This window comes from Protopterus annectens, chromosome 14.part0, assembly GCF_019279795.1.
Source record: "Protopterus annectens isolate FY-2018-M chromosome 14.part0, PAN1.0, whole genome shotgun sequence".
Lineage (NCBI taxonomy): Eukaryota > Metazoa > Chordata > Ceratodontiformes > Protopteridae > Protopterus > Protopterus annectens.
Window position 1 is genome coordinate 687,633,387 of NC_056748.1, and position 72,089 is coordinate 687,705,475.

The following is a 72,089-nucleotide window of genomic DNA, read 5'->3' on the forward strand; positions in this document are numbered from 1 at the left end:
ACCTGATTTATTGTAGGGTTTATGTACAGAAACCAGTAGTTTGTGGGCTGAGCGTAGATTTTTAAGACTGTTATATGGGCTGATAAGATTTGTGAGAATTGGTGTTTTACCTGGATAATAAAGAGTTTTGTGGGTAATAATTAATTGTTGAAATAAAATCTGATTGTGCAGTTCAAGTCAGCCCAGTTGCTTCAGATTTTGAAAGTGGTGGGTTCTAAAGGGGGAGCCAGTATCAAATCTGGCTATGCTATTATAGGAGATTGCAAGCTTGTTGAGGTTAGTTTTAGATAAATTGGTATATATAGGACAGGCATAAAAGAGAGTACAGATAAGGTGGGTATGGGCAATAGTAGTTCTGGCTGAGGGAGTCAGGAGGGGTTTGATTTTGTAGAGGGAGCCTAGTTTATGGTTAACTGATTTTATTGTGGAGTTGATATGAGTATCATAGTTAAGGCTGTTATCAATAGTAACTCTTAAGAGTTTAGCAGAAGTGTCAGGAGAAATGACTGTGCCATTTTTGGATTTGATAGAGAAGTGAAATGGGGTAGATTTTTGTGTAGGAGTAAATATTAGAAGTTTAGTCTTTTTTGCGTTGAGGAGGAGACTGCATTGCAAAAGACAATCTTTTACAAGCTCAAAGACATTTTGGGTAAGGGACTGCAGTTCAGAAGGCCCTGTAGTGAGGATATTAATGTGGAGTCATCAGCATATTGTATAGTTACAGCTTGAGGGATACTAATGGATAGATCGTTTATAAAGATGGAGAATAGAAGAGGGCCTAAAATAGATCCTTGGGGTACACCAAGGATGACAGGAAGAGGGGCAGATAGAGTGTTTTCCCAAAGCACTGCTTGTTGCCTGTTATCTAAGTAGGACTTAAACCACTGTAGTGCTTGAGTATCTAGTGAGTGGGGCTTGAGAAGATTCAAGAGTAGTTGATGGTTAACCATGTTGAATGCTTTTGAAAGATCAATAAAGATAGAGGATAGTGTGTAGTTGTTACGGTTTTTGTTAATGTAGTCAGAAAATGACAGGAGGGCAGTAGTGGTGCTATGGAAGGGTCGAAAGCCATGCTGAGAGTTGGCTAGTAGGCCATTTAGGAGTAGGTGGTGTAGTAGTTGGCGGTGGATGCATTTTTCCATGATTTTAGCTATGGGTGAGAGTAGGGCAATAGAACAATAGTTGGAAAGTTCAGTTGAGTTGCCACCCTTATGTAGGGGGGTAATGTGTGAGACTTTCCAGATAGATGGGATGGTACCTTCTTTAATGGTTCTGTTTATTAGGATCATATAGGATAAGCAATAACTTTGGCTGCTATTTGAAGATACTTAGCAGTTAGGAGGTCAGCTGAAGGGGTAGAGGGTTTGAGTTTCTGAAGGAGGGTACAGATGAGGGATGTAGGGGTGGGTTGGAGTTTGAAAGTGGGTGGAGAGGTATAGGAGGATGGGGGTGAAGTAGAGGATACTGGAGGTAGTGAGTTAGCAAGAGACTGGATAGCTTCAGTAAAGAAATTATTAAAGGAGTCAGCAATATGTTTGAAAGTGTCTTGGGTAAGTCCGGATGGAGTGGGTGTCTTAGAGCAGCCTGGATGAGGGGGTCTATTAATTCTTGACCAAGATTTCTGAGGATTTTGTTGGTTGGCTTGTTGAAGTTGAAAGAAGAAGTTTTTTTTTTTGTCTAATAGTATAGAAGTTTTAGTAGAGTTTCTGAGCTGTTGAAATTTGAAGTGCTCAGATGGGTCTCTGGAAGAGCGCCATTTGGCCCAAAGTTTGTTTCGTAGCAAGATTTTTTGTTTAGTTTTCTTTTGAAGCTATGGTGCAGTTTTGGCGCTATTCCTAAGGGTACAAGAAGGGGCATGGTAGTCTAGGATTTCAAGGAACTTAGTATTGAAGTATGCCACTGCTTAAGGGTACAAGAAGGGGCATGGTAGTCTAGGATTTCAAGGAACTTAGTATTGAAGTATGCCACTGCTTCCTCTAGTTGGAGGTGTTTTAAGGGGGACCAGTTGCAAACTCTCAGCTCATTTTGGAAGTGTTTAGGGTTAAAATGTTTATTGGAGCGAGTAGCTCTGAAGGTTGTAGGGCTTGGTGTGTAGGTATTTTGTCGAATTAAATATGTTAGTGAGTGATCAATAATGTCATCAGAGGGGATGCCTGCCATATAGCTTAAGGAGTGAGTATTTATAAGGATCCAATCTAGGGTGGATTCTTTGTTGGTGGGCTTATGAATTCTAGTAGGCAAGGTGATAGTTTGAGAGAAGCCATGTAGGTTTATGTGGTTGGTAGGGTTATCAGAATTGCAGGTATTCCAGTCGATATTAAATGCACCTAGTGCAATGGTTTCTTGAGGAAAGTTAGTGGACAGTCAGCTTAGGATATTTTCAAGGGAGTTGATATTATTTCCTGGGGGAAGATATGAGCATAAAGAGTAGATGGACTTACAAGTGTTTAGTTGTAGCTTAGCAAAAATAGTTTCAGAATTGGTATCAGATGTAGGGTATGTATCAAGTAGTGTAATTTGGAGCCCTGCTTTGTATATTAAGGCTGCACCCCCCTCCCTTCTTGTGAAGGCAATCTCGTCTTAAACTACTATATCCTGGAGGGGTTATTTCATAGTGTGGGGTAGATGGTTTTAACCATGTCTCAGTTAAACATAGAACATTAAAGTTATGTACATCCAGTAGGGCATGAAGGTGTGTTACTTTATTATTAATACTGTGAATGTTTAAGTGGGCTAAGAAGAGGGAGTTAGGAGGCCTTGTAGGGGTATGAGAGGGAGAGGGTATGGTTGGGAAGGTGGGCTGTTATTAGTAGGGCCAGGGTTGGGGTGAATGTCACCCTCTAGTAGGAGGTGAAGGTGTAGTCTATATGTGTGAATAAGAGAAATATTTAGTATGTTATGTGCTCTCTTAACATGGTAGTGTTGATAGGTAATATGGGAGACTCTATGATACTGTGGGAGAAAATAGTTGGTGGTAGATATTATGTTTATGTGTTTCAAGGTGGATGGTAGAGCAGGAAGGGATGTTTGTTTAGTGGGTTGGTGGAAGTTAGAGGAATGAAGATGTTTATAGGCAGTTAAGAAGTAGGGAAGGAGAAGGAAAGGAAGAATTGTGAACAGAAGTAGGGATCTGAGGTAAGGTGATATGGGTAAAGGAGACATAATGCTGAAGAAGTTGAGAGTGGAGTGTAGGAAGGTGAGGTAATGTAATTTAGCAGGACGAGTGATGAATAAGATGGAAAAACTTAATGTGTGATGGGATGCGATTTGATGTTGGAGGAAGTGGAAATGGTTAGAGAGTAGAAAGGATTTATGTAATGTAGTAGGAGGAGCGGTGTATAAGATGAAAAAACCTTAATGTGTTATGGGATGGGATTTGATGATGGAGGAAGTGGGAGTGGTTAGACAGGTATAAGGATAGATGCACTGGTGGTCTATGGGATTTGGGGGTAGGGTAGGGGAGCAGAGTGAGCCCGCAGGGAGAACAGAGCGGGAGGAGCCAAGTGAAGGAGGAAAACCTGTAAAAAAAAAACAATCAGTGGAATGCTGACTATTAGAGGTAAGTTTAGGCAGAGGTAGTTAAAGGAGGTGATAGGTTTAATAATGGTCAGAGTAGGTAGGGTAGTTAAGTGAAGTATAGTTAATATGCAAGGTTAAAGGGGGTCTACAATGAAATAAGTAATGTAAAACAATTTCCTAAGGATTTCTAATGTGAGTCAGTAGGAAAGATATAGAGGGGAAAAGGGTGCGATCTAGTGGGCAAAAACTATGCAGCTACAGTGGTTCTTGGAAGGTAAAGAGTAGATCTGGTAGTGCAGGAGAGAAAAAGTGAAGTCAAGAAGGGGGAAGGGGAGGAGGTAAAGAGAAGAGGTGTAAGGCTGCTGGCTGTCCTGGCAGGGAAGGATAAAATATACAATAATTATCTAGACAAAGTAACATTAGTATATAGCAGATAACATACTTTCTTGCTTCCTTGAGGGGGTAAGTTCAGGGAGAGGTTAGCCTCTATTCCTTGAATAGGAAGAGACAGCAGGTGCAATTTTTAAAATAGAGAGTCCAGGTCATCAGGTAGGGCAGGTTCTTAACTTTAATGCAGGACAGGCTGTTTGCAAGGCTGAGTAGACGAGGGAGAGAGAAGACAATGTAGAGAAGAAAATATACAGTTAACAGTTAAGCCAAGTAAAAACTGGTCCTAGTAAGAAAAAACAGTAGAACAAAAATGGACTGACATGCTTAGAATACAACAGTTCAAATCAAGTGATAGTGAGCAAATATATACTTTAGCCAGCTCAATTAATTACTTAAGTACATAATAACTATGACAGTTATAGGCTAGAAAAATGCATTCTAACAATAAAAAAAAAAAAAAAAAAAAAACAAGTGATTTACTTGACAAGTTTCTTAGGCCCACTACTATGTCATACTAACACCAGGAATGCAAATGAAGAAGTGAGGCACCTCCAAATAAATTATATAATCTTTCAGATAAACCTACCACAGCATTGTATTGTACATAGGCTGATGTGGTTTAAATGTAGGACTGGGAGATAGTGTAACGCTTATTGAACGCTAAGCGTCAAATAAGACTAATTAGTGCAGTGTGAGCAAACTCACTGTGTAAAACACAATTAAAGAGGGTTCACTAAATGTAAAAATACAGCATTGTTAAAGACAGTTTCAAAGTTACAATTGCTAGTTTTACTTGGCGGTTTTAGTGAAAGTAAACTTTGTAGGACAGCATGCAACAGTTCCAGGTGGACCACGTTTAACCAAATAGTCGCTTGCTGCAAAAAGCTAGACCAGTGCTCTTTGGATAGCTAAAAGAGTGTAAAACACCATGAAAGAGGGTTCAATAAATGAAAAAAATAGAGCGTTGTTAAAGGCTGTTTAAAAGTAACAATCGCTAGTTCTACTTGGCAGTTTTAGTGAAAGTAAACAATATGCACAAAAGTGGCTAAGGTTAGGACAGCATGCAGCAGTTCCTCATGGACTACGCTTAACCAAATGGTCGCTTGCTGTGAAGAGCTAGACCAGTACACTTAGGATAGCTAAAAGAGCTTATATGGCTAAAATTCACCCAGGAAATTAGTACTAATAGCAGTAGTTGAGACAACATACATTTTAGGTAGCAGTAAGAGCAGATATCAGCAAGGTAACAGTTCTACAATTTTCTAGGGCAAAATAAAGCAAGTAGCCAAAAACAGCTATAATTAGACCAGCATAATCATGGTAGCAGTTTTAACAGAATAGTAGGATAATAACATTTCCTATACTTTCCCAGGCAAAGAACAGTGACCGATACCACAGTGATACAACAGTTTCACCACATTTAAATGCAAGATACAGCTAAAAACAATGCATATATAAAACAATGATACAGAGCACGCACTTACAATGAGTACGGACTGTGGAGCATCCGGGATGCACAGCAGCCAAGAGCTAGTCTAGGAATCAAAGATGGTGCCTCTTAGGAGAGGGTATATTTGATTGGTCAGAAAGTATGTGAGGTAGTAAGGGGAGGAAAGTGATGGCAGGGGGAGGTACACACCATAAAAGGCTAGGAGCAGGAGTATCAGATAGATTGGCAAAAAAGAGTAAGAGACAGGGAATGAAGTCAGGTAGGGGAAAAAGACATATGCAAGTCAGATTGGTGAAACAAGGAGAGGTAAGGGAGATAAGTAGGAAATGAAACATGGAAGTCAGGGGACAAGATATAGAGAACTAGGAAGCAAAATTAAGAAAAGAAGTAAAGAGCTATGTGAAAGTAGTAAAGAGCCAAGTGAAGGAGGAAAACCTGTAAAAAACAATCAGTGGAATGCTGATTATTAGATGTGCGTTTAGGTAGAGGTAGTTAAAGGAGGTGATATGTTTAATAATGGTCAGAGTAGGTAGGGTAGTTAAGTGAAGTATAGTGAATATGCAGGGTTAAAGTGGGTCTACAATGAAATCAGTAATGTAAAACAATTTCCTAAGAATTTCTAATGTGAGTCAGTAGGAAAGATATAGAGGGGAAAAGGGTGCGATCTACTGGGCAAAAACTATGCAGCTACAGTGGTTCTTGGAAGGTAAAGAGTAGATCTAGTAGTACAGGAGAGAAAAAGTGAAGCCAAGAAGGGGGAAGGGGAGGAGGTAAAGAGAAGAGGTGTAAGGCTGCTGGCTGTCCTGGCAGGGAAGGATAAAATATACAATAATTATCTAGACAAAGTAACATTAGTATATGGCAGGTAACATACTTTCTTGCTTCCTTGAGGGAGTGAGTTCGGGGAGAGGTTAGCCTCTATTCCTTGAATAGGAAGAGACAGCAGGTGAAATTTTTAAAATAGAGAGTTCAGGTCATCAGGTAGGGCAGGTTCTTAACTTTAATGCAGGACAGGCTGTTTGCAAGGAATGAGTACGGACTGTGGAGCACCCGGGATGCACAGCAGCAATGTGACAGGAGTTTGGTGCCTCTGTAGTACCTACATTGTGGATGTCTCCTTTGTTCTTGTACATTGGCATACGTATGCTCATTCTCCAGTCTTCTGGGATACAGCTTTCTCCCTACACTGCTACAAGTACCCTCAGAAGCCATTTCTCCCCTATCTCACCCAGCATCTTTATCATATCTGGTGACCTCATCTGAACCTGCTGCTTTCCCTGACTTCATTTTCTTTAGTGCTTTTCATATGTCTAATATGGTGGGTTCCTCTTTTTCTCACATCTTAGGCTGTTTCTGGTGAAGTACAGCTTCTGTTGTTTTTTCTTCATTCAGAAGCTGCTGAAAATACTCCTTCCATCTGCCTTTGATGTCCTGTGGACTGGTGAGCAGATTACTGCTGGCATCCCTTATGAAGGGTGACTGACTATCTTCTTTATCTTTCTGTCTTTGCCTTGAAACCTGATCTAGTTTCTTTGTGCCACCTACTGAGTCATTTTTCAGAAACTGGTTTAATGCCTCTGATACTCTGCTCTTTGCTACTGCAAGTCCTTTCTTAGCTTCTTTGTTAGCCAGCCAGTATTCTTTCTCAGCCTGGTCGATCTTTTCCTATCTTCCACTTTTTCCTGCACTCCTCCTTTCTATTGAAGACTTCCTGGACTTCTGGATTCCACTGCCATCTTTCCTTATGTACCTTATTTCCATACCTGGCTTGGTCACATATCTGTTCAGTAGTTCTCACAAGTGCTGTTTTAAGTCACTGCCATTCTTCTTAAACTCCAACTATTTCCTCCACTTCTTGATATGCTAGAGCCCTGATTAATTCTTTGAACTGCTGTACTTTCTCTCCAGTCATCTTCCAGGCCTTCACCCTAGTCTCTGTTGACATTACAGTCTTCTCTGACCATTGCTTGCAGCAGATGACTGTGGCAACCAATAGTTTATGCTGTGGGCTGACTGCTTCACTGGGGAAGACATTGCAATCATGGATTCTAATCCAGTACCCTTTCCTTACTAGGAAGTTTACTTAAGTTGCATGTTGGCCACTCTTGTGTATGATCTTGTGACTCTCTTTATCTGAACCATGTGTTAGCTACTATCAAGCCATTTGCCAGAATGGCCTCTCCTGCTTTATTTCTGTTGCCACACCCATGTGGACCCAGGCAGTCCTCACACACTGTTGTGTCTGTCTCAATATGTGCATTCATGTCACCCATTATCAACTCCAGTTCATGCTGTCCTGCTTTATATAGTAGGTCCTGCAACTGCTGTCTGACTGCACTCTTTTCCTCACTATCACAACCCTGCTGTGGAGCATAGGCTGAGATTATGAATACTGTCCTATCATTACACTGGAGTCTGATTGCCATGAGTGTCATTAATTCTGATTATATCCTTCACTGCCTTCTGAAGTCTCTCCCTCATCATAATTCCCATGTCACTTCTAGCCTGTCTTCAACCTGAGTAACCGACTCTGGATCCCAAGCCAAGTGGCTATGCTATACTGCCCTTCTATATTACCTAACTGATACATAGGATGTCCAGCTTCCTCTGCATCATCATGTCATCCACTTTCATGCTCCATCCTGTCAGTGAACCTACACTGAATGTAGTAATTCTAAGCTCATGTTTGGCAGTTTGATTGGTTTTACTTTTTTTTTTTTTTACTTTTGCTCAACAAAGCTATCCCTGGTAACCCAGGCTGGGCAACTGGACACTGACCAGCTAGTAGCTTATTGACCCAGAGCTGCTGGGCTTTATCGCAGGCACACACTGGTTAATATGAACACATACTACCCTCCCATCATTGGCATCATTCCCTGGCATATCGGAGTTGGCCGGGTCCTCAACCCACTTATCACCAGTAACTACCCATGCCCATTTGGCAACATTAGTCAACATGACTGAATCACCTAGAGCTATAGTTTACACCATCAAGTGGTTAGCCCTGCCATGGTGATCAGTCTGTGATCCATGATCTCCTATCTTGAGGATGCTGCGCACCACAGTAGATGCCCAAAGTGCTTGGTCTTAATACCTCTTCCCCCTATAGGGCACCATGTAGTGTTTGTGCTGCTCTATTCATTGGTGAATTTGAGGTGGAAACATTCAGCATGTTTTTTGAAAGTGGGAAGAACCCCACAAAGACACAGAAAGAACATGGAAACTCCAAACAGGCATTGGCCAGAGGTTAGGATCGAACCTTTTACCTTTTGCATTGGAGGTGAAGACCTTAACCATTATGATCAACAAAGTTGCTGTATGCAGACTGAGCAATCTTAAACGCAACTTTGCTGAAAGCTAATATGAATTGCCATGAAAAAAAAAATCCATTTCATACCTACATATGCGGAGTAATATCAGAACTCCAGCAATTCTGAGGAATTAGCTTAAGGATTTATACTTACTTTCTGAGGTATTTACTCAATCTAAGAGTAGTATTGCATCCACAAGGATGTGAATGAAACTCAGTATTGAAGTTAGGACTAAAATTTATTTTATTGATATCATCATAGATTTTTCTAGTAATAGATGATGTTGATATTATAGAGAAATTATATATATATATATATATATATATATATATATATATATATATATATATATAATGTCCAGGGAAATGCCAAATCCATAAAGATATGGTCCAAATATTTACAGCATTTTCAACCAAGAAACAAGTCATACACTCATACCTTACAGAAACTAAACATGACTTGCTTTAAACTAAATGTGACGATTTAACGGCCTAGCACATTCTAATTTCTATAATAATAATACTGCTGATCCAAACTGACACACAATTATATACCTGTAGCAGACTGGCATTTTCTAGTAAAACTTCCAGAACAGCAAGTCTGTATATTCACTTATAATCTGGACATTGGCTCTGCTATTATATTAAGAAGTAGTGTGGTAGATGCATTTTGAATTTTTTAAACTTTTAGATAACAGTTCACAATTCTGCACTAAATTTCACTTTTTTTTCACTGTTGAGCAATGTAAATGCTTGAAACGTTCATGCTCAGAGACAGAATTATACTACGCATTATACTGATTCTATAACATCGCACTATGGTTCTGATTTTGATGTATTTTGTGCTTCCCCCCATTATTTTACCAAAAGGCATCCATAAACCATCAGATTCCAAGAATAAAAAATACATTACATAATGTTATGAAATAATATAACAAATGTTTATTCTGAAATTTCAAAACATGAATTGTGCTTTTATCACTGAAAGACAGAAAACAGAAGCTTCACCTAATTTTTCAAATAGACTGCTTCCCTAAAATGTGCTCCGTCTGATGGATTACGCTTCTGTGACTGTGATAAAGTCACTAAAATTTTCTCGTAAAGAAAAACATAATTATTTTGATATCTCCGGCTGCCTATAAATAAGTATGTCTTAGTAATTGCTCCACTGAGGTCTGAGCATGTTGGCAAAATATGTTCTGTCCAAAATGATGCATACCATCTTATTCTACACACACACACACACACACACACACACACACACACACACACACACACACACACACACACACACATGCGTCTAAAATTAGAAAACAAGGCAGTGATTATTAAAGTTTTATTTATGCACGTCTTTGAAAATGAAAGCAATATAAATGCATGCAATGCTAAGATTTGAATTTTCTTTCATATTGTTTTTGACAGATAAATGAGTGTGTACTTAACTGATTTTGCTTTCTGTATAATAATTTAACTTTTAAAATGTTGCCAAAAACTGGTTTGAAGACCTGTTTATACTAAAACAGCTCAGTACGTAAAACTGTTAAATATTCAAGTCTGGTAACATAGATCTTAAAACACTGGTGTCACATGGTAGTATGTTTTCCTTTAAATAAAGATGAGAAAATATGATGCCATGCCAAATATTCCACTTTGTGGAATAGACTGCATGTACATATCAACTCAAGTACTTTATTGGCAACCTGAAAATCAGTCTGGATGGGTAATCACTTACATTCACCTAGGATATGTCAGGAAAATGCACTTAATGTGGGATACTGGTAATCTCCCATCAATACTATATGGTATGGTTGAGTTTCTTAGTAGTCTCCTTGGCTGTAATCATAGTGAGAACCTATATAATTAAGACAGTTTACATTCAAAACACGCAGAAGCTACATAAAACCATCTTCCTTTGAGAACTTCTCTGTTAATTTTATCCCAATAAAATGAATGGGAATCTGAATTATAAGCTAATAACTAAAAATAGTAAAATGTTAAGGTTTATTTCATGCTATTTATCGAATAGCTTGTACTGTAGGAATAGGAAAATACCTTTCTGACTTGCATCTTTGCTACTCATTATGAAATTAATTTCACAAATCTACACAGTTCCTCTGTCACTGATAACAGTCTCCACTAGAGTCTTGTAAACTAGATAAATTCTTATAATACCCATTGTAAAAACTTGTGATTGCTTGGAAACATTAAACAGCCTAACCAATTGACCTGGATTGTTGCCTGCACTACAAAAAGCACAACATTTCTGCTACAACATGAGTTAACTTGTACAGATAATAGTTCTGTTTTGTATTTCTTCACTAACTAAATATGAGATGTGCAATTGATGTAGCCGACAGTATAAGGAACTGAAAAACAAACCGGGGAGAACATTGATTTTTAATAATTAAAACCATGTCTTCCCCAAACCAATAGATATTACACAAAAAACAGACTTGCTGTATTTTGCCATCTTTCTTCATCACCTGTGTTATACTGTAACCCATTTTAATGGGAATATATTGTTTATTTATTTTTAACAAAGGGTACTAATAAATGTTCACATTTCATTGAATATGAGGGGACTTCAGCATAAAGCTTAAATCCATATTTGGATCCAGTATTAGTAACTCTGTATTATTTAAACACACAATTATACAAAACTAAAATGTCTATAGGCATGGTGGTCACAAACTCAAATTAGTGATGCTACCAAGGTCAAAAAACAGGTGCAGGGTCAAACTATTCTCCAAATCTTATCATCAGAGAAAGCTTCCTCATCTATGATTTTTATATCTAGTGCACAGAAATACAATCTTGGAGAAAAAGAAGACAGTATAAGGAAAAGTAAAACTCAACTTCTCTCTCCTCTTCAAATTGATCTAGTGCACAGAAATACAATCTTGGAGAAAAAGAAGACAGTATAAGGAAAAGTAAAACTCAACTTCTCTCTCCTATTCAAATTGTGTGAACCCCCATCAGAAAAGAAAAAAAAAAACAGACTCAGTCTCTAACCTAGCCAGTGGTTGATGCATTGAAACATACGACCATTGTGCTTTGTGTTTTGTACACCCAACAAAGCATGGTTAGACTTCCCATTATTTTTAAATTTTCAGAGTGACACAGGAAAATGAAAGAGTTGTGTGTGTCTCTGAGACAGCAGATCGCTGACTTAGCCTAAAGGAAAGACTTGCTAGTAGCTAATGTGCATATGAACTCTAAGTGGTCAGCTCCTCAAGATAGAAACCACATAATCTGGAAGGTTAATGAGCTAAATTGGTCACATTCCTGTACTAATCCATTAAATAGCTTTATTTGTAGTAAGAAGAAATCGAATATCCTTTCTTCATATCTCACCCAGGAATCCTTTAGCTCTGTAGAAAGTTGGATCACTCAGGTACTAAATCCTAATAAAACCAAATTACTACTTTCCACCCCCAACAAAACCATTTCCACCCCTCTATCCTTCAATATTTCTTCCAAAAATGGCACTATTATCTCTCTCTCTCTGACCATGCCAAACTCCTAGGCATTGAAATTGATAAAAATCTACACTTTGATGTCCACATTTCACAAACTATCAAAAAAAGTCCATAAAAAATGGGAACACTATATAGGCAGAGGAAATCCCTCTCAAAACAAGCACAGATTACCCTAGCCCAAACTCACCTCTTGTCTACCCTAATGTATGCTGCTCCAATTCTTACCCAGCTTAGAAAACCTGACTTTGCCATACTCAAATCATGTTATAATAAAATTGCCAAGTTTGCAAACAACTCCACCTTTAGAACCCACCACTGCCAGGCTGTAAGGGAACTGCAATGGCTGGAACTTCCCCAGCTACTAACCTATCACCAGTTAGTCACTGCCTATAATTTGGTAACAAATCCAGAAAAAAAACCTGCACTAGGCCAACTTCTCACTCACTATAATACAAATCATCCTCTCCAATCTTCTGACAAACCCCTCCTCTGTATCTCTAGGGCTAACAATACTGCAGGAAAAGCACTGTTCTCCAAGTCCATAGCTAGAACCTGGAATAACCTCTCTCCTGCTCTGATTTCTGCCCCTACCTCTTCTCACTTTAAAAACTCACTTAGAACACACAAAGAATAAGTGACTATGCCCATGTATTACATAAGTCCTCAAATTATTCCACTTATATACCTCACTTCATAATATACCTACTGTAATACATATTACAGCCTAGGTGTTCTCCTAATGCTGATTGAATTTATATACTTATTCTGTTATTAACCATGTGTATCTATTTTTTCCTGTATATATAGGTCTTATGTCTTCTGCTGTATGCGGTGGTGGTGCTGTGGTAGCGTTGTCGCCTCACAGTAAGACGTTGTCCTGTTTGATTCTCAGCTAGAGCATCTTCTGTGTGGAGACATGCGTGAATGGGCATACCTTCACTGAAGGTTGTGCATCAGGGCCGGCAACTCGGCACGTAAAAATCTACTGCCAATCACTAGCGGACCGGAGTTCTGCTGTGGCGACCCCTAACTGGGAAAAGCCAAAAGACACAACATGTCTTCTGCTGTATACTGTATTTTAACATATTGTCAGAAAATTCTCTGTATACTATATTTTAACATATTGAGTAAAATTTTACTTACTGTGGAGCTTTTTTCCCCGGGCCTCAGCTAAAAATGGACCTGTGTCCAGTCGGACCATCCCAGTTAACAAATGTAAAATAAAATAAAATAAAATAAATAAATAAGTGGTCACTGGACCCAGTTGCTTTACATGCTACATTATTCTGATTGCAATAGGCTTCAGAAAAGACTAATATTCTTTACTTTTTTCACAAGACTACTGTATGCTGCAGCTTGACCATTGAAACATATTCTCCTGTTTAGTTTGCAGCTACAAAATAACAGTCATTGAAGGGTAGTTAGGTCAGGGTTTTCAGGTGACTAGTGAAATGTATGATGCTGTGAAGATGGTAATGAATGAGGAGATTTAGTGAAGACAAGGTGTTGACACTTGAAAATAATCACTCCTAGCTATTGCTTTGTTTGACAAAGGGAGATAAGTGAAATTCTTTAGTATATTTATTTATTCTGATGAATGTTTTGTGACAAAGCATGGAAATCATATCAAATGTGTTGTGTGTGACAGTAGAAAAGTCAAATGCTTAACTAAAATGGGATATGTTTCTGAGTAATGAATAAAGTGGCCTATATTTGTGATCACTCAGTGTGTTAAACTTTCCAGTTTATGATGATGTAGAGCTTCTGTCCTTATTTTTATGGACATATCTTACACAGTGATAAAAGAAAATGTTAAAAGACCAAACTGCATAGGAAATATTTCTAACAGTCCTCTTCTATGTCTAAATGGATGTTATACATCCTAAATAACATTTAAGTCATAAATGTCTGGACATTTCAGTGCTCAGATAGAGAGGAGAGCCAGCTGCTCTCTTTGAACATTTGCCTTTTGATAGCTTCTCGGATAGCCAATATAAATACTGTAGTTGGCAAGAGAGGTGCTTGGTAAACATAATAAATGGTGACAGCTGGCTATTTGTCAGTTGGAGCTCATGGTGTATTAGATAAAAGCTGGTGGATTAAAAAAGTGATACATTTTTATAGTAAAGTCAATCTCATTCACTTTATTTTATTTGTACTATGGATAATTTATTATTCAGAGCCCCTAGAAACAAACAGAACTTTAAAATCCCATTGAAAAATGATACCATTAGCTATACCAGTAGCACTCAAAAACTATTTTTGCAATATCCGTATACTGAATTTCACAAAAAAGGCTTATAGATTGCATGCATCTTAACAGCATGTTAATATACAATGAATACTAATCTGAGGATTTCCACAAGCACTGGTTTCTCATTGTGCATTACAATATTTTGAATATACCTTCAAGAGATGGTAGTGAGCAAAATATGAATAATGGTATTTAGACAACACAGAAGGGCAAATTACTCTAAATAACAATATGACTATTATGGTCTGTGTAGCACAATACTGAACATGCCGCAGTTGCTACAAAACAGAAACAATAGTCTAAGACAGAGAAATAAATGAAATAAAATAAATAAATATAACTTCATTCATTGCATTTGATGTTCCTCTGACACAGCATATCAAAGACCAAGCAAGGGACACAAGACAAAGGGTGAAAATGTTAACAAGCAAAGATGGCACAGGAAAATTTTTGACACTAAAGATGCTGTTAAAGAAAAAAGGTGTTTCATGGCAAAAGGAAGCCACATAAATGCCAAGAAAAACTATTCAGTGAAAATGGTTTGCACCAAGAATGAGTGCATTCAATGATTAAGATTATAAACCATTTCACTGCTTATGTTTTCTTCACTTATCTCTCTCCCTACACACACACACACACACACACACACATTCCTTTAACTTGTGGAGCTTCTCCCCATGGGCTTACACAAAAAATTTGTCTTATGGCTCAGGTACAGAAATACAATTATACGAGTCCTCAACAACTTAACGTATGGAACAGAAACAGCTTATTAAATGTACTAGATTTTTTTCTGGGTGAGATCATGGTGCAGTGGGGATAAGAAAATTCTCCTTTTCTCCATTGTACAGCAATCTCAGAATTCATATTGATAATTAGTAGGCAGTGTGGGGAGTTCAGGGGGCAAAAACATTGACAAAACCTGACACAATACAAAAACACGCAAAAGAACTGTTTTTGCAAGGCCCCAAGCTCCCACATACCTCTGCTAACACAATAAAGAGCATAAACTTTTCTCTAGTATAACTTAAATTTTTTCAGTATTTTGTGTTTAGGCATTTATCAGTTTAGATATTTTGCTGTAAATGCTTTAAATGTTGATCATATGCTGATTTAGATCATTTTAGGTATTCCCATATATACGTGTGCTATACAAGTTATAGCTGCATGCATTCTATCGTGGTGAAACGTTGATATTTTCTGTAACCAGTAAAGCTTCTTGAATTATGTAACTGTTGAAGTTCATTATATCAACTGCTACATTTCTACAAGTTTGTGTGACCCTGCAGTTAGTGTATTTCATTTCTGAGGTGGGGTGGGGTGAGACTGGCTCATCCTCTTTAGGGATTGTGAGGGCAAAGTCCCCTGCGTAAAAGCTTATTTTTTGGTTAATTTGTGTAATTACAAATACAACCTATCAGTTCGCATTTGTAATGATTTTATTGGCAGTTAATGATAATCTCCAGTGAGTCTATTCAATGCTTTGATCACACACACACACAAATACATACACAACTGCATTTGATTTAATAAAGATATTTTACCAAGTCAAGAGTCAGCTGTTCATTCTATAAATTCCCACTTTGATGATATATTATCTAGTTTGGGGAAGTCGTTTGGCCTTAAAAGGCACCGGAGGTATATATGAATGGCAAGTGTGTATATGTCTGTGTGTTTCTGGACTGCGTCTGTGTATGTGTGTGCAGAATAGGGTGCTTAAGGGAGTGTTTAGTGTGTGTGTGTGTGTGAAAGATTTTGTGTGAATAGATATGTGCATTTGCATTTCAGCATTCCAGAGAGTTTTAATGCAAGTAAAAATTCTATGTAAAGAATGCTTGTCAGTGCTATTTATAGTTCAGTGTGTGTGTGTTACCTTGAAGAGTCATTCCAGTCCGTGGGCACATACATAAAAGTACTAAGCACATGTAAGCAAGAGTGTCATTTTGAGTATGGAGCCAGACTGAAAGCATGCAAGTGTGTAGCAGTCAGTTAGTTCATTTACGTTTTATGTTTCAGTCATCTATCCTGATGTGTTTGTGTGTAATAAATGACTTAAATGAACACCAAGCTTCACTGTCTTATTCAAATACACAAGACGAGCAATATGGTGTCGGAATGGGATCTGAAGTGAAACTACTTCAACACCATGAGAGGCGCAGTCACAACTGAAGGAATATACAGAAGTGAATCATCCAAAGCTCAAACAACTCATAAACAGGTCAGAAAGATAAATCCAGGCGCAGTCACAACTGAAGGAATATACAGAAGTGAATCATCCAAAGCTCAAACAACTCATAAACAGGTCAGAAAGATAAATCCAGGTACAGAAACTCATTTAAATGATTTTTACTCAACGAATATAAAACAAAGCATTAAAACCATTCAAAAAGAGTTTCTAATTAAATGAAATGTTTGAAAAGAGGATATATTGATAAAAGTACTTGAAATGCTTAAGAAAATGCTTGAAATAACTTCTAAATTGTATAAAAAGGGGAAAGAGACAGTATTTTTTCACTATGTACTTTTTTCATATTAACTAAAGCTGTTTGAAATATCCGAAGTGTGCAAAATATTCGCAAGTGTGTGCAGTATTACAACACATTTATTTCACAGAAAACAGTCATTTTGAAAGAGACTGTTGTACAGTTGAATATTTTTTTGAGTACCTGGAGTGTGCATTTGAATATAATTATAAAAGCATTCTGTTGGCATGGCAGAGAGATGTCGGAAACCTCCTCCACTATATTTGATGATAATGTTCTTGAAAACTGGAGTGTGTTTGAGCAACAATGCAATATTTTCATACAGGCTAATTTTTCTGATAAAGATACACATACAAAGGCATTTATTCTGCTTAATATACAGAAACTTTTAAAAAGATTCCACTGAGGGGGAGTTTTCATTTGTGTATGCCCCAGCTGCATATGCAGGGGAGGAGAAAGACCACCATATTGTGGTACTGGCTGAAAAGTGGAAAGACTGAGTACTTAAAATGTAAATTTAGAGAAAAGTGTAACCCCCACACGAATATTACAATGGAAAGATATATATTTTACACAAGAGATAAAAAAGCCTGGTGAAACATTTGCAGCATATATAACTGACTTGAGAAATAAGGCGAAAATGTGCAGGTTTGGTGATTTAAGAGAAGAGTTGATAAAAGACAGGCTTGTGTGTGCGGGATTAAAAATGATGGAGTGAAAAAGATTTTGCATCAAGAGAGTGGTTTAACTTTGAATAAGGCCATAGAGATCTGTCAGATACATGAGCTCACAGAACAGCACACAAATATGCTTACAAATGAGAAAAGTGTGCTTGCAGAGCCTTCAGGTGCTAATGTTGATAGTGTGTAGCACAAGGCCAAAAGATACAGGCCTAAGGAGATGGTCACATCACCAAAACCCAGAGCAGCTACAATAAAACCCATGGTGCACACAGAAAAGCAGATGGGTAAGTCAGCAAAACGTGTGACAGGCCCCAGAGTCAACTGTCATAATTGTGGAGGTAGCCATGAGCTTAAATGAGAGAAGTATTTAGCTTTTGGTCAGCAGTACCACACATGTAAAATGTGGAATCTTTTTAAAAGTTTCTGTAAATCAAAATGGGTTAATAGTTGATCAAAGAGGCAAGCTGATCAACTAGAAAGCTGCAACCCTACTTTTTATGTTGCTGGTGTGCTTGATGAAACAGTCAATTCAGTAGAGTTTTTGTCAAAGAATGAAGTATATTGTCTGATTAATGGGAGACCTGTACAGCTCAGTATTAATACTGGTTCACAGTACAATGTTATGTCAGCAGAAATGTTTGCCAAAGTAAAAGCTAGTGAGAGGCTTGATCTGGCAAAGTAGGTAAGCTTGTTGCTTATGGTGGTGAAGAAATTCAAACCGAAGGCTCAGTAGTGCTTTCAGGTTAGTCTGCTGGGACTATGTCTGTTATGTATGTATGTTAGTCTGCTATGACTTGCAATTCTACCTAGTCAAGAGGCATATGCAGTCATTGTCAGGCCTGAAAAACAGTTTGAAAATGGGACTGCTTTCATTTAATGCAGAAGTCCACCATGTAAGCACATGTAACAATGAACATTTCGCACAGACTATCTTTTTCTGACTGTGCTGATCTTTTAGAATACAAGTTGGGAAAACTCCCAGTTGTATACTCCATGAGGTAAGCCCAGTTATCAAACCAGCATGGAATGTTAAAGTAGTCATGCAAGGCAGAGTCAAAGCTGAGTCAGACAGAATGGTGTGTCTAGGAATAATTTGCCCAGTAGAAGAACCAACCGAATGGGTATCCCCCATGATTAGCTCTTAAGAAAAGCTCAGATGATATTAGAATGTGCATTGATCCAAGAGATTTGAATAAACCACTAAAATGACCACATCATCCAATGTGTACAGCTGATGAAGTTGCTGCTCTTATGCCAAATGCCACTATCTTTTCTGTCTTGGAAGCAAAAAGTTCATTTTGGCAAATTTTGCTTGACCAAAAATCTTCATTGCTAACTACTTTCAATACACCATTTGGAAGGTACAGATTTTTGAGAATGCCATTTATGATTAATTCTTCCAGTGAAGTTTTTCAGCATGCAATGTAGCAATTTTTTTCTGGCTATTCATATGCAATTATAGTAGATGATATTCTTGTGGGAGGCAATGGTGAATTTGAATACAATAGAAACCTCAAGAAAGTTCTGGAGCATGCTCATGAAGTGAATCTCAACCTAAATCCTCAGAACCACAAGTTCAGGCTACAGGAAGTAACTTATGTGGGCCATTTATTTACCATTTCAGGCTTATGACCAGATTCTTCCAAGAAAACTGCAATTCTTCAGATGCCAGCTCCAGACAATGTCACCTCCTTACAACATTTTCTTGGCATGGTCAACTATTTGGGCAAGCTCATTCCAGATTTGAGTGGCCTTTCAGCACTGCTAAGATAGCTGACAAGCAAAGATGTAGCTTGGTCCTGGTTGAAACAGAGAATTATCAGTCCACCCACTTTGAGATGATATGATGTTCACAAACCTGTAACTCTTTCTTGTGATGCTTCGAAGTTTGGTCTTGGTGCAGTCATTCTTCACGAGAGCAAACCAGTAGCTTATGCATCCAGAATTCTAACCAAAACTGAGATGCAGTATGCTCAAATAAAGAGCGAGCTCTTGCCAATTGTGTTTGCATGTTTGCATTGCCATGATTATATTTATGGCCAACCTATTCAAATCAACCACACTTTGGTTACTATATTGAAAAAGCCAATGCATACAGTTCCTGCGAGATTGCAACGCATGATGTTGAGATTGCAAAAGTACAATTTTCACTTGGTTTAAACAAAATGCAATCTTCTTTATCTTGCTGATACTTTATCCAGGTCACCCAGAAAAACTACTGAACAGCATGAAAATGAGAAACTTAATTTTGAAGTCATGGAAGTGAGAAATTTTTCTTCCACACACCTTGATGAGCTCAGAACTCACACAGCTTCAGATCCATTTCTCCATAAACTCAATCACTTTATTAGTCATGGATGGTCATCAAAGCAATCTTGTTTACCACCAGACTTGCAGCAGTATTTTCCTTACAGAAATGAGATTTTGATGGAAGATGGTATCATCATAAAAGGTCCAAAAGTGATTGTTCCAAAATCCTTGCAACAATGGAGTATATTAAAATCTTGCATTGTGGCCACCCTGGAACTGACTCTACCAAAAGAATGGTGAGAGGGCTAGTATTTTGGCCTAGTATGTCAAACGATACTGAGAAAGAACTTTCAACTTGTTCTGCTTGTAATGGTACTAAACCATATCAACAGAAATAAGCACTTCAGCTAAGCTAGATTCCTGAACTACCTTGGTCGACAATAGCTACAGATATTTTTGAATGGAATGGTTAACATTACTTGGTGTTAGTATACTCTTATTCAAACTGGTTTGAGATTGACTTACTTCCTAATCTCATGTCCAGCACTGTCATTATGAAGTTGAAGAGACATTTTTCTGTCCATGGTAGTCAGCACAAAGTTATTTCTGACAATGGAGCACAGTTTACAAGTCAGCATTTTAAAAGATTTGCTGAAACATGGGACTTTGTTCATGTTACTAGCAGTCCTCAAAACTCAGAATTGAATGCCCAAGCTGAACGTGCAGTTCAAAGTGCAAAACAGCTGTTGGAGAAGTCTAAATGTGACATTACTGATGTTTTTCTCAAACTGCTTAATCTCAGAAACATTGTTCACAACAATTTACTTGATTCACCTGCCCACATATTAATCTCAAGACAAACCAGAAGCACACTACCAATCAATAAGAATTTGTTAACTCTGAGTGCTAAAAACAACAAAGCAGTAAAAGCTCAACTCCTAAAGAAACATTTATCCAAAAAGTCCTACTATAACAAAACCAGCAAGCTTCTGAATCCATTTAAATAAGGAGAGTGAGGATACAGACAGTGAAAGGATTTGACCAAACAGGACTTGTAAAACATTTGTGTGAGGAACTGAGATCATACACCATTGTGGAATTAAAGCGGAATCTGAAACATTTACCACCGGTGTCCGAGTCAGTGTTACAGCATCTTGCCTGTAATAGAGTGATTTATCCAATGTTCCCGTTCCACACAACATTTTATCATCTGTTTCTGTTCCTGAGAGTATCTCTGAAAATCCTGAAGAACAACATTCCCCAGTGACTGTCCCTGTTGCTAAACCCAGTTCTAATTATTACATTACAAGGTCAGGTCCTATCTCAAGACCTAATCCCAAATACATGGCAACCTGGACACGATTGTTACTGTTTCTATTTATCTGTATAATCTGCATGCTTATCCAATTTTCATTTTCCTGACAGGACAGAATAGTGAAAGAGGGAGGATGTAGTTCAGAGTGTGTGTTACCTTTAAGAGCCATTCCAGTCCATGGGCATACAAGTGTGCAAGTGAGACTGCCATTTTCTGTGAGCAGCAAGAGTGAAAGCATGTATGTGTGTAGCAGTCTAGGTATTATTTTTTTTTTTTTGTCTTTATTTCTGGCTTGGTGATGTGTTAGTGGTCAAAGGACTATAGTGGTTATGGTTGGCTGATTCTTTTGCTGTTTTTGCTCTGATGGAGCATGGTCGATCCAGGAATAAAGTTTCTTTTTGCTGCACTGAAGAAATTGTTGATATTTAGTTTCACTGGGTGTTTTGTTGAGGAGTGGAAGGTCAACTCCAGTGAGATGGCTAAGGGTGATAAGTGGTGGTGGGGTTGAAAGGTGGCTTTGCACCATACATGTCCATTGGACCATTATTAGAGATGATAACTCTTGGTGAACCTTTGTGTAATTTTGTTGCAGACCACTAGGATATCTTAAATTCAACATCAGGAGTTTTTAGGTGTATCAGAATACATGCCAGCATAATTCTCTTCCCTTGCCTGATATCATGAATCTGCTACAGCTGTCTTTTCCTTCTATGGCTGCTATTGAGACCCTTTTCATGGACCATAGTGTATTGGGGATGTTTTATCAGGTATTTTCGTTGTAGGGGTTAAAGCATCTATAATTTTCATGGTTGCAGGCAGTTTTAGTATGTATATGCTATTTTGACTTTAGGGAGAGTGGCATGAGGGATAAGGGGTGTTTGGGGATAGCCATTTGCTTTACACACTTTTCTTCTGTTGACCACGGAAGTATTTCAGAATTGTTTTGTCTGTTAATAGGGCAGTTATATAATTCGTGTTACCACTTGGGTTTCCAGCCATTAACAAGTTGCTGCAGTCACAGCTGTAGTTTAGGTAGGTAATACATGCCTGCATTTATTGTTGACATATTATTGGATATGTTGTTTGTCTTTCGGCTTTTTCCCAGTAAGGGGTCGCCATAGCGGAACTCCAGTCAACTAATGATTGGCAGTAGATTTTTACGAAATGCCGAGGTGCCAGCTCGATGCCCAACCTTCAATGAAGGAACACCGATTTACACACGCATGTCTTTCGAACGCTACCCAACCGAGGGGTGGACATGCAGACTCCACACAGAAGGCACTCCCAAGCCAAGCCGAGAATAGAATGGAAGAACCTCTTGCTGTGAGGTAACAACGCTACCGCCGTACCACTGCAGAAACCACTGACATATTATTGGATATACCAGGTGAAAATCATGGATTATTTGAAGTCTGTTCAAAAGTGGTGTAGCTACTGGATGTCTGGACAAGTATGGTTGATAAAGCTGTCCCTTCAGTCTGAAATCATCACAAAATGAGGGTTGCATTTGTCAGGGTGCCTTGATCTCTAAACGGTTACATTTAGCTGTACTGATCATGACAGTATATCTGTCATGAAAGATATAAGATGCAAAGACTCCAGAGAAAATAAAATTGTGCTGCTTTGTTCCCAAGTATAACTTAATTTGGATTCAGGGATTTATGGTTTCATTGATTAAATAAATTGTTGTGGAAAATATTGTCAACATTTTAAAATAGCAGTTAAGACAGTATCTTATTCAGTTAAACAGCTTCTTCATTTATTTACTACAAATTTTAGAATCTTTGTGTTGCTGCATTTAATACTTTATGAACAAAGGTTATATTGCCAGCAGTTATGTAAAGATCATATTTATAGTTTCTTACAGTATATACTTTTGTTCATAACCCGATATCTGGAGACCATATTATACTAACTACAACAGTACCTTTCCACTTTAGAAACAGATTGTTCTTTAACACTTTTCAGTTGTATTCAACCCCTTCAGGCAGTTCACACATTTTTTTTTTCAGATGGCAAATATGGACAGATTTATGGAGAGATGGGCATCCACTGTGACAGACTGAGGGAGAGATGGGCATCCACTGTGACAGACTGAGGGAGAGATGGGCATCCACTTTGACAGACTAAGGGAGAGATGGGCATCCACTGTGACAGACTGAGGGAGAGATGGGCATCTACTGTGACAAACACAGGACTTGCTCAAGGATGCATCTCTGAAGGATACATCAAGGCTGGATACTTCCATTAGAATGGGTATCAAGAGATGAGGGCAATTGATGAGACTGTCAGCAAATACTGGAAGGAAATGGGGCTAAAGTTTGGATGTCAGTGTGGCCAACAATGATGATACTTATGTCGATACAATGCAGTGTGTACTTGCAGGTAAAGCTGACATATTAAGGATGGCTACAGGTAATGGAGGGTCAGGCACAGTGGGGAAAGAGAGAGCGGGTTTGTGAGAATTAGGTAAGGTGTTATGAGAGCTGCATGATGGATGTGGAGGGGGTGAACTGGTGGGTGACAGCATTTGTGGCTCCGAGGTGTCTGTTAGGGTACATGTCATTGCTGGCCTGGAGTCTAGGTTTGAGGACAGGACATGCATATTCAGTACAGGATGAGGTGAGTTCTGATTTTAAGATCAGACCGGGAGATTGCAGGCTACATAGGCGTTGGCTACTGGGGACAGAGGGGAGTTTATTTCACCCTGAACATTCTTATTTTGGTAAAGGAGAAACTATGGAAAGGTGAGCATGTTGATTTATTTGAGGTTATTGACAAGGAAGTGGTACAATACCTGGGTGAAGCAGATGCAGTGAGCAATAAGGATTTGTTGGCAGCACTAGTGGTCGGTGAGAAGGAGGAGGGTTGGGATGTTTAGAGCGAGGACTTGCAAGAACTGGGTTTTGTCTTGCTTAGAAAGGGATAGTTTTATCAGGCTATACAGCTCTTAGCAGGTTTTTTGACTATTTGAGGCACTCAGCAGTTGTGGACTGGGAATTCATGGTTATAATATGACCAGTGCTTACGGAAAAGGAAAGCAGTGGATCACTCTTCAAAATGGGAAGTGTGTAATCTGGATATTTGGTTGGCTACTATGCTGCATAACATGAGTGGTCTACCCAGTTTAACCAAAGGAGGGTGGAAGAGTTATTTGGTATGTGTTGAGCAATTAATGAAGGGAAGTGTGTCTGGCCAGTGTTTAGGTTTTCACATAGCTGTTCCATTTGTGCACATTCGCCTATTCAATCTTGGTGCAGGGAAGGGGAAGAGGGCAGGTTTTTTTAGTCCAAAATTAAAATGCAGGGGCTCTTCCTTTCATACAGAATCAGCAAGGAGTTAGAGGGAGGGGCCTTTTTCGAGGACAGAAGGGAGGCATGTCGTTATCAAATTTTCCAGATATGAAGCTGGTGATAAATTGATTTCAGGATATACATCAGGGTTATCCATCAAGTTGGGGCTACGAGAGGATGGAGGCATTTGTAAAAATGTGTGCTTTGTCAACGGAAAGGAGGAGATTTTACAAGGTATTATCTAGAAAGATTTGCAGGCCAAAAGGTTACTGGGGTATTTCACTTCTCCTCCTTTTGACAGTTTTAAGGTGTCCCCTTTGGGAATGGTTCCCAAGATGTCACCTGGGGAGTACAGAGTGATTCACTATTTATTTTTCCTCACAAGGGTAGTCAGTCAATGATTTTATTAGCAAAGAGTACTCGTAAGTTAGATGTGTGTCTTTGGATGAGCTAGTGGAAATGATTATGGCATTTGGGGATTCCTGGCTAGTGAAGGTGGATACTAAGTCAGCCATCATTTGCTGCCAGTTTGTGAGGCTGAGTGGTCGTTATTGGGAATGGTGATGAATAACAAATTTTATTTTGATAAGGCCATGCTAATGGGTTGCACGGTGGCATTTGCTACCTTTGAGATGTTCAATACTATGCTCCACTGGATATGGAAACAGAGGGTGGGTAACCAGAGAGAGTTCTTTACTTAGATGATTTTATCCTGGTAGGGGAAGGCATGGAGTGAGCTACAGAAGAAATGCAGATTTTTCTTTGCATGTGTCAGGAGTTGGGCATTCCAACTGCAGAGAAAAAACTGAAGGGTCCAGCTAAAGCTTTATGTTTCTTGAGGCTGGTGGTTGATCCAGGGCAAGGCCTATTTTGACTTCATCAAGAGAAAATTGAATGTTTACAGGGTAAGATTTTTTGTTTTTGACCAAACAAAATGTGCATATTTGGGATGTAATGGAACTGTTGGGTCTTCTGAATTTTGCATGTAGAATGATTAGTCCAGAAAGAATATTCTGTAGGTCATTGGCATTTTTGTTAAAGGGTGAAAGAAGAAAACACCATTAGGTGCATATTATTAAGTTGATGTGGGATGATTTAAGACTATGGATGGTATTTTTGGCTTGCTTTAATTGCATTTCTTTTGGCGAAAAACTGAGTTATGCAAGAGAAGTTGCAATTTTTTTTTAGAGATGATGTGGGAGGGCATGGGATGGTGGCATTTTTCAATGGGTGATGGTTTGCTGTGCAATGGCCAGAGGAGTGGGAGGATTATCGGAAGAAGGATGTGGCCTTTCTGGAGTTGATGCCCATTTGGGTGACCAAGGTCATTTGGTGGGCTAAGTTGCATTACAGGAAGGCGTTTTTTTTTAATTCAGACAACTGGACAGTAGCACAGGTCTTGAGATCAAAAGCTGATTAACTGAAGTTATTTTTGTATAGTTTTAAGGAAGTTGGTTTTACAAAGTTTGTTGATTAATTTTTCTTTTTCAGGTGTGCATCACCAGGTGAGAGGAATGTGACTGCTTATAGTTTGTTTCATTCTCAGGCCAACAGGTTTTGACAATTTGCTCCAGAAGCAAAACTAAAACCAGTGTTCCTGCCAGAAGAGATTTCACTTCTTGAGGAGATGGAATGGGATAGCCTATCCAGCAGTCTTGATCAGATTTGATGTGGAAGGCTTACTGTAGGGCATGGATCGATTTTAGGGAACGTGTTGAAGTTACCAGTAGAAGAATGAGTATGTCCTTTGAAATTTTTGCTACATTATTTGGCTAATGTGTGGTTGAGGGGATGGGCAATTAAGTCAGCCACGGTGCAGCTTGCTGCCATTATCATATCTGCTATGCTTTAGAAGTAGAGCACTTATCAAAATAGTGGGTAATAGCTCTAGTGTTGAAAGATTGTAAATAGTTTGGAGGTAGGAGGACCGACAAGCTGTTGTCCATTATCAACTGGTTCTCAGGGCTTTGCTGACAGAGTTGCATTTGTTTATAGGTAGTTCAATTGATTACCCACTTTGGGCAGTGTTGGCAGTTTGGATGTACAGAGGAACATTTTGGGTGAATGAGCTGTTGGGTTCATTGCTGTGGAGGGATGTTTATATTTTACCATCCTCTGTGCATTGTTGCGATGATCCAAAATGGGTCAGGAAGATAGGAGTACTCAGATTGTGTTGAGTGCATGTGTGGATGAGTTACTTTTCCCAGTGGCTTGGGGTAGGAAATTTCAAGCTTATCATGGAAGAGAGCCTAGGATTTGTTTTGTTGTACTCAAAGTGTGAGGGTGTTATGTGATAGTCAATCATTAAGTTTGATGCAAAGAGCCTTTCAATGTGTGGATGTTCAGAGTGAAAGATTCTCCACTCACATCTGATCTGGCAAGGGAAATCCATTAAGGTTATAAAATGGGTGGGGAGGTGGTCATTGGAAGCATTTTTGTCATATGCTAGATGTGTGTGTGTGTGTGTGTGTGTGTGTGTGTGTGTGTGTGTGTGTGTGTGTGTGTGTGTGTGTGTGTGTGTGTGTGTGTGTGTGTGTGTGTGTGTGTGTGTGTGCATTTTTCTTAATTGGGGTTGTTATAATGAGCCATTCTTTTGTATATTAGGCAGTGAAGAGAGTGGCAATTAAATTGATAGGTGCCCATTTGGGACTACAGCCATATGGGTGAAAAGTGAGTTCATAAGGTTTCCAAGGCCTCAGCTTTAAGACACGTTGGTTATCTCAAGGGGGAACATCCTGGGATCAGGCTTGTGCGCAAAAAAGAGGGGTTTTGAGGAATCCCTCTTCTGTTCCCCTTCAAATTTATTTTTTGGGTTGGAATGTTTTGGTTGGTGATCAAAGTGAGTGGCGTTACGCTGCTTCTAATGGGAGCCTAGAGATTATAGTGAATGGATTAATTTTATGTCCCTTTATGTAATTAACAATTTGGAGGTGAGTAGATAACTCTGCCTGCACTGATTTATGTTAAATTTTTGAGTTGAGTGTATTGAAGATGCCTGATATTTGTTAATAATAAATGGTTGTCTTAGCTCAAGAATGGTGTCATTATTTGTCGAGAGGGGGTGGGCAAATGTTGTATGGGCACAGACTATTTGTCCAGAGAAGCAACTAATAAGGATAAGAAAGTAACCAGATGACTGTGCAGAAACTTCATAGGTAGGGATGGAGGAATCATAAGGGTTAGCTTTAGTGAGGAATATTAATGACGGAGGACGTGAGGTTACTTGTAGCAGGAAGAATGTAAGGTGGGGTTTAATTGTAAAGGAAAAACTAAATATATGTCCTAATTCACTGAATGCCAATTGTAAATGCTTTTCACTTTATTAAAGTGTTTGTTTGCGTGTTTATACATTTTCATTTGTTAAATAATCTGACTTTCCCTATTATCACCTGAGGGCTGTGGAGAAAAGGTGAAGGTCAAGTAAGGAGGAAGTGATGTAATGGAGAGGTAGGAGTATTGTTTTTTAGGCAGGATTTTATAGTTAGTAGTTTCAGACTCTGGGGTTGGGCTTTCTACTTTCCCTTTTCCATGCGTTTGTTTCAGGCAAGGTGAACTGATGGATTGTGTTGGTACTTTGGAGGTGCAGGAGGGCAGAGAAGGGTTGAACCGCTCTTTGGTTCCCCTTTCTGATTTATTTATTTATTTGGATTGGAATGCTTGTTTGGAGATAGAACAGAGTGGTATGACATTGCTTCTATTGGGAGGTTGGAGAGGGTAGTGAGTGGATTAATTTTATACTGCTTTATATCATTAAAAATATGGAACTGAGGTGATAATGCCTAATTTGATTTATGATGAATTTTTGATTTGTGTATATTGAAGATGTTTGATATTTCTTATTAATAAATGGTGATCTTAGCAGAAAAATGATGAGGTTATTTGCCAAGGGCATCTGGATAAAGACATTTACATTTTATCTGTGATGAGAAACAAGGATTACCTTACATGTTTTGAAAGACGTATCAAAAAGTTCTTATGATTAACAAATCCTATTTTGTAGGCATGTGTTGACAGGGCAGAATAATTATACTTGTCAATGCATATCTGTAAATTAGCATGGGATACATCAAAACCTTAGCCTGCAAAGATGGCATGTAAACATGATAGTCATTAAATATAATTTTATCAGTTTTATAACTCTAAAGATCTGTACTAAACATAACAGCTGGATAATAGGTAATATGTGCCAGTTAATTTATTTAATTTACTGCATTCGATCACTGCAAAAATCCATCTGGGCAACAATATCACTTTTCAGTGGAAGTTCAGGCAGAAAAGTTCCAACTGGCACAAAATAGAAAAATATACAGATATAACACACATACAGTATACATAGATGACAAATATTTCAGTTATATCTTCCTACACGTGTACAAATTGGTTTCAGTTTATTGTTGTTTTCACTTCTTTTGATATTCGGTTTTAACTCTAAGCCTAGAGGGTTTCTCTGTGCTTGTAAGTGTTAGACATATATCTGCAAATTTAATTTCTGCTGTAATATCTGAGTTGTTGGCTGGCTGCTATCTACCTCCATTCAACTGTATTACAAGCTGTGTTAAGTATAAACTCCCAGTGTTACAGATAGTCCTGCATTTTATGTTTCTGTTTATTTGTTTCATTGAATACTGTGTGGTCTGTCTGTCTCTCTGCAGTTACTTTCTCCACCCTCTCTCCCTGTTCTTGTTGTGATATTAATCTTGGTGGCTTTAGAATTGCCAACCTCTCCTGTACATTTCTGTCTGAATACTCCTCCTGGGTCCATCTCATTTGCTCCCTCAAATGAGTAGTGTGATCATATTTTGATTTCAGGCACTCCTACCAGTACCATCTCTTCAACCTTAATATTGTTACACACTCAAGTGTGCTAGCTTGCACTGCACTTGAATTGTTTTTAGTGCTGTTTTAGCTGCTTTTCTGTTAAAAAAAAATAATACACACACACACACACACACACACACACACATATATATATATATATATATATATATATATATATATATATATATATATTATTCTAAGCTTGTTTCCTGCCTTTCCTGTAACTAGTCTAGTCCAGATAGAGATTTGCTGTATCCAAGACTGTTTGTAAGCTTCTGAGCCCCCAAAGCCTTTCTGTGTGGAAGAGAAGCCTTCTAGCTTATCAGTGGCAGTGGTAAGCACTAGGTAACCTATCTACTATGAGAAGAGTGGTTTCTGGTCCAGAAATTGTAGTTTAGTGGCTGTTAGGGAAGTTTTTCCATCTCTTTCAACTTTCTTTAAAAAAAATAAATTCTAAGCTTGTTTCCTGCCTTTCCTGTAACTAGTCCAGTCCAGATATCATATTTGCTGTATCCAGGACTGTTTGTAAGCTTCTGAGCCCCCCAAGCTTTTTTGTGTTAGAGGGAAGCCTTCTAGCTTATCAGTGTGAGTGGTAAGAACTTGGTAACATATCTACCACAAGAGGAGCGGTTTCTGGCCCAGAAATTGTAGTTTATTGGCCATTTGGGCAGTTTCTTCCATCTCATTCAACTTTCTGGTTTAAAAGCTCACATTTGCGCTTGTTTCCCACATTTCCTGTAACTAGTCTAGTCCAGATACAGATTTGCTATATCCAGGACTGTTTGTAAGCTTCTGAGTGGTGCCAAAGTTTGCTCTTCAGTTTATCCCTTAGATCTGCTAGTTCCCTCCTCTCCTGCCCTTTTACTAGCTTATTAGTCTAGCACTTTACCAGACTACTTGTAGCAATTATTGTAGCACACAAAAGTGCTACAAGCACTAAATGTTATACAAGTAAACAGCTCCAGTACTTATTGTTAATCCCCACCCCTCCAGACACGTCTAAAGGTCAGTTCTCTGTGATTTCTCCTATTAACATGGTGAACATGAGCATCCTAAGACAATGTAGCAAATGCCTAATGTACACTGACAACCCCCTCCTCTAACCTACCAGCATTCAGACTTGTGAGAGATGCACTTATATATCCAAATTGGAAGCCACGCACTCTCCAGCCAAGACCAGGAAAGCTGGTCAAGAGAAGAAGGTCAACACTTGCACCACATCACATGGAACAAATAGCCCTCCGGAACACACACCAGCACTGCCTTCACATAAAAGCACAAACCATACACCCACCTTTATGGAGGATCTCAATAAAAATCTAGCCAAACAGCAGAGACCTCCAAGGCAGAAATGCACTCAACCACCACAAAACACTAAATCACGAGACACATAACTCTCCTAAACAGTGTGACACTCAACCAAAGCCCCCTAAGGCAAAACAGCATGCCCAACACACTAGTCATAGGTGACTTGATATTAAGGCACACTGATGTCTTACTCACTAGGTTGAATAAGGAGACGGTAACAGTCAGCTGCCTATCAGGTGCCAGGATCTGCCACATAACGCATGAACTCAGGTCCCTTGACAACAGGTAAAATATGACTCTGTCATTGTACATGTGGGTGTGAATGACCTGAGATGTATCTCCATGGACTACATGAAGACAGACATGGAGGAGTGCTTGGATTATGTAGCCCAGGCGGGTATGACCCTAGCTCTGAGCAGCATCCTACCATCACTCAGAATGATACCACAGTATAAGCAGGAAATGATTGATTTCAACAATTGGCTAAGGTTCTGTTGTCATTCTAAGGGGATCCAGTATCTGCCTGGGAAGACATGATTGACAGACCTTAATGCTTTGCCAGAGATGGCCTGCATCTGTCACCTCTGGTCTTCTGAATACTCACCAAGGCTCTTGCCACCACTATAGTGCCTTTTTTAGGCAGTGTTCCAAAGATCAAATTACCACCATAACAGCTACAAACAAATGCAATCTGAGGGTCATGCTGCTCAATGCTGGAAGTCTAAATCTCAAAATGCACTTGCTCGAAGCACTCATTAAAATGGAGAACATTGACATTTGTGCTGTCTGGTTCAAGGAAGCAGAAAGCATCCCTGCACTACCAGGCTATAACTCATTACACACCTTTCGGCCCCAGAACTTCGACCGTAGCTCCAAAGGCAGTGATATTTCCATATTCATAAAGGATGCATACACCTCCAGACTGGTAGCCCAACATAACGCATCAAAGATACTTCAGGTGCATCTAACATTGGGTAAGACAGAGATTCAAGTCATAGCCTGCTATAGGTCCACAACCATGTCCCAAGACTCACACTCCATGTTTCTAAGCACCGTGGAGAATATCGGGATCCAACCTAACACTCTCATACTGGGCAACTTCAACTACCCATCCATTAAGTGGGAAAACTACTCATGTAACAATACATTTGCCCAATGTTTCCTGGAATTCATTAATTTCAATGCCCTGGACCAGCTCATTAGTATACCCACTAGAGGTTGCAGCATCCTTGACCTGGTCATTACTAACATGGGTGACAATTGCTCTACACCAATAGTCAACTTCTTCCTGGTTAGATCTGACCCCAAACTAATCACCTTGGAAATCTCCCCCACCCCCCACACACACATACAAAGATAACCACCATGAAAAACTTCTCCCAAACTAACTTTGGGCTCCTAAAAACAGAGGTGGCTAACTTCACAGCACTCATGCAAATGGATAATAGTTGCATGACCACTGAATCATATAGCAATGCACTGTACGAACATGTAACACAAATGCATGGATCTCATCATACCCAATAGACCAAGATGCTCTCCTCCAAAAAAAAGGAAGCCAATCTGGTGGTCCACTGCCATAAACAAACTCTACAACAGAAGGAGCAAACTGAAGTGGAATAAGGTGAAGTCCCAAGACTGGAAAAACTCCCTCATCAGCCTCAACAAAATGTTGAGATTCCTCTCCTAATCCTCTAAAGCTAGCTATGAAAACAGAATTGAAGCAGGTAGTAAAGACAACCACAAGGCCTTCTATAGTTATGTAAAGAATCTCCACGGCAATATCCAGATTTGCTTGGAGCTACTGCACAATGGTACCTCCTATACTGATCCAACAGATATTGCCAATATACTGGCCAACAGATTCAGTGCCAGTCCCCTCCCCCCAAAGGACCAATCACAATACCAGTAGATTGCCAGGCACCCAGTATTACTACTGCACAGGTTAAAACAGCACTGTCCAAGGCTAAGAATACAGCTTCTATGGGACCTGACAGTATCCCTGGCTGTGTTCCACATGAACTACACAGTGAAATGGCACCTCACCTGTGTGCCCTGTTCAACCACAGCCCTCACCTCAGACTTTGTCCCTACTGAATGGTGCATTGCTACAGTCATCCCTCTCCACAAAGGAGGAGTGACTACATACCCTGGGAACTATCCTCTCATAGCCTGACAAGTCCAATATGCAAAGTTATGGAATACATCATTATGGACCTAATAAACAAGGATATAGGTAATCTCCAAACACTAGATCCCACACAGTTTGGTCTTGTGAAGGGTAGCTCATGCCTGCTCAACTTGTTCGACTTCTTTGAGTCAGTCACCAGAGCTGTAGATGAAGGCAAGGTGGTTCATACAGCCTACCTTGATCTAGCTAAAGCCTTTGATACCATTCCCCACTCAGGAATCATAGAAAAACTCACTAAGCTAGGCATCAACCCCTATATCACTAACTGGGTTGCAAACTGGATGACATATAGAACCCACAGTGTGAAAGTAGCTGACTCCAAGTCAGACTGCCTACTAGTCATGAGTTGAGTCCCATGGGGTTTGGTCCTGGGTCCTCTTCTGTTTGGTATCTACTTGTCTGAAGTCCAGGCCAATGTGAAGGGACTATGACTGACAAAGTTCACAGACAATTGCAAGTTGGGAGCTATTACTAACTCTGCAAGTGATGTTAACATCCTACAGAAAGGCCTCACTGAGACCAACAACTGGTGTCAGAACCATGGCCTTAAGCTCAATGCCAAAAATGTGTCATATCCCCTTTGGGAAAAACCCAGTTTCCATGATTTACAACATCAATGGTAGTCCACTGAACACAGAAGGCATTATAAGAGATATGGGAACACAGGTTGACAGCAACTTCTCTTTTGACCATCACATTGCCACTGTGTCCGGAAAGTCCTTCTATGTAGCACATCTCATTATAAGGGTGTTGCATTTAGGAAGAAAGAGGTCATAGTCTCCCTCTACTTTTCCTTCATTAGGCCAATCATCGAGTACAATGCCCCATTTAGCATGTACATCACTAAACACCTGCAACACCTGGAGAGGCTGCAAAAGTACCTCTCAAAGAAGATCCTAGATCTTAAACATTTGTCCTATATGAACAGACTCAAAAAACTCTATTGTCTGTCTCATATCGCCTACTTAGAGGCCATCTCTGCTTGATTTACAAATCCATGTCTGACCTAGATCTGTTAGCAATGCTTCATGTAAAGAACTCCCAATCCATCCACACCACATGCTTCCAGAGATCTCAACCTCATTATCACAATCAACAAAACAACCCAGAGATTGCCCATGCTATATAATAGACTTCACATACATGTCAAGCAGAGCACCTCACTGGCCCTCTTCAAGAAAAATCTTGATGAGTGGATGGGAAATAGAAAATTCACCACAGGGATCATTCCAATGGCTTTACTCGACAGAGGCACTGGGAACTAAGGTCGGGTGACACGATACCAGGGTAATACTATGGACTAGGCTTGTAAAGGCTCCAGGGTCATTAGCCTAGTACACACCTATGAACTTATAATACAAAATGAGTACATTATAATCAAAATTAACATACAATGTACAAGGCTGCATTCACATTCCAGTATACAGTACATATAGTTTCATTCTCATGACATTGTTCAGTTAACTGCAATGGATATGTGTGTGCAAACTTCACTTATTGACACATAAAAGGAATATGATATCATCAACCATTGCATACAACATACAGGGTTGGATTTGTTTTGTAATATCAAATGTTGCATTCTCTTTACATTATACGATTAGCAGTGATGGATATCTGTGTGCACATTTAAATTTTAGATTCATGAAATCACATTTATGAAGACATATCAGATAATACAGTGAGAGAACTGCAGTAATAAATTTGTGTCAGCAAAAATTAGTATAAAAATGTTTTGCTTTCATCTTGAGAGAGAGAGAGAGAGACAGTGGATAACAGATTTTAGTATGTAACAAAAAAAAGAGCAGAGAGGTTACTTTTAGCAGGAAGTTTAACTGTAGAGGAAGAACTAAATATACTTCCTAATTCACTGCATATGTGTGTATCTCTCTCTCTGTCTCTCTCTCTCTCTATATATATATATATATATATATATATATATATGGCTGTGTATGTGTATATATATATATATTATATCAAAATGTCATACATTTGAACCTCCAACTATTGAATAAGCCCTAATGAATTCTCACACCCCCTTTTAATTTGATATGTCAACTCAGGTTGCACTACCTCCCAAATCCTGATTTTGTGCAATCTCACTAAAAAACGGGGTATAAGCTAATTTTTGATCAGCCAGTTTGATGTAACAACATGAATTATGATTGAGTGTGTGTGAGCGTTCATTTCAAAAGTACACATCCACTGATTCTGGTTTCTTGTTAGTTACCTCTTTTCTATCTCCAATATTAATTATTCTGTACTGGTTAACTTACATGCTATAAACCCCATGTAATATCAATTTCTTCCTTAATCAAGGAGTAGTCACTTTAGTTTACTTTCCTGTAAAATAATTTACTTGAGCACTTATCTTCCCTAGAGTAAATAATACTTGCCACTAAACTGAAGTGGTCTGTCTAGTGTCTTCCAAATTATCAACTTGATTTTGACACCTTGTGTGTCCACTACCTGCCTGTTCATAAGCATTTTTGACTTTACATCTTTGTAAATTGATGCTAGTATTGCATTGTTTGTATTCTGCAAGTATTACGCTACATAATCTTCCTTTGTATTTGGTGTAATGGTTAAGGTCTTCGCCTCCCATGAACAAGGTACAACGCTTGATTCTGATTTTCAGCCATTGCCTGTATGGAATTTTCATGGTCCACTTTTATAATCGTGGAGTTCCTCCCACCTCCCAAAAACATTCTGAGTGCTTCCATCTCAAATTTACCAAGAATGGAACTGTGGGCAGCAGTAGAAACTCTAGATCGTGCCCTATGGGGGGCGAATTGTACAGTTTAATTGCTTTGGACAGCATCCTCAAGATTGGAAAACAAGAATTACAGATTGCATGGCAGGACAGGGCAGGGCCAGCTACACAATGCTGTAAAATATGGCTCTAGGTAATGTAGTTGTGTTGACGAATATTGCCAAATAGGAATAAGTATTTGCCTGTTATAAATGGGTTGAGGACCAAGCCTACTTCACACCAGTTGTCCATGCTAATGGTGGGAGAGCTGTATGTGCCCCTAATGGCACATTATGAGCCTGGCATAAACTCAGCATCCCTGGTTCAATAAGCTACTTGCCAACCAGTATCCAGTTGCCCAGGCTGGGTTACCTTGGATTCTCTCTTGAGCAAATGTTAACTAAGAATGGCTACACTCATTATAGGTTCACTGACAGGCATGAAAGTGGATCGCATGATGCTAAGGAGGAGGCTGGGCATCCTATGCATCCAGGAGATAAGATGCAAGGGCAGTGCAACAAAGCCACCTGACTTTAGATCCAGATTCTATTACTGATAAGTAGGACAGGCTAGAAATGGTGTGGGAATTGTAATGAGAGAGAATCTTCAAAAGAGGGATGCCATCAGAATTGGTTATAGACTTATGTCAATCAGACTCCAATGTAATGATAGGGTGGTAGCTGTAACTTCAGCTTATGATGCACAACAAAGAAAGTAAGGAGAATGGTGCATTCAGAAAGCAGTTGCAGGACCTACTAAATAAAGCAGGGCAATATACGTTGGTGTTGATATTTTAATCAAGGAGGCAATGAGCCAAGATGTTAGGTTGTCCTTTTATTTTTCCTTTCTTTTCAGTTTTTTTTTTTTTGTATTCTTGCATTGTTTAGTAAAGAAGAGAATGTTATGCACCTTCAAAAATTTGCTATAATTGGAATCTACTTGATTTCAAGTGGTTGGCTGAATAGCTTTGTAAAGCATAAATATATCATCATGCTGATGAAAACAATAAAACATATCAGATGGAGAGAGTATAACTAAGTTTTATTTAAGGGTAATTTATTTGGTAGGAGACAAATACATATGTGTTTCTAGGCTCAATACTGAAATGTTACAGAATTGAAATGCCAACAACAACAAAAAAAAGCGTGAGATGGAAAACACGTGAGAAAAGCAAATTGTAAAATAAATCTTCTTAAAAGTTTTTCTTTGTGAGAGCAAGGCTTGCAAGCCTCCCTGCAACCCCCCCATAACTTATATATACCAACTATGAGATCGACATACCTTGGAGAAAAGGGAATATTCTGAGAAATGGAATCTTGGATTTAAGTCAGATCTTTTATGCATTCAGTCTCTATATTTCGGGACTTGCTTTAGCAGATTTCAGCATTTCAAAGAGTTGCTGTATTTGTACATACATTTGAACATCAGGGTGAATTTAATGAATTTCAATTCAGTTTATAAAGACATGGCTGAGACTCCAAGAAATTTTATTTTAAGCTGGCACTTTTAGTATGAAATACATCACTTGTGTTAGAACAAATTAAGGTTTTGATATGTTTACATCTCCTTGCAAATCTCTATTGTAATCAGTGCAATACCTTTAACTGCATTTTCAGATTTGACTTTGCATGTTTCAAAATACTTTAATATTTAATTTAACAAATGAATTTTAGTTGTTGACTAAGCATACCAAAATGACATAAAAAAGTCTAATATTTGTATTGTACTATATAGTCAGAATTAGAAGAGGTGTTTATGTTTCTGTGTTCTAGATAAATTTGTTAATAAAATAAAATATCTTTTGCAAATCAAAATGACTAAGTATCTTGTAAAATAATTTTTAATCTGGAGATTCAGAAAATGTATAAATTATCTATTGAGTAGCTGCTGTGTAAGAAATGTCTAAAGACAGTAGGTACACAACATCATTTATAAAATATTTTGCTGTGCATTTTTAAGTCCATAAAGCAGAGTCAACACACAAGCAAAAGTGGGTTCCACGTTTTATCGTTTTAAGTAAACAGTTTTACAAAAAATAAATAAATAAATAAATATATATATATATATATATATATATATATATATATATTTATAGATATATATATATATATATATATACACACACACACACACACACACACTGTGTGTGTGTGTGTATATATATATATATATATATATATATATATATATATATATACACACACACACACACACACACACTGTGTGTGTGTATATATATATATATATATATATATATATATATATATATATATATATGGTTCCCATTTAGAAGGTCGAACCGCTGAAATCTCAAAAGTCATATGGCTGAAGCCATATGCTCAAATTTCAGAAGCTCGACCTTCTGAAAAGGAACTGTAAAAAAAAAAACAACAAAACAATGCTTCTGCAGGGGGCAAGCCCCTCTGAGCCCCCGACACCCCATGGTACTTCTTTATTTTAACTTCGAGATCGTACTACAGTGCAGAAAGGCAAATCTCACATTCTGTGCTGTATGCCAATCCTGATTCAGAAGGTCGGGCAACACAGAATATAGCATTCAAAAATAAAATGATTATGCAGGTTTATTTCCTCCAAGTGTTTGGAGTTTCTAATACCATGACAAGAATTTACCTCATTCCTATGTCAAGGTATGATTAGAGTTCATGAAATTAGTTTTATTTCACTCTTTGATGTTAGATAATACTGCTCATTTAAGCTTATATGCTCAAAATTGCCCCATTCTGTAATTCATACTGGGTTACATGTATGGATAGCATATTTAAGTACAACTTTAAATTAGTATCAAGTCTGTTGATTCTACAACTATCGGAAGTGCCTGCATATCCTTCTATCATACTGCTCTCATTTCTGCTTGCAGATCCTAGTAGTTTATGACTTTGTCTCTCTCTGTGTTCATAAGACAACAGTCACTGGTTGTACTCCTTCAATCTGGCAAAAAGATATACAGCTGTTTACAGGTCTGTTTTATAGAACCTGCATTTGTCTGTTTCTCCAACATTGTCAGTGGCTTTTTAAACCAATGTGTATGTAATTTACTATCCTTGGTTGCCACTATTAGCCTTTCATCTTTTGTTTCCAATTCACCTCTCTTTAACCATTCCTGCATCAAATCTAGGTCAACATCAGGTCTCTCAAGACGTATACCTGCTAGTATATTTGAGGCTATTCCATTTTTTTTCTTCTCATCTGATACTTTTTCTTATATTCTTTCTTCTGATTTTGGCACATTTATTTGTTGTGTGATATTTGTCTACTTCTGGTTTGATTTACATTCCCACTTTATTCCAAAATATGTCTGCTAAACTAAGCAAATATAACATTTTCAACAATGACTTCTCATGTGTTGAAACTTTTGCTATGTTTGGATCTGATAAGGTCAGCAGATATGTTTGGAGTCCCACAACTGAAGATCAATACATCTAGTCAGTTTTAAGGAGTCTCAAACTCTTTCAGAGTTGTTGTTGTTGTTGTCTTTTGGCTTTTCCCGGTTAGGGGTCGCCACAGCGGAACTCCGGTCCGCTAACGATTGGCAGTAGATCTTCATGAACGCCGAGGTGCCAGCTCGATGTTCAACCTTCAATGAAGACATGCCCATTTACGCATGTCTTTTGAACACCCACCCAACCGCAGGGAGGACATGCAAACTCCACACAGAAGGCACTCCCCACACTCCAGCTGAGAATCGAACGGGAGAACCTCTTGCTGTGAGGTAACAATGCTACCCCTGCACCACCACGGATGTCCCAAACTCTTTCAGAGTAAGAAATATAATCTAGTCGTACAGTATTTTATATATATATATATATCTTTTGATAACCACACAGCATTTTTCTTGTTTTAGTTTTAAACGAATTCAATACTTTCTAGAGCCAATCAACCACCCAAAGATGTAATTTAGAAGAGTAAGAGCAAATTGACTTATAGTTTGAACTTTTTATTTCTTGATGTCAAAACAGTTTCATGATCAGTTTTAGTACTTTGAAATATTCCTTACTGAACTTTATTCTCATTTGTTCATGTTTTATTGCTGACTCTTCATCTGTTCTCAAATATTTATTTTCTTCTTCCTGCCCAAGTTCCATTAAAGCATATTCCTGTCCCTGGTCCATATTTTCTTGGTCTTGCAGCTCTCCTTTTTAAATGTAGCTTTAGCACATTTATCAAGAACAAATGTCATTCTTATTTAGCCATCCATAACCTTTTTTCTCATTTTTGCACATATGTCTGGAGTGCCACTTTAACAGTAACAATCATACCATCTGAAAAAGTTTGAACCATTGGTAGTTGTGCTATCAATCCTTATTTAATGAACTATACAATTTTAAATCATCCACAAAAAGTAAATAAGATGTTATATAACAAGGTTGCCTTCTGGGAGGCAAACTATAACCACAGCTTAATATGTTAAGTAAACAGTTTAATGGGTTAAAGGTAAGATAAAATAACAGTGCTGACAAATAATCAGCCTGGAATATTCCCCTTTGATTTTTTATCCCTGGGATAATAATTTGTCCTATGTCATGGCTCAAGTGCAAAGTGATTTTCATTAAATGTTCTCATGGTCACTGTAATGTTATGGATTGATATAGGGTGTATCATGTACATTCATTTAATTGCACATTAATCTGAAGTGCTGTCAAATGCTTTATTTGAATCTATCTATACAGTACATACATTATTCCACCTTTTACAACACTCTATTAAGGCTTTATTTAGCTACAAAAGACCGTTTGTTTCCATATGACTTTCTTTTACTACTTTTGGATTCTATTGGCATAAAAATGTTTTCTCTAATGTCTGCATCGATTCCGGACTATAATTTTATATTACCAGAAGATATGTTATTGGTCTATAGCTTTAAGAATAGCTTGTGAGTTTGCTCTTAATGAGAAGTATAATTTTTTTTTTTATCTTGCTAACCAGGCTGGTGTCTATTCAGAATAAGCATGGAAGTAATTCTTGCTCATGGTTAGATTTTTCTGTAAAGGTGTTAATACCTTTCAACATAAGTTAGGGACTGAAATTATTCTGGGTTTTCCATTTAGAAACTTTTCTTAATTTTGTCTAATTTTAAATTTAATTTCATATAATCTACAATTAATCTCCTTACTGTTACTTTTAGTTATTTAATCCATACAACACCTTTGTTATGTTCAATGGAGTCTTCATGAATACTTCTCCAAAATTTATCTACTACTTTTTTATGTGGTATCTCTATTTCTTTTGTTTTATTATCCAGATCTCTATAACAATTGTTCGGATCATTAAATAATTGCTTATTTTGTACTTTTCATTTATATTTATCTGTACATGTTTTTTTTTTTGTTTTTGCTTGTGCTGATATTTTTAGTTTATCACTGGAAATGGTGTATGTTAATTCCTTGTTAGTTTTGATGCTGTGTTGCTTTTCCCACATCCATCTTTTTAAGCATTTTTGTTGATTGTTTCCCTTTTTTATATTCATCTAACAGTAAAACTTCTTGTGTTAATTGCTTTCTAGACTTCTCTAGTTGATGTTTCCATGGTGGTGTACTACCTGTTCCCTTCCTTTCCTTCATTATTTTGTGTTGTTTTGTGCAACAGTATCCGCTATTAGCTTAGTTGTACAGTCATATTTCCTGTTTATTTCTGTTATACTATATGGATTTCTCTTAATATGCTTGATTATTGTGTTCATTTGTTTAACAAATCATCTAATATTGTTTATTTACTTTCTAGAATCAATTTCTTTCATATATCATAATATGTCTCTCTCTCCATTAAATCAAACAGGTATTCTCTTAGGTCATCTTTGCCTGGAGTGAAAGCTTCTTCTTTGATTTCTGTCTTCTGTCGATTCTCTACAGAAAGTTCCAGAACATCTTCCTGTGTCATATCCTCTTCAGATACATCCTGCTTCATCTTCTCCTCCTCCACCTTATGGAGACCCATTTTCCCATAATGCAGCAGCATTACCTATGTAAACATTGCCTTTGTTTCCTGCTCCTGCCCATGCTGTGCAACTTCAACAGGATTTTTGCACAAGTTTCCTACAGAAGGCTGTAGAGCATTACCACGTGGCAAATTTTCTTCAGAAGCCTCCTACTTCACCCACTGGTACCTAATTTGGGACCCACAATTCCATCTGTGACATCCAGTTAATATTCTATCGGACTGTCAACAATTAATGTGATGTCCCCCACTTAAAACCCAGGCCAGTATTTAAGGAGTGTCAATCCTCACTAATGACTCCAGTGTAGGAGCATCATGGAAAACACCAGAGCACAGAGCACACAAGAGTAAAATCCCACAATTTCCCTTTAGAGCATAATAGGGACACGCTCTATTTCCTAGGATTGGACTATATACCTCTGTCTTCCCCAAATTAAATCTCTTATCATACACTTCAGAACAATGTTTTCCAGTTTAAGACCACTGACTCCCTCACACTCAAAATAAACTCAAATCTCACACACTCAAACACTTATGGGGATCCTGACACAGATTTCCAGCAGTGTCCCCTCCCTAGTACAAATGGTAAATGCTGCCACCAGAGTCAGACAGGTCTATACACCCTTCAAAGGTTTTACAATTATTAAAAATTAAATATAAAAATAAATAATAATTATGAACAGAAGCAGGCAATCATTTGAGGTTTCCTGGGGAGTATCAAACAAGTATAAACACTCTCTAAACTATAAAGAATACACTGATTGTCTAGCCACAATACAAAGTAATGAAAAAACATTTAATAAGTCAAATGATTACAAGAATGTAAATCAATAATTTTCAATAAACACCAGAATTCAATCAACAGAAATATAAAATAAAACTGCGGGATAGAAGTCCATCATCTTAGAAAAACTGTCTAAATAACTAACTTTCCTAATCTAACTAAAGAATACTGTCCCTCATCTAATACAGAAAAGAACATCTAGTCAAAGGCAGGCTTACAGTTCTGGTGAGTCCTTTTTTCTGGGTATCGTCTGACTACAACTCTTTACTAACTAATCAGCAACTGACTGACTGCCCCTCAACTGACTTCAGCAGTCTATTTTATATTCCAAAATGTGACGATACTGTGCTATCTTCTCACGCAACTAATGAGGAAACACAGTATAAGACGACCACAGTAGACGTTTATTGAAAACAATAAAACATGAAACTGCATAATACAAAAAATGACATACGAGTTTAGCGCTTTCACCTATCAGTTATAGGCTTCTTCAGAACTCATTCAGTTGATTCGTACGCCATTTTAAATGAACTTTTAGGCGCAAATCTAGTCTGACATAACATTTATATTTAAAGTGCTACTGTGCAAATTAGTTTATGTAATTTGAATATAATAATAAAACAACTTCACAAACAAACTCAGCTTAACCTCCTCCAGACTTAAAAGTTCATTTAAAATGGCGTACGAATCAACTGAATGAGTTCTGAAGAAGCCTATAACTGATAGGTGAAAGCGCTAAACTCGTATGTCATTTTTTATATTATGCAGTTTCATGTTTTATTGTTTTCAATAAACGTCTACTGTGGTCGTCTTATACTGTGTTTCCTCATTAGTTGTGTGAGAAGATAGCACAGTATCGTCACATTTTGGTTGTTTTTCCTCGCAACACTTTTGTTCTGCAGTTGTCATGGAGGGGAAAACAGTGCAGCCGACCACAGACAAGGACGATACACCTAACGGAACCAACGATGGAACCCGTTCTGGGGAGTTGGCAGAACTCAGAGGTGAATTGAAACAATTATCCAACACGCTAACTTCCTTTATGTTAAAAGTGGAGCATGAATTTAAAACTCTTAGTTCCGGTTGTGTTCGCGACTCGAACACTGTTAACACAAAGAGTAAGGACACTAGCAAAGCTATTAAGGAGCAGACAGCTTTTAACATTAAAGACACAGCTAAATTGTGTCCTTCTAGTTCTAGCGGGCACAATGACCGCATGTTCAACAGTAATACTAGTGTCCGTTCTACTCTTGATACTCAGCCTGGTGAATATGGAGCGGCATTTAAGCGCAAAACTACTAATACCCCAACTAGCCGGCTCAATTCTACTTCGGAAAGTTTTTCCGAAGGTATATTTTCTACTAAGCACAAAAATACTTCAGTGGATAGTACCGACATTGATTTACCAGCTGGTCAGTGTGCGAAACCTACTATGGAAGGTAACAGAATGGATTCTACAGGTTTTACATTTGACTTTTCCATATACGATTTTGAAGAGGAAGATGACATCATGTTGCGTACTGGGACTAAACATAAGCGTGTTAAGCCTGTTAAGACCTACGCTCATTCAGTGGGTGCTTCCATGGCTAACAAAGGTACTGAATTTAAATCTAACACTTACAAAAAGACTAAGGAGGACAATAGCAATGGTTATAATCTGAATAATTTTTTATGCAGTGACTGTAATTTTGATGATTTCAACAAGGGGAAGGAAGGGCTCCCCATCAAAAAAGGTGTTAACAACTTAGGTTTAAAGGACAAAATTTACAAAATGGGTAACTTAATGTGCAAACTGGTCAATATAAAAATTGAAAATGCTTATTTACACAAATGTTTAATTTTAAAGGTAGTCCCAATGGGACTACGTTTTTTTAAAGTACCATTAGGAATTGAAATTAATGATATTGTTATGAAAGATTTTAATGAATTCTTTGATGAGTGTGGTTTCAAGTTCATGAAGATGTTAATTAAGTATAATGACGAACTATTATTACAACTTATAAATGAGGTTGAGAAATTGAATGTTGAGATAGAAGGTGATTTACTATTTGATGAATGGAACAATCTATATCGTAAACAATTTACGATTGTTGAAAAGAAGTCTAAATTGGTTCATGAAAGAAAATGTAAGAAAATCAATAGAGACATTATACAGTATAAAGACAATAGAGTATACAGATGGAATATTGAAGGGGGTAACAAGACTAACCAGCCTATGGAGTACGATCGTCAGTTTTATAGACAAGAGGGTGGGAACAGTGTAATAGGGGCACAACATCTAGAAGAAGTGAATTTTGAATACTATGACAATCAGGAGTGGCACAAACAAAATTTTCAGAGGAATTGGAACCCTCAGTACTGGAAGAAAGCAGGATACATTACAGGATACATATTAGAAATTTAGAAATTTAGAACTTATTAAATGTCTAATGTATATAAGAATTAGTGTTTATTAACATTTCAAAATACCGTCATTACCAGAATGAGGACAGTATTTTAGTTATTTGTATATTACATAGAATTTAGGTACCTAGGAGACATATATACATATACATTTTTTGTATATATATTTTTTGCATATATATATTTTTTGCATTTATATTTTTTACATATTTATAAGAATACCAATACCCAGGGTTGTTTAAATGCATTATAAGGAAATTATATGTTTTTAACTTTTATATATGTAACAAAATGTTGCTTTAAGAATTCATTAATTAAAATGTGTTTTTGGCGCCATATTAAGTATATAAGGGGTGTATCAAGTGCTGATCCTGGTTCTGATGAAGTCTGAGGGATTCAGATGAAAGCGCTTAACCACTGTTGGTTCACATCCATGGAGTATAATATATTTTTACAATAAACCTGTGTTTTTACTGATATCGGAGTATTTTTCCCTGACATCGGAGTTTGTTTGAAAACTGGAAGACATTGATTTTCCTTTCCTGTTTGAGCTGAGGACCCGAAACTCTGCTATTTTTCTGTGGAACAGTGTAATAGGGGCACAACATCTAGAAGAAGTGAATTTTGAATACTATGACAATCAGGAGTGGCACAAACAAAATTTTCAGAGGAATTGGAACCCTCAGTACTGGAAGAAAGCAGGATACAGGAGGGGGGGAATTACAACAGTGGTCAGAATCAACAACAAATGAAGTACAGGGGGAACAAATGGAATTGATATCTAATATTAACAATTTAAGGAAAGATGACAGAGTTAAAAATTTCCAAGAAGGATAATGGGACAAATAATTTTGGTGAGTTTAAAATTTATAATTTTACCAATTTTAAAGTTGATGATGTCCATCACAAGTTATTATCCAGAGGAATGAAATTCATCCCCACCCCTAAATACGGTTTGGTTGACCATTTAATTGAAACCAAACTATATACACGCAAACTCAATTTATCTGTCATGTTTCAAAATAGTAACAAAAACAAACAAGTAAGAGAAGGGGATGTCAATTTGTTAAAACCCAAAAGTACATTTGTTCCGTATATGAACCCTGTGGTCGAGCTTTTTGAAAAACAAGTCCACAGAGACCTTTATAAACTTGCCGATACGGTGAAGAATATTAAAAACAGGGACAATTTGTCCAAAGAAGGAAGAGTTGAGTTAAACAATTTGAGAAAAAATAACAATATACGTATCATGAAGCCTGACAAGGGAGGGAGGATTGTTATATATGATCAAATGGAATATATGTCTAAATTACATGCCATCCTCACTGAAACAGGCAATTACACAACGGTATCATTGAATGAAATCAATATTGCCTATCAGAGGATTAGTTCTTATTTGGAAGAATTCTGGATCGACAACCGTATAAACAATGATTTATACAATTACTTAAAGGTGCTACATCTAAAAATGGCGACACTGGTGGGCATCCCAAAAATACATAAAGATCCAGTCAACCCACCATTCAGGCCAATAGTGTCAGGCAGCAAGGCAAAAACTTTTCCATTAGGGAAATTGGTCGATGTTTGGCTCAAAGATATATACAAGGGTATTCCCCACCTATTAAAAGATTCTTGGGATTTTTTAAGAAAATTTCCCACACTGATTGACACCAGTAATCTTTATTATGTGACTATTGACGTCATCGATCTATTCTCCTGTATACCCAGTGGACAAGGTTTACAAAAGTTTTGTGAAAGCATTAGAAAATACACCAACCTTGATTGGGATAAAACATGTCTGATATTGGACTGTATGTCTCTAGTTTTGGAGAATAATTTTATATCATTCGAAGGAGAACATTTTAAACAATGCAAGGGGGTGGCAATGGGTTCAGCCAGTGCCCCAATTTATGCCAACCTTGTTATGCTGAATTGGGAGGAAGAAATACTTTTCAAGAGTGTATACGTTTCACATATCTCCCATTACACCAGATTTCTGGATGATATTTATATTCTATGGAAAGGAAACATTGATGAACTTAATGATTTTATCACCTTTATCAATAACAGTAGTGATTTCTTGAAATTCACTTATACTATTAGTAAGGAAGGCCTACCTTATCTCGATACTATTGTTTCGAATGATGAGAAAGGTTTCAAATCTAATATTTATAGAAAGAACACTTTCTCTAATGATTATTTACAATATGATAGCAATCACCCTAGGAAGATGTTGCGTAACATTTTTAAGGGGCAACTTATTAGAGCGGCCAGAATGACATCAAGATATGAAGATATGATTGCCGAGGTTGAACATATAACTAAAATGTTTATTGAGAGAAAATATAATAAAATAATGTTACATGATGTTCAACAGTTTGTGATTTCTCAGAGGGAAACTAAATATCACCCCATTTTAGGTGTTTGTCTTCCGACAGTACATGAGATTGAATCAAACTCTATAAGTAAATACAAAATGGCTTGTATATTGCCTTATACCCCGTTTGTTAATATAGTTAAGGAAATTTTGTTCAAACATTGGGGAATTTTTTTAGTGAACCCTGAGTTATCACGTATATTAGGTGAAAAACCTCATATTGTTTACAAAATGTCATATAATTTGAAAAGAATTTTAGAAATTGGTAATACAACTAATTCTAGGGGTGGAGAAAGTGGAGTATCTACTTCCACTAAAAAATGTGGCAATTGCAATCAATGTAGATTTATTATGTGTCACACAGAATTAGTTTTAGACAATAGTAATAGGACAGTAATTAGATTAGCCAAGGGGAATTGTAATACAGCCAATGTAGTTTATATTGCTAAATGTGATGTATGTCCAGCATACTATGTTGGCAAAACCGAGAGGGCTTTCAAAAAAAGAATTTATGACCATTCATACTGTATTAGAAAGATTTAAATGACGCTTTGTACAGACATGTTGAAAGCAATGGTGACCAACATAGTTTCAAATTTGCTATTATTGAACACATTAAATCTGATTCTAAGGGGGGCAATATTAAAGATGTATTAAGTTATAAAGAGATTTGGTGGCAGCTATACACAGATGCTGCCACATTACCAGGACTAAATGATACTATTGCCATAAAACCTTTGTTGATTAGAAAAAGTGACATATAAAGTTATATTTAATTAATTTTTATAACATATTCTTTCCATTGATATCGACTTATAAAAACGTAGGTCAACTTATTGAATTTTTTTGATTTTTTGAATTTTTTGAATTTTTTGAATCATACAAGAACCTAAAAGGTATTATATACAACCACATCACTACTTTTTTAACATTTTTTATTTATACATTTTTATATATATATATATTATATACATTTTTTACAAATATTTTTTATCATTTATTAAGTATATAATGTTGACATTAATTCATTTTTATATTCAAGCATTTTCATGTAAATGGTTTTTATATATTATACTAATATTATTCAACGTGTTACAGGAGCTGACTATTCAGATATAATTTTGCACATTATTACCCTATAATACATTAATACAGCCAAAATATTTAGTTTTAACATTTAATATTTAATATATTTTTATTTCATTAACCAATTAATTAGTATATTTATACAGTTTAGCAACAACTTAATTTGTTTATTTTTAAGGAATTTATTAATTTTTAGGGTTTTGTATAGTAAATGAAGTGTTTTTAAGATTTATATGTTGTATATTGTCTATTTAAAATCTTCTTTGTTATTAATGTTACAGCATAAGTCTGGAGGAGGTTAAGCTGAGTTTGTTTGTGAAGTTGTTTTATTATTATATTAAAATTACATAAACTAATTTGCACAGTAGCACTTTAAATATAAATGTTATGTCAGACTAGATTCGCGCCTAAAAGTTCATTTAAAATGGCGTACGAATCAACTGAATGAGTTCTAAAGAAGCCTATAACTGATAGGTGAAAGCGCTAAACTCGTATGTCATTTTTTGTATTATGCAGTTTCATGTTTTATTGTTTTCAATAAACGTCTACTGTGGTCGTCTTATACTGTGTTTCCTCATTAGTTGCGTGAGAAGATAGCACAGTATCGTCACATTTTGGTTGTTTTTCCTCGCAACACTTTTGTTCTGTATTTTATATTCCAGGTTAACAGTCTCAAGTGTCTTATTTTATAAATAACAATCAGCTGTTTGAAAAAGTTCCTTTTCCTGTCAATCATCTGTACAAAAATCACATAGCAACCAGAAACATTCTAATGGCTTCACTTACTGATCAGTTGATTCTCCACAGACAGTTTGTACTTTAGAATCTCCTGCACAAACGTGTAATTAGAAATATATCAGAATATTAACAGATTCTTTTAACATTTTGTACAAACAGGGAGATACTTAACATTTTAAAACATTATTAACATTTTCACAATAAGACATGCTGGCACACAATACAAGCTAATCTGAGAATATGCACAAATCTCCTGCCAGACATGCTAACACAGATGGCAGTGTTTTCATTTTCTTCACACTATCATGCTGTGACATTGTCTGTGCTGGGTTCTCCACTCTAACTCCTTCACTTCACAGACAGTCCACAAATTCAGTTTCTATTATATAACTTCTACCTTACTAATCCGCTTTTCTGCATTTCTGCTTTGCTTTCTTCTTCTGTATTGTGAAATGTTCCATATTTGGGTCCATTTTTGGACCCTTTGTTCCATCATATTGTGACATTATCTACATCAAAGTATGCAGACTAAACCCTTTACTTCTCAGAGAGTCACTCGCTTCATATTACTGGAATATGTCTTTTTTTTCCCCCTAGATTTAATTAATCTTATTTTTTCTACTGGGAAATTTCCCTTGTCTGGAGTACCTTTGCCTGCATTTGTATTCAAATATCAATATTTTTAATTTGATTTTTATGTTGATTAGTTTGGCTTTTTCCTTACATGCAAACACAATATCAAATCTTTTTTCCCCATGTCCATGTTTCTTTTTTATGCCTTTTAAAAAGTTCTTTTTTTTCTGATTCTTTATACATTTGCACTTCCCCTGTCTCTTTTATCGAATTGGCCTGGTGTTTCTTTGTCTATAATGCGTTTCTTTTATCTGTTCTATTAATGAACATATATTTTTTCTGTTGCTTCTGACAGTTCTTTTCCTGTATAAGGATTTTTATTTCCTTTATTTTCTCTCTCATATAGCAATGAGTTACTGCATATTATTTTGAAAATTCTGATATCAATTATGCTAATTTCATGAGACAAGAGAGGGGAACATAGCATTCTAAGGAAATATGCAAGAAAGGGGCTGTCTTGAAACGGAGGAGAAACTATGAAAGGTTTGATTGTGAAGTAAAATGTAACTATGACACTTTATGATAGATTTATTCTAAGTAATGTAACTGCTGGCTAAAAGAAATCAAAGTAACTTAAAATAAATGCATGCTCATGCTTAACATTATGTAAATGGATAGTATCCAGGTATTGTGATGTACATATATATTTTGCAGAGAAGCTGAAACATGAAAATATTGATTCTGGTATTAAAGTCGAAGTCTTTGGAATACTGAGACCATGAGAGTTACCATTTTCATGTTTTTGAGGTGTTTCCCCTCTTTAAGCACATGTTTATACAACTGGTGCATTCAGAGTAATTGTATGGCACTCTGTGTAAAAAACTAAATGCTTTGAGGAATACTTTATATATATATATATATATATATATATATATATATATATATATATATATATTTTTTTTTAAATGATTCAGTTTTGTATAGTCATAGTTAGCCTTTATTACCTGTCCACTGTGGTAAGTTTGGTCCTAGGTTTCAAAACAGAATAGAATGACAAAGTTGCCACAATAAATGCAACTGCAGCCAAAGCAAGTTAGGAAGCCCTGTGACACAGATACAGCAGAGACCACAATGAAGTAGGTTTAAAATACCCAAAGAACCAGATGATGTAGACTTGGGCAAGAGCTAAATATCACAAGTATTATTTTTATTAGAAGCATGATTATTTATAAGTGCATTTTCTTGATATTTCAATAGACAGAACTAGGGTTAAACCTAGGTTTTATGTAGACACAGAAAATAGGATTGCTATGTGTCACTGGTGGGAAAAGGATTCCTTTTTTTATTAAAGCAGGGAGATCCAGCTTCATTTGGATTATTTTCAGAAAATGTCATCTTCCTTATAAATCTGTAACTCATGCATAACAGAATAATGGAGAACTTTTGTTCTGATATGAGCTAATGCACTTAAGGTTAGATTAGTTACAAACTATGCTGAAAAAAGTAACTACTGTACAGAATTTAGCTAGAAGTTTGTACAAAAAAGTAACAGTCTGCTGGATTCTATTCAACAAGAGTCAGTTACTGAAGAAGTGGAAACCAAAATATCAGAAGAAATGACAAAAGTAAAACACCGAAGTGTATTGCCAGCCCACCCAGCAGGTGGGAACTACCTTATAGAGTTTTTCCCCCACTAAATGACCCATGGGACCATTGCAGAAGAAATTAAATGGTAGAAAAGCTATATAAAACTGAGAGGTTCTAGTAAATGTACTGAACCAGTTCTCAAATTCCTTTGATAGATTTTACACAGCAAAGATCATATTAAAAGTTGTAATAAGTAAACGAAGCCTACCTAAATTGGATAAAATATATTTTCACATTAAAAATATTTCAGATGTATTTAATCAGGTGGAATGTACTGCCGCAAAGAAGAAAGCCATTACAGCTTGAGAGAAAATTCATTTCACAGTTTTAAAGACCACAGGATACTTCCCTGAAGTATGAGATAAGACTCCAATCCCCAAGTGATTACTTGTACTTCTCTGCTCATTATATACAGGTGGTGCAACTTCTAACCTTGTGAATAACTCAATCTGTCTTTTTTTTTTCAGCTTCCATTGAATAATGGCTAGTCATTTAATCATACAGAATTAATGTGTTTAACACTGAATAATAAAAAAATTCATGTGACCTGCTTAACAATTTTCAGAAAAAAAAATGTCACCACCATAGCCAGGGTTAGGCACCCACTGAACCCACAGCAGCAGGGAGACCCACATCAAGCAGCAGTGAGTTTCTCCATCTCTTTCGCTCCTTGCTTGGCATCTCCTGGACATTTTCACAGCTGTACAACGTCATCGTGTGATTCCGATTTTTTTTTTTTGAAAAAATTTGTCTGTAAGCTGCAGTCAGTCAATTAAGTTCCTGTTTCCTTTTCCTGATTTGGTTTACTGTAATCAGTGGTCTGTTGGCTCGGTTCTGTGAATTACCAACTTGAGGAAGGATGGAGGATTCAAGTTTTCCAGGAGCAATCATGGATAAAAAGGGAGCTGTATTTCTAACAGCTCTTATAAGGTCAATTTCTAAAATATCTGAAAAAAGAGTCCTTTAAGGGCAATTTAAAAGGGCTGAACTGGTCTTGTCTCGTCTGTGTGTAGGAGAAGCAAACAGAGGATTAGTAGCAGCCTTCTATTAACTGCAGAAAAGGTAAGTTGCTGAGTTCATTTTTTCAACTTTATTGTTTTGTGGGGGGGGGGGGAACACCTAGGAAGAGGATTGCATTACTTTTTTTGTGCAGAGTTCTTGTGCTAAGATGATTTGCGGGGGGGGGGGGTGAGGAGCTGTGGTTGCAATAGTTTTATTTCACTTTTGTCCAAAATTCTTCTGCTAAGAGACTAAGGAAGTCAGGCTTATCTGTAATTATAAGAATATTCATTAATTCATTTTTGTTTTGCTACAATTGTGCTGAAAGATTGCTAGTGGGGGGGATTGTGGCTGTGAGAATGCTGTAGAATGTACAGATGTTTTAATGTATATCAGTGCAAACCCTGTTTTGTTAATATTGTTTTGCATATACTGGCAATGTTTGCAACTATGCCTGATGATACACCTTTGTTCTAACATAATTTTTTGCTCTGTCCAGAATTATTGTGCTGAGAGGTTGGGAAGGGATTTAGTGACTGTGAGAATGTTGCAGAATGTACAACTGTTGTTTTAATGTATACTAATGCAAACCCTGTTATATTAGTATTGTGTATACCAGCAATGATTACAGCTATCCATGTCAAAGGCTTCTGACACAATCCCAAATTCAGGCACCACCACAAAGCTTAGCAAACTAAATGTAAACCCCTTTGTTGCAAAATCGGTTGTCAACTGGCTCACAAACTGGACACATACACCATCAAAGTGGGTGACTCCACATCAACCAACAGACCTGTTACAAGCAGGGTGTCACAGGGGTCAGTGCTGGCCATCCTACTGTTTGGTATATACTTCTCAGAAGTTCAGGTCAAAAGTAAAGGGTTGTGGCTGACCAAGTTTGCAGAAGACTGCAAACTATGTATCACTGAATTCCCAAATGATGTCAGCATACTCCATGAGGGTCTCACACAGATCAACAACTAGTGTATTAGTCATGGACTCAAAATGAATACACAGAAATGTATCATCATTCTCTTTGCCACAAATAATGTCCCTTCACACTATCAAATCAACAACAATACCATAAGCACCCATGAAGTAGTAAGGGACCTGGGATCATAGGTTGACCGTGACCTTAACTTCGACCACTATGTGTCTGTCATTTTAAGGAAAGCTTTCCACAGAGTTCACTTGATTAGTAAAGGCAATGCCTTGAGAGCAAAAGGAGTTATAACCCCTTATACTCAGCATTTATCTGGCACATAATTGAGTATAATGCCCCATTTGGTATGTACCATACTAAGCACCTTCAGAAATTAGAGAAACCTCAGAGTTTTCTAACAAGGATGATCAAGGGGCTCCAGCATGTGCCTTACATGAGCTGACTAAAAACCCTTGCACTATACTCTGTATCATATAGACTTGTTAGGGGTGACTTATGCCTGGCCTACAGAGCAACCCAAAACCCAAACCTAATAAACTTACTGCATATCCGTAAATCAAATAGGTCTATGGCTACCCATTCCAGGGACGTAAATATGACCTGTGAATTAAATGGACTTGCTGGAGGGACAGATATATCTCCCAGTGACTGTCATATCTTTGGAACAGGCTACCAGTTTATGTGAAACACAGCACCTCTATAACACTGTTCAAGAGGAACCTGAATGAGTGGATGAGACACATAAATTCTTTCCAGGGACAGCACGCACAACCCTCCTGGACATGGGCAGTTATTACTAAATGCACTCTTGGGTATTAACAAGTACTTCTACAGTATTATAATGAGTTGAAATGGCTAGGCTTAAAATGGCCTCTGGGTTGATAGCCTACTAATCTCCTATGATCATATGGGATGCCTTTGTTCTATGATCATTTTTTGCTTTGTCCAGAGTTATTGTGCTGAGAGCTTGGTAGGGGAGTTACAGGTTGCAAAATGTTTAGAAGTTTGCCTGGTATTTGTCTTTTCTCTTTAAAACATGTGGGGTTACATAATGCATTTACTGCAAAATCTGTTACTCCAGCATCTTTGTTCACTCATAAGCACATTGTTTTTTAATGTTACACCTTTATGTTTTTATTTAGTTTTCACTTCATCCAGAATTATTGTGCAGAGACACTGGGGGGTAGGGGCTGTGAGAATTCTGTTGAATGTACTGATGTCTTAATGTGTGCCACTGCAAACCCTGTTCTACTATCAAAGTTTATCTTAGCAAAGTTTTAAACTATCCCTGATATTTTGCCTTTGTTCTGCAGATTTATTTGGCTTTGTATGGAATTGCTAAGTTGAGAGCTTAGGAGAGCGGTAAGGGGTGTGAGAATGTTGCATAATGTTTGGATGTTTGACCTGTATCTTTGGTCTGTTACTCATCAAAAATGTGGATTCACACAATGCATGCTACTGAAAAAAAATATGTTGTTCTACCATTTTTATTAGTTCATAAGCACAGTGTTTTAAATCCCTAATGTTACGTCCTTGTCTTTTTTTTTGTTTTGTTTTTACCTCCTCTAGAACTGTGCTGAGACTTTGGGGGGGGGGGGAGGCTGTGAGAGTTCTGCAGAATGTACTGATTATTTTAATGAATGCTAATGCAAACCTTGTTATTCTAATATCTTTCTAAGTTTATTATAGCAATGTCTGCAACTATCCTTGATATTATACCTTTTTTCTGTGGTTATTTTATGCTTTGTAATTATGCTGAGAGGTTAGGAGGTTGGTAGGGGCTGTGAAAATGTTGCACAATGTCCAGATATTTGTTAGTTTTGGTCTGTTCATCAAAAATGTGGGATCACACAATGCATGCTACTGCAAAATCTTATTCTAGCATCGTTATTAGTTCATAAGCCCATTATTTTAAATTCTTAATGTTCAGTCCTACTGTAGTGCTGCCTTCATCATGTGTGGGTGTCTATGTCCTGTGTGCAAGATCTGTGCAGCTCTCTGTCTTGTGTCTCTGTCCTGTGTGAGGGAGTCTCTTCAGTCTTGCTGTAGTGCTGTCTTTGTCTTGTGTGTCTATGTCCTGTGTGTGAAAGTCAGTGTGGGCATCTTTGAGTACCTCTGTGGGACTGGCTACCTTGATGCAGTACAGAGGTTTGTCATAATGTAACAACATTGCTACAAAATGCCAGTCAATGTGTATGTGTACCTTGTGAGTGGATACCCTGCTGTGGTATAGGGGGTTGTCATTATGTAACATTGGTACTAAATGCCAGTCAGTGTGTGTACCTTGGCATTTCAAGTTTTTTTTTAATGGTCTGAATGTTGTAACACTATACAGTGATAGTTAAATGGTGCTGCATGAGCTTGACAGGGAAAGGGGTGTGACAGCAATACGGGCACACTTTTTATATTCTCCTGGGTAAGGCCCCCAACTTGAGGGTGGCCTAATGGTTAAGGGTTTTGCCTTACAAACACAAGGTACGGGGTTTGAGTCTGACAGGGTATAATTGGCTAGGCTTAAAATAGCTTGCAAGGGCAGTTAGCCTACTACTAATCTATGAACCTTGCTGGGGTCCCCAAAATGCTAGCACCAGCCCTGGTCATCACTTGTGTTTTATGTGCATACATACGTACATACAGAGAGAGAGAGTAATTTAATCAACAGCCAAATGGTCAGTGTATAAGGATCTAACGCCACTCCTTGTTGGATACTGGTAGGAGTGAGATTGGGTGATAGTACAAATAAGGATGATGCATGTTATATTTCTTCTTAGAACAGAATCTAGAGTTGCTTGGTATGCATTTTCCCAGTTAAAGGGTTTTAAAAGTATCAACTTCAATGTGGCATCATGTAATCAAATTATGTGTACATACATACCCATACAAACACACACATGAAAATTATGAGAAAATGGATAAGCAAGCATACCCCTAAGATGCAGAACAAGATACACATATATGTGTGTGTGTTTGATAAGCACAGGGGGTGGTGTTTAATGTCAATGGTACTGATAGCTGAATCATCCAAATGTCAAACGTGTGTTTTGTAGAGACAGGTGAGTGTGGTTTGAGGGGTAAGAGTGTTTCAGCATGTGTTAGTGAGCTAGGGTGAGTGTTGGAGATAGGTGTTTTTTGTTCTTTTTGTAATTGTGTGCATTTTAGGGTTAGGTAATGAGATAGATGTCATATTGTTGCCCCCCTGCACCCCCACACCCCCCGCTACTTAAATATACCAACTCCGAGATCGTACTACATTGCAGTAAATGGAGATTTCCATTTACATGTGCAATGACTTTTGCTTTCGACATTTTGGTGCCAACAATATCAGCTTCAATATTGTCAGCCTTCGACAGGGTCAAGTAGACCCACATATTCTAGTTATCAAGGTACTTCATCACTAATGAACTTTACATGTTGGTATATTTATAGCACTACATTTTCTTGTAGGGGTTCTATTTTATTTATAATGCTAAACAATTTGAGGAAAGTTATACTTTTTGAGGCTCTCTTAACTGGGGAAACATTTTTGTTGAAAGATGCAGCTAAAACAAGATAATGTCTTAAGTAGCATGGGGACCAAGCTCCAAACGTGTCAATGCAAGCAAAAGACTCCATGCCATTAATTAACACAATACTTTCAGATACCACCTGTCCTGTGCAGAAGTTATGATAGAGTTATCCATCAATTTAAATGAAACTGCAATCCACTATATTATGCTTAGAAAATGTAATACAATATTATGAGTCCTGTTTAGTCAAAGGACAATGATGTAGTTGGCAATACCATAGCATTTCCATAGATTTTGAAAATGAAAAATAAAATGTAATATGAATATAACATGCAATTAGGTTGCACAACATCTGTGAAACATAAGACCTTCAACAAAGCAATTCATTAGTTGATAAAGACATGAATTATATAATTATCCTTATATAACATTTAACAAACATTTTTTAAGAGCAGGTAAAATTTTTAGTGAATAACATGTATAACATAATAGTTTCTCATTGTAGTCATACTGAGCAGGACTTAGATTCTAAACAATGATTAAAAGAAATTACTGGATTTCCAATTTAATTTCTAAACTATTCTCAATTTAAAATTGAAAATCATAACTCCTTTCTATCTATAAACTAAACAATTCATAATATATTTCTCTGCTTCTAATTTTCATTCTAACATCTTACAATAATGAAGCTCATGTTATTCCAAAGCAGGTACTCACACTGACATAGAATATCATCTTACAATTTCTGCAAGGTTGTGTGGCACGATGCCAGGGTAATCCTATGGGCTATGCTTGTAAAGGCTCCAGGACTATTAGCCTAGTACACACCTATGAACCTATAAGCAACTGACTCTGCTTAGGCCAAAATATATAATCAACAATTGTCTGTTTAGATATTTTCTTTAAAATGTCAATTTCAAATTTATAATCAATAGCAGTTCGAACGATCTGAAGAAGGCTAACTAGCCGAAAGCGCTTATCGTTTTATCACTATTTTAATGCTGTTTTTATTTTTTCCATTAAATTTGCTTGCTGTTTGTCACAGGACTCTACTGTGGTGGATTTTTGCTGTGGTAGAATACCAGAGGTCTGTGGGGTGACTGTGCAATTTCTTTAGTTGGCAAGTACATACAATGCTAACTACAAAAATCACAACACACTTTCTCCAATGAGATAGGGAACAGGAAGATTATAATAGTGGCCACTGTTTTGTATTGCAGGTGATGTAGGATATGTATTGGAACCTTATCTGATGGCCCCAGCTCCAAAACAAAAGACCCTGACCAAGATGGCAAACACCACCACTCATCTACAGACACAGAATATTGCTTAACAGGTCTTTGGACTCATGAAAGCATGCTTCTACTACTTGGATAGATCTGACTGAATGCTGCAGTATGCAATCACTTATTCATGTCACACACCATGATACACAATAAGACAGGAATGGAAAGAAACATTTGTAGCATGGGAGCACTGTAGTACTGCCTCACACTCCTGTTTCAGTAGCAAAAGTGTATCTGGACACAGAGTCACTGGAGACACCATCTGTAGTAGTGCACCATGCAAAACAGAGACAGAGGCAATACATTGTGGCACTGGTAAACGGGTTGCATATGGTCCACATAAGAAAGATGACAAAGAATAAAACAGATGCATAAATTAACTCACCCAGGTGATTCTTTTCATCATACTGACTGTCCGTACTCTGCATCAGGCATTTCATTCACATAGGCTAGTCAGGTGGATGGATCACAGTAATAATTATTTACACATGTGGAGTGGGCACAGTTTCAGTTAACAGCAACATTCTCATAGGTTTAAGGGTCTCAAGAGTTGGAAGAGCTTGCCACACAGGTGGTTAAGCATGTTTAGAGGATTAATTGATGACAACCACCAATGTTGAGGTGATGTTTCCATATTATTAACACTGGCCAGGTATATCATGTTACCATGCAGCATCAGGGCTGAATGCATATTGGAAGAGGGATCATGTATAATAAATTGCATGGGAGCACAGGAACGCTGATATAGCTCTGCATGTAAGGTGCAAATAGATGAATATCAACCAAGACACCAAGGATAGCCACATCTAGGCATTGTAGTCACAGTCCCATGGATGATCCAGATGATATTCATCTGTTGGAACCAGAACAACTGGGCCTGTTGGAGTGACCAAGCAATGGAACCAGGGGATTATCAGCCATGACCATAAGATTTGCCACATCTAGGTGTGGTGACTGTCATGGATTAGAATGACAAAGATGTAGTCTCTGGAACAGTAAGTACCATCTTTATAAACCTTGCCTGAGACTATCCACCACACATTCATCCCCTTGCATGGCCATGGTCGATATTTGCCAGTATCATCAAAGATGAACCAAGGGATGCCACAGTAAGTGTCTGTGTTCCAAGTACCTATATGCTGTTTCATTCTGTGTACACTGAATGTTATCCTGAAATCCCTTCAGTGGTTACACAATCTCATACAGGCCAAGCAGCATACCCAGTGTTGCTACCATGTGGCATGTGGTTGCTGTTTACACCTGGTTCTCTGAATTTTGTGTCTTGTGCTTGATGCCAAGTGTGACACATTGGTCAGAAAATTGCATGGAGCCATGACAGTAAGGATTACTTGTACATCTACCCTATGGTCGGTGTGGGAACATCAGATATGTTATGGCTGGCAGATGCCATCTTTGGTTGCAAGTGTTCTTTTACCTGATTGAGGGTGGTTGTGGATTACACACTGACAGGACTTTCACTGCTAAACAGAGGTGAGGGCAAAGGTTTAGAGTGCTCCTCCACAACTGCCACTTATAAGTGGGATATGTGCATGCTTTCTATTGTTAGTGTTATTGGCAGTGTTTCTGCATGTTAGCTGTGCCATTTACATTGTGCCACTATTATCTTCTGATCTCAGGCACATGCTAATCTGTTCTGCTGGAAACTCCAACAATGGAATCTTTAAAATCATAAATGTAATATACCTGTGGAAATGGTGGAATATATGCCACATCCACTGCAATGCATAGCACAGAGACTGGTGTAGGTCAAACATGTAAAGAGCTTATGAACAGGTACATAGCTTGTGGTGCAGTTTGTCAGAAGTGGAGCCCCACTGCAGCCAGGCAACACATTTGGACAGGTGTTCTGCTTAATTATCTCTTCAAATATGTACTTCAGTGTACAACTGGAATTGTACATACTTTTACTATAGTGGTACATCCCCTACTTACACATAGGTATTCCTCCCCATACAAGCTTCCCCATTCAAGCAACTGCCAAGTATGAAGGATCAATCACCTTCCTCAAGAATTTATCCACCTTAGTGAGCTACTTCTGCATGGGTGGTCAACCTCCTATGGTTAATCTGTACCTGGTGATATCCTGTGCTTCAGTATTGGCATGTAGTATCATAATGCTGGCCATGCTGCCTATACTACAGTTCTGTTATGGCTTTCAATGGTACTGATGTCCTGCACCACTGCATGCACATCTGGTTAAAGAAAAGCTACATTTTTCAAGACTATGCAGGCAGGATTGTGTAAGACCTACAATAAAACCTCAACATTTTTGGTGTTGAACATTTCTAGCCTTTGCCATTCTCTTTACCTCATGAAAAGATGTGTACACCTGTTTGTATGCATGAGTGTCCTTGGCAAACACCTGTGTCTGAGACAGGTTTCTTAATCCATGGGGTGACCTCATGCTTTTCTGCTATTTCCTCTAACATATAGTCTGCAGCACCGATGATATTAGCACTGGCTACCTTTTTGCTACACTGTGCTGACAGCCAATGATGCTGTTCACATACTGTTTCAGTTTTCTCCCTCCCTACACAATAGCATGCTGTTACCTAGGTATGAGGCATTGCTTCTCCAGTGGCATTTCTTAATGTCTGTAGGCATAGGCTACAGTGTGCACATACCAGCCATGCAGTAACTTGTCATAACCTTCTACTATGTTCTCTGTCAAGTTGAGGGCCCTCAGATGTGAAGACTAACCTGTCATACCCTTACAATATGGTCTCTGTCATGGTAAGCTCCATTACAACTGGACAGTAACTTTTCATGCCTTTTTGCTATGTCACCTCACCCCATCTACTCTCTTCTGTCTGAGCATGTTGCTGCTATGCAGCATGTATACTCATTGCAGTGCTGAGATACAGTGCCAATCACCCTATGTTTTTCACTATGTCCACATCACAGTGCAAATGTTTATTACCTGAATTCTTATTCATCACATGCTCCTGTTACTGTGGTTTCCCACAATATGTTGACCATTATTTTTGTCATTGCAACAGGCTTTTTTGTGAGTTATGATAATTATGTGATTGTCTCAAAATCAGTCATAATGCATTGTGCTATCATAACTACAAAGCATTATAAAGCATTATAATACTGACCCCTTCTCTTTCCTTGGCTAGGAGGATATGTGTACACTACGCTTGTGCAATGACACTGTGAAGTCTTGCAGTAGCACTAGTCTGCACAAGTTATAATTTTGATAACATACCACTGATGCATGAAGATGTATGCCATGGGGTATCCAAAATGTATGGCAAAGGGCTATCATTTGGCGCTTTATTCAGACATACTGAGTTGATATAACCACGTGAGGTGATGAGTTGAGCAGGGCTATAGCCTGATGCATCCAAGAAACTAAGATAATTTTATATCTATTTTGCAGGAGATATCAGCAATGTCTGATAGTAGTATAATGGACTGTTAGATAAAACAATGAGACTGTGTTTTAGATTGCCGGGGTGGGGGGGGGGGTTCATATGTGTGGCTAATGGTCCTGGAGCCTTTACAAGCCTAGCCCATAGAAGTGCCCTGGCATCGTGCTGCCTGATGTTCATTCCCAGTGCCTCTATCAAGTATAGCCACTGGAGTGATCCCCAGGGTAAACTTTCTATTTCCCATCTACTCATCAAGATTTCTCTTGAAGAGGGCCAGTAAGATGCTATGCTTGACATGTATGGGAAGTCTATTCCAGAGCATGGGCAGTGTCTGGGTTATGAACCTGTCCCGCCAGCATGTTCTGGTGATTGTGGTAATGAGGTTGAGGTCTCTGGAGATATACCAGAATGGTGAGCGATATCTCTGGCATCACTTGCATCACTGTAATGATCTGAGGAGATCCTATCCTGACCTGACCTGCCAGATGTAAGCAAATGATAAGGAGTGATAACCAACCTGTTACTGTAAGCACTCTGTATTAGTTTCTGCAATGTACCATCTGGCCATTCTTATTAAGTTTCCTTACATTCTGCTGGCAGGGTCAAACTGCACTGAACGGTCTCTGTTTTGTTTTTTTTACAGGACATGAAAACATCACATTTATAAGGAAGGCACCTATAGAGAATGTCTGGCAGGCTATTAAAGTTGAATGATATGTATACTATGTCCATTTTTCTCATTTATAACTGAAATCCTATTTATTATACATGTATACTAAAGAATTACATTTTTCCCATTTGAGTTTTCAACTCCTTCTAAAGGTTCAGCTCTGGTGCAGAATGTGGGGAGTTGCAGGACACCTGGGTCTACTCCAGTTGATATGCTAAACTATCAGTGACTCTTATAACATTTCTCGGCTAGGTTAGCATTGAAAGTCATGACATTTGTACATAGTTGAATGCCAAGCTAACAATGTCTTCAGGTTTCATATTTCCATTTTTTAGAATATTGCGGTGATAAAATCCCAGCACATGAATGTACACTGTAAGTATAGCACAGTAACATAATTATCTGAAATAGCAAAACATTATTATTATCTGAAATAGCAAAACATTATTATTATTATTATTACCTACTTAGAAGAGTTTTCACCAATTTAAAGTAGGTTATCAAGGACAGAAGCATGCTTTTTTAATCAGATAAGTCTTAGTATCAGAATAAAAAGACCCATACAAAAATTAATCCATAATTCTATTGCAGAATATGCACTGACTCATAAGTAGCATTTGCTAATTCTAAATAAACATAAACTGCATGGACTTAAACTACTCAAGAAATTCTATTCAGGCGACAAGGCAATCAACAGTTACCTAATGCGAAATGTATATATAACTCTAAGAGATGAAACAGGATACTCATTATTTTAACAGAACAGCTGGAAAACTATGATTGTTTACATATCACACCAACTAATCTGAGAAGCACATCTGCTTCCAAAAGAAAGGCAATGTTTTAACAAATGAACATTACAGATAATTTGTTTCACAAGCTTTTAAGATAAACATTACTAATCTGAAACATGGATAGACAAATCAGGGTATACTGTCATGCAGTCTTTTACATTCTGTCACACAATCTGGTTTTATAGGGGTTCCTGTTATAATTTTGAGAAATACAATTTCACTCCTTCAAATTATGAAAAAAGTGAGTGTTGTGGTATACATGCTACACCCAAGATGGTACTATTGTGGATAATTCTCCTTTCTGCAAGGTGCAGCGACATTAGCAACAGTATATACAGTTAATAGAAAGGCACAGACACTGATGTTTGAGTGAAACAGGTGTTCAACACTCACTCTAAAATGATTTATCAGTGCAACAGCAAGTTCTCCGATTCACTGGTTTATTATCATGCAACTGTGGGATATGAAATCAGTCAACGTCTACCTGGAAGAAGGAACCACATATAGGTCATGATGTCTCTGCATATATCTTATATACAATGTGTTGCTTTCCAAAGGCATGGAGTGTACTTTCAGTTGAGAAGTTATTTAGCTTTATGGTTTATATGGCAAGTAAAGCCACTAAATAATAAAAACATCAACATACATTTCAGCTTGAAACAGAACCCTACTAAAACATAGATGCACAGTAGCTGAGCCACACCATCCTTCCGTTGTGATCAGACATATCTAGCATTATTAATATCTATTAAAAAATAATATTCACACACATAATAGATCATAATGATGGATAAAAGGAATAGGACTGGACTCAGAAAAAAGCTGTTTGCATTACAAAGAAGAGGAGACGTGGTTTGGTATAAGGCAAGATGAGGAATCAAACCTTTTTACAGTCATGGTACCCACTCATTCCTCTCAACCCCTTAGAGCAAGAGTTCTGGATAAAGCCAACAATAATGCGGGTAACAAATACTAAAAATAACAAAGCTCACTGATCTGATTAAATACTGCTCTTATAAACATATAAAGTTGCTCGAATAAAGTTCAATAAAATAAAATATGCCTTCCAAACATGGCTGTACAAATGATTCACACACAGAATACAAAAAACATGGTCTGAAGAAAAAGAATGCTTTCTGTGAAAGCACTTACCTGTTTTAGTCATTAAAAGCATTTTGGATTCTGAGTGTGAATTGTTTGTACAGTTGTGTATGGAAGGGGTCTTTTATTCTATTGAACTTTGTTACTGCTGTAAAGACACCAACCTTCACTGAGTGATCTTCATTTAATCCTGGTATAAAAGATGCAAGAATAACAGGTTTTGCCATAGCATACATTTTCTGAATAATGCGGAATATAAACACAAACGTCTGTTAAAATTTAATGACTTCAATTCTAATTTATTTGCATGAAAACCAAAAATTTTATGAGGAACAGAACAAAAATGTAAGTCAAAAAATATGGACATTTGGTGAAAATCTGGACAGTTGAGAGGTATATACCTACTGGATGAAAAGGCTCAAAGCATGCATTATACTGCTGGGATTGGTGTGCCTATGGGTTTATTAAGCTGTGGCTACTCATAACAGCAATGTGGAGTGTTTAATAATATGCGTACTCACAAGGGAGGACATATCAAAACCTTATGTTTGCTAGTACATTCTCCAGTCACCAAGGTAATAATTGACCTAGACAACAGGGAAAAAAAAGTCAATGATGCCAGATAACAGCCATGACATGTTTGTCTCCTCTCAGTGAGGATTAATGAATGTGCAAATTTGTGGGCACGCAAGATACTTCACAGACATACAACAAAAAATACTCTAACAATACACTATTAGTAATGTAATTCTGAATCAACACCCAAAACCTAAATCACTGTACTGTGATATTTGAAGGGAATTGGAACACGAAGCCAGTTATTGCTTTATTACTCTGATTTATTTTCTAGCAAAGCACACTGATTTGATAAAGTGACCATTTTAGAGCCTTCTATTCTTAATCACTCAGTCCTGTTGAAAAGAGGAGATCATGCATGGAAACCTGGGAATACAATTCCAGTGCCAGCATTCTGACTCTCATTAAAAGTTTGAAAAATGTCAGCATTTGGAACCACACAAGTAAACTACATTATTTGCTGCTTACAAAAAGTTATGTCACTGCAGAACATTTCCCTGACTTAATTTCTAAGTCACGCAAAATAATTAAGTGTATTTACTTCTCCATTAAGTATAACATTTCAAAATTCATAAATATGGCATACACCTACTCTTCAAACAGAAGAAACAGTGAAGACTTATTTCACAAAGTAGTGTGTTAATGAAGAATACACAGAATTTCCTTATGCAGAACAAATGTGAATAATCCCAGGAATTCATAAAAAGCCCTAGTGCTCATGTTATGGACTTCAGTGAAAAAGGCCTTGTTTCCATGATACAGAACCACATCGACTGCAATGAGGAAAGATCGTATTATCAGTTTATTTGTATGTCTCTGAATCACTTTTAAGTACCATAAGTACAAATCCACATTTTCTTGTGGTAGTTAACAGTGATGGCTGTATCGAATTAGCACGGGTACCCCTGCCCAAGTCACACTTCCACACAAAAACACACATGTGTGCACATATTTCATGGCTGTCCCTGTTGTCAGAATATTGCCAGTGTCTCCTTTTTACCTGCCCTGATAATTTGTGAACAATTACAGAAAGTCCTTAATGTCAGTAATTTGAGTTTCACACTTCACATCCTTCCCTAAATGCATCTTAGTGCAAAAGCTGTTATCCTAGAAACTTTCTCAGTTTGTAAGAGGAACATTTACAACCCCTCTTGTGATCTTGTCCCATTTTAGTGTTGGTTGTTGTCCTGATATCTTTGCACTTTGAGGTTAAGAGGCAACGTTCCTGGTCCCTCTCCCTCTTCAGTCATGAACTGTTGCAGGCATTGCATAATGTCCAAGATCCTCAAATATAAGTTAAAAATAACCTACTTCACTAGCTTATAAATTAGCACTGTGAGTTAAGTCATTCCCACCAATGGAGATCTGGAAGTTTGCACTGTAACTTCCAATAGTAGGAGCCTAACTTTTTTTGACAGAATCAAATTATGTCCTTAAATTTCAAACAATGTTTTTACCTCTGGAATAACTCTGGTGAAAGTGAAGAAGTGTAGATGACAAACTATTCGTCAGAAAACTATTTTTATAGTGGAAGTATTTGTTAGGTTCTCGGTCTTAAACTGGATTTTATAAGTCACAGTAAACACAATAAGTATTAAGTTTGTTATATTCTGTAAACAACTAATGATATCTCAGCAACCAGTCAAAATACACAGATTCTTGTCTGTAACATTTTCTTCATCCAGCTGAGGGTTTTCATATGAGGCTAAGCAGTACTGTCTATGCTACTTGGCTGCTGAGATATTTAGAAAAATAATATGACATTTATGAGACTAGAAATAAATATTATATTAACAATTAATGATAGAAGAACAACCAGCTAGTTAACTGATCACAGGAACCCAAAATACAAAGTCAAAGTTAAGTGCTTTCATCTACTTACAAAGACATCATCAGAACTGTAGACAAAACACTGCAGGCCGTTCCAAGACCACATGGCTAATTATTATATGCCTATCCCATGGAATGCCTCAGCCTGTAGAATAGCTGCAGAGACAGTTCACTATGTTGCTGCATGTCTAAGCACAAAAGCACTTAGAGCATGTAGGGCTGACTTTGAATTCCAAAAGGATACCTTAAGGTGCACATACTGTATACACTGTGTGGTAACTTTTACTAATTCTACCCAACTGTTTTTTATTTAATGTAATGATAAATGGTAGGTCAGAAGCCATAAAAATGTAATTTTCTGCATTTTGTTTTTTGTTAAGACATTTAAGTTGTTTTCATATATTACTTTGTACTAGTAATGCAGCAATTTATTAGTCTGACATTATAGTGCATCCTTAGCTGCGAATATAGGTCTGACTTCTATTTAAATGTTCAAATGCTTACGATGTATTTTTTTTTTTTTTTTAAGAATACGAGTTAAAATACCTAGGAGTTCGACGAACATAGCAGAATGAGCAATTCACAGGTGTGACGCAGGGCCTTGAAACTCACAATTTAGTAGCTTTTAAAATACAGTTAAACATTTTCATTCACGAAAATGTGTATGCTTGTGTGTGGTTGTATGAAAGTAAACTTTGAATTTCAAAAATATTACCATTTTTATCTATATGAATGCAAACATAAGAAGCAAGGATGGTGAAAGGGAAGTCAATTAAAACACCTGTTGAAGCTCAAAAAACTGAACACTCAGACCTAACAAATGTTCTACCATACATGCCAAACAGACAATAACAGAATCTTCACACTTAACTAAGGCTAATTTAGAGACAATGGACTTCTGTCTGATGAAACTGCACATGCTATAAATAACTCCACAGATGTAAATGAAATAAGCTTTCGAAAGTACATTTCAGAAACAATAATTCTTTCATTTAAAGAAAGAAAAAGCTCATAAGAAATTCAGTCAATTTTCTTCTGTCAGTCTCTGATTTGATAAACTAAGTAGTAAATCTACAGTCAATATGTTAACTATATGCGTGTCATAAAACAGCGTAGAATACAAATCTCTATAAGTTAAAAACATCTATTTAAGTTTTCCTTTTCATTTATAGAAAAGATTTCTGTTGTTGTCGTTATACTTCTGAATTTTATCATATATTATAATCAGTAACTAGTGGAATTCGGAGATTTTGGAGAGATCGGTCACACCATGTTCTTATAATTACATTTTTTGCTATTGTTAAAAGGCTCTACATACTAATCTAAATTTGCACAAGCCAGAGTTAGAATATTATATAACATTAGATAATGTAATAGTTTAAATTTGCACATTAACTGATATAGTGCAAATGAAAGGTAATCATTCATAAATTTAGATAATGACGAGGAATGAGTGAGTAAATTATTCTAATCATCTTTTATCTGAGTGCTCCAAATCTATAATATATTCATTTTTGTCAGCATCTTATTTTTTCAAATGTGTCAAAACACTTGATACAGAAATGTTCATGTACAGATCTTCCAAAAAGGAATTATTTTTGCTACTGGTTTTTTGCCACATTTATTTAACAAGAGAAATGTATTACAATTTCTTCTTTGGTGAATTATGAAACTGTAACAACTAATACATCTGTTACACTTAATTTGATGATAGGCAATTTACGAAACAGCCCGTTGATTTGTCTGAAAGATTGTCCATATAAACTTTTTGCGTCTTTCTGCTTTTCCCGGTTAGGGGTCACCACAGCGGAACTCCGGTCCGCTAATGATTGGCAGTAGAGTTTTACGTGCTGGCTTGCCGGGCCTAACGCACAACCTTCAACGAAGGAACACCCATTCATGCATGTCACCACACAGAAGATGCTCTAACTGAGAATTGAACGGGCAACGTCTAACTGTGAGGCGACAACACTACCGCAGCACCACCACTGCAGTACACTGTCCATATAAACTAACACATATAAAAATAAATTAAATGGAAAACATTTTCTAAAAAGTAATAAAAGGTGCAACAACAATATAAAGTTGTTATGGCATCAAAAAAGTGTAAAAAGAAATAAACCTTTATGAAGACAGTATACAATAGAATACAACAACATAAGATTAGATGAAATATAGTGAAATAAGGTACAGTGAAGTGAAATTAAATGGGATGAGAGGAAGCAGAACAGGATAACTGGTAATTTATTTTTATGCATATACTATCTTTAAGTAAGTGTGCAGTAAATGTTACAAATGTAATTAACCAGGTTATTATGTAAATTTAATAATAGGTTATTCAGTGTCTTTTAAATAAATCATATAGATTCACCACAGCAAATGTCTTTAAAAAAGTAGCTTTTGTTTCCTTTTGCCTAAAATGCTCTGATTTATTAAAGGATGAAGTAATCATCCAACATTTAACAATAGCAGGGGATATATCTCCCCATCATCTTGCATCTCATGATCAACTTCTTGGCAGAGGCATCCTTGGTAACTAGACATTTCCTTACTGCTCCTGCAGTTCGGTAAATAAGATATAACTTCTACAGCTCACACCAGAATGTTTGAAACATTGGGCATTTGCATACTATATGCAAATGGGGAGGTAATTACTTTCATAGCAGAGCTAACATGTTAACCTAGCTATTAGAACCATCCCATTACCACATGTGATGTGATAAAAAATAATGGAGGCAGTTTCAAGCAAACAGTCTCTATCTTGGGGTGGAAGTAATCTTTAAAGGAACAGCTAACCATTTAGAGGCTTGCAGGTCTGTGAAGACATTTCTGGCTATTTGTTTAGAGAGAAAATGTGTCATAAAAGGGATCTTTTAGCAACAAAGCAGAAGCATAAATACTCAGCTATTCCCTTTGTAAGATAAGAAATGGAATTGGTATCGTTGACTAAATGACCCATAAAAAGCCAGATCCATTGACTGAGGATGAATGAAGGATTTTTACATGGAAATAGGCTGACAATAATGAGTAAAATGCCCCTTATACAAATTATAATTAGCGGTGAGCTCACCGTATAACTTTAATGATTACTATAAATTTGAAATGAAAAACCAATCCCTCAAGGGAAATTAATCCCATATATCTGAGCACTGAGGAAATGCTCCAAATTGGAAGACTCCCACTCCTTGTATACCTGCAGGGTCCAATGTACAAACAACAGAGAAGATCACCCATAGCATTAAGATATTGTAGAGAACCAACAGAAGGGGACTTATTATGAAAACCAACTCCTAGAGCAAACATTAGTTGCCATATCAGAAACCTTTAATCATCTGCTTTAAATCCTAATGGCAACTGGAGAGAGGGATATAAATCTTCTAACACAGTACAAAACCAAGACAGAGATGCCTCTTGACTGATATAACTCCCCTAACATATGCAGAATAGTTGCACAATATGTGTTCTATAATTTGAAGGTAGAGACTGATCCTTATCTGACTTAAAAGTGGCACAAGAAGTGCTTGCCTCCACAGTGGAGGAATATTTGAATTTCTGCATACAGAGAGACAGACTTTTAAGAAGAAGTGTGCTACATGGAGAGGTATTTTATTTTTATAAACATCTATTGTGTTTCTGTCTCCACCTGGAAGCTTGTAAGTTTTCAAACCCTTTATAAAAGAAATCACTTCTTGTTTAGAGATGGGTTTCCGGGATGTAATTCTCTCTTTTGGCATCAGCTGTGACAATCATGGAAGATCAAAATCTATTGTCTCTGTCCCCAAATCTAAATATATGTTTTCTACTAGTTTGAAAACTGCTTGATAATATCTTCTATTGAAGGAGTTATGTTATCTTTATTTATACCAAGTTAAGCTAAAGGGGATGATTTCCAAACTGAATGTCTAGACTAATTTGTGGAGATATCTCATAATATTGAATGTGGGGTATCTTTAAGGCAAACTTCATTTTTACATTAATAATCTGTTGATCTTCATCTCTTGGGTGCCTTAGAATTGCCCATGTAGATGTTTGCTGACCCTGTGCCTGATGATCCAACTTCTGTCTGTATTTTTTGCAGATCCACAAGCACCACAAGACACTTCATTAATCTTTAGTACTTCTTTGTTTTGAGTGCATATTGCTACTTTTATTATAATGTAAGTGTTTTAGACTTTCAGTTATGTAGAACTTCTTCCAGTGCCTCCGCTGAAATAGGACTTGTGTGCAGTTGGACTTTCCTGGAAAACAAATTAAAAATAAACAATAATAATTTTACGAACACCTCCAGGAATGTATGGATCAAGCAATCCCTAATAAAATCAAGACCTTTTCCACCAAAGGCAGGCGCCCGGTCTGGTGGACTCCAGCCATAAACAAACTCTACAACAAGAGGAGAAAGCTACTACATGACAGAGCAAAATCCCTAAATGGGAAGGCATCTCTGATCAATACTAGCAAAAAACTACGATCACTCATAAAATCATCCAAGGCCAACTTTGAGAGAAAAATCGCTAATGACACAAAAGACAATCATAAAGCCTTCTTTAGCTATGTTAGAAACCTGGGTGGAAACTCCCAGATATGCTCAGAATTAGTCCAAAATGATAAAAAATCACTGAACCCACAGACATTGCCAACATACTGGCAGACAGGTTCAGTGCAAATTTCTCCCTCCCTCCCCCAAAAGGAGAAATATCTATCCCACCAGAGTCTAGCCTCCCAAACATCTCAGATGCCCAGGTGAGAGCTGCTCTCTCTAAAGCAAAAACACAGCATCAATGGGACCGGACGGTGTCCCCGGCTGTGTGCTACACAAACTCAATGAGGAACTAAACCCACACATAAGGCTGCTGTTTAATCTTAGCCTTACTACAGGATACGACTCCAAAGAATGGCGACGGCAACTGTGGTCCCACTCCACAAAGGCGGTGCTTCTACGGACCCTGGAAATTACCGCCCATAAGCTTGATGAGCCTTGTCTGCAAAGCTATGGAGAGGATCATAATGGAACTCATAAATAAAGACATTGGGGACCTACAGACACTGGATCCTACCCAATTTGGCTTTGTCAAGGGCAGATCCTGCCTCTTGTACTTGGTCGACTTTTTCGAAACAGTCACTAAGGCCATTGATGAGGGTAAGGCAGTTCACACAGCCTACCTTGACCTAGCAAAAGCATTCGACACAATACCCCACTCGAGCATCATAGAAAAGCTCACCAGCTTAGATGTAAACCCATATGTCACAAGATGGGTTGCAAACTGGCTCAAGGACAGAACACACAGGGTTAGAGTTGCTGGTGCCATGTCAGACTCTAAGTCGGTCATGAGCGGTGTCCCACAGGGCTCAGTCCTGGGCCCCCTCTTGTTCGGCATTTATTTTTCTGAAGTGCAGGCAAACATAGGGGAATTGTGGCTGACAAAATTTGCAGATGACTGCAAACTGGGCACCATAATTGACACTCCATCAGACACAGACATCCTCCAGAAAGGTCTCATAGAAATGGATAACTGGTGCCAGAGCCATGGCCTTAAGCTAAATGCCAAAAAATGTATAGTCATACCCTTTGGGAAAAACAAGGTAACCCCTAATTACCACATAGGTGGTAATCCATTAAACACGGAAGAAGTTATCAGGGACCTGGGGACCCAAGTTGACAGTAACCTCTCTTTTGACACTCACATTGCCAAAGTGGTTAGGAAGACCTTCTACATTGCCCACCTGATCATGAAGGGATTCACATCCAGATCAGGAGAGGTCATTGTACCCCTGTACTCTTCACTTATCAGACCAATGATTGAGTACAACGCCCCATTCGGAATGTACCTTACCTGACACCTGCAGCAGTTGGAAAGACCCCAAAAGTTCCTCACCAAAAGGATAAAGGGGCTCAAACATATGTCATACGATGCCCGACTGAAGAAACTCCAG